At 44.2% G+C, this 72089-nt stretch overlaps 3 protein-coding genes across 6 annotated transcripts in view; 1 reads left to right on the top strand and 2 right to left on the bottom strand.

Moving 5' to 3' along the window:
* The window catches only part of FLCN (folliculin), an 11795-nt gene extending 1262 nt beyond the window's left edge, over positions 1–10533 (bottom strand). The window contains exons 1-11 of one of the 2 annotated variants that reach the window (XR_012250776.1): positions 10464–10533; positions 6478–6782; positions 4760–4906; positions 4174–4395; positions 3918–4078; positions 3730–3821; positions 3301–3485; positions 3081–3194; positions 2879–3002; positions 2561–2692; positions 2165–2353 (exon numbers count right to left, since the gene is read on the bottom strand). Coding sequence is in view for 1 of the 2 variants with exons in the window: in XM_073648503.1 (XP_073504604.1) it covers positions 2248–2353; positions 2561–2692; positions 2879–3002; positions 3081–3194; positions 3301–3485; positions 3730–3821; positions 3918–4078; positions 4174–4395; positions 4760–4906; positions 6478–6726 (1532 nt within the window). In the remaining variant the exon portion in view is untranslated. The remainder of the gene's footprint in view (positions 1–2164; positions 2354–2560; positions 2693–2878; positions 3003–3080; positions 3195–3300; positions 3486–3729; positions 3822–3917; positions 4079–4173; positions 4396–4759; positions 4907–6477; positions 6783–10463) is intronic. The other variant, XM_073648503.1, reaches the window with a different exon arrangement.
* Positions 10534–13311: 2778 nt separating this feature from the next.
* COPS3 (COP9 signalosome subunit 3) lies at positions 13312–25230 on the bottom strand. The gene is made up of 12 exons (XM_073648498.1): positions 25034–25230; positions 21579–21708; positions 20984–21096; positions 20851–20900; positions 20316–20408; positions 20015–20194; positions 19766–19906; positions 19495–19668; positions 19276–19362; positions 14681–14794; positions 14152–14232; positions 13312–13648 (listed from the first exon to the last, which is right to left on the bottom strand). The coding sequence occupies exons 1-12, from the start codon at positions 25086–25088 to the stop codon at positions 13595–13597; spliced, it is 1272 nt and encodes a 423-aa protein (XP_073504599.1). The 5' UTR covers positions 25089–25230; the 3' UTR covers positions 13312–13594.
* Positions 25155–52742, top strand: NT5M (5',3'-nucleotidase, mitochondrial). 3 transcript variants are annotated; one of them, XM_073648500.1, is made up of 6 exons: positions 25155–25303; positions 39277–39762; positions 39912–40012; positions 41055–41115; positions 50503–50617; positions 50969–52742. In XM_073648500.1, exons 2-6 carry the CDS (start codon positions 39445–39447, stop codon positions 51112–51114), a joined length of 741 nt encoding a protein of 246 aa, XP_073504601.1. In that variant the 5' UTR covers positions 25155–25303; positions 39277–39444; the 3' UTR covers positions 51115–52742. The 3 variants fall into 3 exon arrangements, with proteins under 3 accessions (XP_073504601.1, XP_073504600.1, XP_073504602.1); XM_073648499.1 differs by lacking the exon at positions 25155–25303 and adding an exon at positions 37246–37413; XM_073648501.1 differs by lacking the exon at positions 25155–25303 and adding an exon at positions 37246–37417.
* Positions 52743–72089: the final 19347 nt, after the last annotated feature.

Below are 72089 nucleotides of genomic sequence, written 5' to 3'. Positions count from 1 at the left end.
TGGGTGAGGGCTTGTTCTTTCGTATGGAGAGCTGAGGTTATTATTGGTACCATTTTGGGGTAGAAAGGAGGTTTTATTTGTCTTATTGCCGAGCAACTAAAATAAAAAAACCACAGCCTTTCTGGAGAGGTGATTTTCCTCTGCATTGCGCTGTTTACCGACAGGTTAATTAATTTTATATTCGGACAGATCGGACTTTTACAGGAGTGGCTTGTATGTGATATTAACACATACAATTTTAGATGAAAAAATTTATTGTTTTATTTTAAACACATATATATAATATTGTATTTTTTTATTTTTCAATTTAATTAGATATATCTAATTAAATTGAAAAATAAAAAAATATATATAATATTGTATTTTTTTATTTTTCAATTTAATTAGATATATCTAATTAAATTGTAAAATAAAAAATATACTGTATTTTTCGGACTATAAGACAATCTTTTTTCCTCCAAAATTTTGGAGGAAAATGGGGGGGGGGTCTTATAGTCCGAATGCAGCTGGGGGGATATATATATATATATATTCATACACACACACACACACACACACACACACACACACACACACACACACACACACACTGTGCTGGGGAGAGCGGTTGCAGCGGAGGAGCGGGGCACAGGAGGCAGCAGCCGCCTGCTGCAGCCTACACTGTCCCCGCTGCTGAAGAAAATGAATATTCACTGGGCATGAATATTCACCCCCCACTCCACGCCCATGGGCGTGCGGAGGGGGTGAATATTCATGCCCTTTAACAGCGGGCAAACGCGATCGCCCGGCAGCAGCAGGAGCCGCACTGCGGCTACGCTGTGTGCCAGCTATTAAGGAGCATGAAATCACTGCTCCCCGCGCACACAGTCCCGGCGTGGGGAGCAGTGACTTCCGGCAGCTGAGCTCTCCTTGTGAGCCGCGCATGGCAGTGACGTCATGCGCGGCTCACATGTAGATATCAGTGATGGCAGACAGGATGCAGCGCTGGAGGAGAGAGAAGAAAGGTGAGTAGGAGTGTTTATTTTTTTATGTGCAGCCTGATGGGGATTAGGGGGACCATGCATACTAGGATAAGGATGAGGGGGATCATACATACCAGGATAAGGATGAGGGGGGATCATACATGCCAGGATAAGGATGAGGGGGATCATACATGCCAGGATAAGGATGAAGGGGTGCCATGCATACCAGGATAAGGATGAAGGGGTGCCATGCATACCAGGATAAGGATGAAGGGGTGCCATGCATAATAGGAAGGGGGGGGCATATCTACCAGGATGGGGGAAATTATCAGAATTGGGGGACATTATTCCTATTCCAGTGTCAGCAGCAGACCCGCTCCCCCTTAACAGTGCATCGTGACTACATTTTTTTCTATTTTCCTCCTCTAAAACCTAGGTGCATCTTATGGTCCGGTGCGTCTTATAGTCCGAAAAATAAGGTATATCTTTCTATTTTACAATTTAAATTATTTATACAAATACACAAATAAATTGAAAAAAAATTATATATACATATTTATTTAAAAAATAAAAAATTATATATATATATATATATATATATATATATATATATATATATATATATATATATATATATCTCTATGTATATATACACATACAGTACAGACCAAAAGTTTGGACACACCTTCTCATTTAAAGATTTTTCTGTATTTTCATGACTATGAAAATTGTACATTCACACTGAAGGCATCAAAACTATGAATTAACACATGTGGAATTATATACTTAACCAAAAAGTGTGAAACAACTGAAAATATGTCTTATATTCCAGGTTCTTCAAAGTAGCCACCTTTTGCTTTGATGACTGCTTTGCACACTCTTGGCATTCTATTGAATGTACAATTTTCATAGTCATGAAAATACAGAAAAAAAATCTTTAAATGAGAAGGTGTGTCCAAACTTTTGGTCTGTACTGTATATGTGTGTATATATATATATATATATATATATATATATATATATTTATCTCTTTAGTCCCCTGCTCTCGTTCCATCGCTTATGCTATACAGATGGACAGTGGTATTTGAGTGGATAGAGGTGCCGGCTGTGTAATAGCTCTCCTGGGCTGGCTCTGTACACCAGCACCCGACATGTTATGTAATGTCAGACTTTGGGAAAGGGTTACATTAAGCTTCATTTACACATATCCGGAGTATCGGGAGCCGGATCATCAGCATTTTCCGTCCACATTTCCCCCAGTAGAAGGTAAGCGGCGGCCCCTTACTTCATCCACTCCTCCTTCAGACACACCAAGCACTGGTCCACCACGTCCATGGACAGGTTCTCATTGCTCAGGGCGGCTTCGATCTTGTTCAGGATCGTCAATCCCACTGTGGGAGATAAGAAGCGGATTATGGGCCTCTTATGTGAAAGTCTGGACTAGTACATAAGTCGCTGTGTAGCCACTGCTCTAACAAAGTGAATGTTGCACAGCCAAATCCGGGCATCGTCTTCTTCTGCCGCAGCGTCCCGGGCAAGTCATGACATCTCGTCAGGGGTCTAGTAAGGGTGAAAGGCGTAGGAGCGGGATTACTTACCCCGGTCTGTGGCCACTGGACTCCCACTCGCCACCACAAATTCATATTTGCTGAGAGGCTCATCATCCACAAACAGGACGGGATACAGGTTGGATCGCGGCGCCGTCCGGACATCAATCATCACTGCAAATTCTATCAAAAGCAAAAAAAAAACAGAATGCCAAAATGACTAGAATTTGGAGAGCCAACCACCTGTTCCCATGGGTAACACCAGACCTGGGCCTTCTGCACTTTCACATCAGCATTCAGTGGAAACATAAGAACGTAACTGCACCGGATGGGCTCAGCTACATCTATACGAGATTGGGGATTGCTCACCGGAGGACTGCACATGCAGGGGGATCTCAGCCTGGGGGCTCAGCCCCAAGAAGTTGCACCTATAGGCATCTTCATACTTTTCACTGTACGGGATGACACGAATGCAACCCACAGGGAGCATGGCCTGAGATGCAGAAGATGAAAGGGTTAATGTGGGGTAATGGTATCCCACGTAACATTATTATACTCTGGTCGCACTCACCTGCAGGACATCGAATGCCGACTGGATCAGCTCTTGGTCGTGCCCCTTCCAAATCACTTGATTTCCCATCAGAATGTGCCAAGCCAACATTCGGAAAGCAGAAGCGCCGAGTACCTGAGCGCAAACACAAGACCGGGCGCAGCCGTCATCTCATACCGTATTACAGGAGAGCGACCGCATACAGTACACACAGCTCTCTCCTTATGTCCATACACCCCACCTGTCTCATGTGCCGCAGAGACCGGAACACGGCCGTCCTCCGGATGGACCAACTGCAATCTGACAGGACAGATGACTCCGTATGGCATTTGGACAGTTCTCTACCCTCAAGAACTTCAGGCTGTGGTCGTGGTCGACCCTCCTCTTCCTCATGGCACTCCCAGGCAGCACACTCTTCTTCCAAGTCTGCAGAATTAATTTGAGATAAATATCTTGTGCCGACAGTCCACAATGAACAAGCATTATTTCTCCATCCCAGTCCTCAGCGACTTCTCAGCCTCCCAGTTCCCTGTGATGTCTCGTGCTCCCAGTCCCCCGGTGAGCCAGTGATGTCTCGTGCTCCCAGTCCCCCGGTGAGCCAGGATTATTCATGGCACAGGATCCCACCATAGTTTCACAAATACCTATTAAAGTGGGTCATTACACATACCCGCCTGCTTCTCCATCTGCACCAAAGTGTCCTCTGTGGGGGCGCCCTCGAGCAGCTTCTCAGTCAGACGGCAGCCACAAGCCTTCAGTAACCTGCGTACAAATCCGTTCACATTCATGTATGAGCAGAAAAGTCATCTATCTTTTCAAAATAGAAAACATTACAAAGGGACTGTGACGACCGGTTACCATGCGAAGGACGTGTGCAGACAGGCCCACAGGTTGTCATCGTTGGTGAGCGACGTCAGAGATCGGGCTGCGTTGCCGTTTCTCTGGTGCAAAAACGGTGTGAACGCTGTGTTAATCCGGAGGGGGCGCTGTGGACACCCAAACTGCTCTGCTTCAAACACCTGCAAAGTACAACAGGACGGTATTATCAACCGTGCACGGAAGGTGTCCAATCATTAACCCTTTAAAGCCGTATTTAAGGAGTGACCTGACGTACCTTTAATGCCTTCCCCTGGAGCTCATCTATGACCCCTCTGATCTTGGACAACAGGAAAGGCCAGGAGTTGATCAGGTAGATCCTGTCCATCATGATGACGATGATACTGTACCAGCGCTGGAACCCACGGGCGAGACTATCCTTGATGAAGAACGTGTGGCTGAAGACAAAGCCGTGCTGCTCATCCCCAAAGAAGATGGGACCTTCCCTGCCAGGGCAAACCTAGACAACAGGAGCACATCCAGCAACACTCTCAGGAGCCCAGGGCTCTAAGGAATCCAAAATTCTATAATAAAGTAACATCTCAAATGCTTTACCGTTTTGTGTATGCAGCTCCTATACACACCTGTATGTCTCTAAGGTTTCAGACTAACAACCCAATCCAGTGTTCAGTGTGATCCTGCGGTCAGGTCTTAATCTCTTCCATCTAGCCTCTTCTCTACTATCCATATAAACTAAGGACAGGGGGAGTAGCACATGACTGCAGGATCTGACTACACAAGGTCAGTTTGTAGTCTGTAACCATGGAGACACATAGATCAGTCAAGAATATTTTATCCCACAAAACTCTGATTTTCTTACGTACCTCACAGCTTAAGCTGCGCACACAGGCCTGACGCACAATACTGAAGAGCTGGGGATGGTTGGGGTGCTGGTGGCTGACATATTTAATGGAAGTTTCCTTATCATGGCTGATGTACCCAGGATGGCAGGCATCCAAAGACCGGCAGCCCTGAATGACAAAAAATACATTAAATATGAAAAAAGTCAAAGTTAGCTTATGTACAAGAATATAACTACTATAATACTGCCCCTATGAACAAGAATATAACTACTATAATACTGCCCCCTATGTACAAGAATATAACTACTATAATACTGCTCCTATGTACAAGAATATAACTACTATAATACTGCCCCCTATGTACAAGAATATAACTACTATAATACTGCTCCTATGTACAAGAATATAACTACTATAATACTGCTCCTATGTACAAGAATATAACTACTATAATACTGCTCCTATATACAAGAATATAACTACTATAATACTGCTCCTATATACAAGAACATAACTACTATAATACTGCTCCTATATACAAGAACATAACTACTATAATACTGCCCCCTATGTACAAGAATATAACTACTATAATACTGCCTCCTATGTACAAGAATATAACTACTATAATACTGCTCCTATATACAAAAATATAACAACTATAATACTGCTCCTATATACAAGAATATAACTACTATAATACTGCTCCTATATACAAGAATATAACTACTATAATACTGCTCCTATGTACAAGAATATAACTACTATAATACTGCCCCCTATGTACAAGAATATAACTACTATAATACTGCCCCCTATGTACAAGAATATAACTACTATAATACTGCCCCCTATGTACAAGAATATAACTACTATAATACTGCCCCCTATATACAAGAATATAACTACTATAATACTGCCCCTATGTACAAGAATATAACTACTATAATACTGTCCCTATGTACAAGAATATAACTACTATAATACTGCCTCCTATATACAAGAATATAACTACTATAATACTGCCCCCTATGTACAACAATATAGCTACTATAATACTGCTTCTATGTACAAGAATATAACTACTATAATACTGCCCCCTATGTACAAGAATATAACTACTATAATAATGCTCCTATGTACAAGAATATAACTAGTATAATACTGCCCCCTATGTACAAGAATAGAACTACTATAATACTGCCCCCTATGTACAAGAATAGAACTACTATAATACTGCTCCTATGTACAAGAATATAACTACTATAATACTGCCCCCTATGTACAGGGATATAACTACTATAATACTGCTCCTATATACAACAATATAACTACTATAATACTGCCCCCTATGTACAGGGATATAACTACTATAATACTGCCCCCTATGTACAGGGATATAACTACTATAATACTGCTCCTATATACAAGAATATAACTACTATAATACTGCTCCTATATACAAGAATATAACTACTATAATACTGCTCCTATGTACAAGAATATAACTACTATAATACTGCCCCCTATGTACAAGAATATAACTACTATAATACTGCCCCCTATGTACAAGAATATAACTACTATAATACTGCTCCTATGTACAAGAATATAACTACTATAATACTGCCTTCTATGTACAAGAATATAACTACTATAATACTGCTCCTATGTACAAGAATATAACTACAGTAGAGTTGCATACATTTATGCCTCCTAGGTCCATACAATCTGTTTACCTCACACATATCAGATTTCTTCAGTCTGGGGCTGTTGGATTCGGCACTGGCGCCATCTGCAGGACTGTGAGAGCGGATCCTGCTACTCATCTGTATTCCTCCTTCCTCCTCCTCCACCTGTTCTCCCTGTCCCAGGCTGTCCCCACATGCTGCCCCCTGGGGGAGGGGTGAATGCAGAGCTTCAGTGCAGAACAGAGTGCGGGGTCCATGGAGCTCACAGAAGTGGCACAGCGCTACGATGGCATTCATGACTGTGACTTGGCAATCTTCAATACCGTGGAGTCAATTTACAGCAACGTTTCATCCTGTAGAATAATCAGTGATGTTCATCACCTCCTCTCACTGCTCACACACAGATTAATAGTAATAAGAAAGAAGAGAGCGAGCAGAATAGGAAAGAAAGCTTAAAACTGTGGTCTCCCTAGTGGTGGCTGTATAAATCTGTATGTAGTGAGCTCCCCCTAGTGGTGGCTGTATAAATCTGTATGTAGTGAGCTCCCTCTAGTGGTGGCTGTATAAATCTGTATGCAGTGAGCTCCCCCTAGTGGTGGCTGTATAAATCTGTATGTAGTGAGCTCCCCCTAGTGGTGACTGTATAAATCTGTATGTAGTGAGCTCCCTCTAGTGGTGGCTGTATAAATCTGTATGTAGTGTGCTCCCCCTAGTGGTGGCTGTATAAATCTGTATGTAGCGGGCTTCCCCTAGTGGTGGCTGTATAAATCTGTATGTAGCGAGCTTCCCCTAGTGGTGGCTGTATAAATCTGTATCTAGTGAGCTCCCCCTAGTGGTGACTGTATAAATCTGTATGTAGTGAGCTCCCCCTAGTGGTGGCTGTATAAATCTGTATGTAGCGAGCTTCCCCTAGTGGTGGCTGTATAAATCTGTATCTAGTGAGCTCCCCCTAGTGGTGACTGTATAAATCTGTATGTAGTGAGCTCCCCCTAGTGGTGGCTGTATAAATCTGTATGTAGCGAGCTTCCCCTAGTGGTGGCTGTATAAATCTGTATGTAGCGAGCTTCCCCTAGTGGTGGCTGTATAAATCTGTATGTAGTGAGCTCCCCCTAGTGTTGGCTGTATAAATCTGCATGCAGTGAGCTCCTCCTAGTGATGGCTGTATAAATCTGTATGTAGTGAGCTCCTCCTAGTGGTGACTGTATAAATCTGTATGTAGTGAGCTCCTCCTAGTGGTGACTGTATAAATCTGTATGTAGTGAGCTCCCTCTAGTGGTGGCTGTATAAATCTGTATGTAGTGAGCTCCCTCTAGTGGTGGCTGTATAAATCTGTATGCAGTGAGCTCCCCCTAGTGGTGGCTGTATAAATCTGTATGTAGTGAGCTCCCCCTAGTGGTGACTGTATAAATCTGTATGTAGTGAGCTCCCTCTAGTGGTGGCTGTATAAATCTGTATGTAGTGTGCTCCCCCTAGTGGTGGCTGTATAAATCTGTATGTAGCGGGCTTCCCCTAGTGGTGGCTGTATAAATCTGTATGTAGTGAGCTTCCCCTAGTGGTGGCTGTATAAATCTGTATGTAGTGAACTCCCCCTAGTGTTGGCTGTATAAATCTGTATGTAGTGAGCTCCCCCTAGTGGTAGCTGTATAAATCTGTATCTAGTGAGCTCCCCCTAGTGGTGACTGTATAAATCTGTATGTAGTGAGCTCCCCCTAGTGGTAGCTGTATAAATCTGTATCTAGTAAGCTCCCCCTAGTGGTGACTGTACAAATCTGTATGTAGTGAGCTCCCCCTAGTGGTAGCTGTATAAATCTGTATCTAGTGAGCTCCCCCTAGTGGTAGCTGTATAAATCTGTATCTAGTGAGCTCCCCCTAGTGGTGACTGTATAAATCTGTATGTAGCGAGCTTCCCCTAGTGGTGGCTGTATAAATCTGTATGTAGTGAACTCCCCCTAGTGTTGGCTGTATAAATCTGTATGTAGTGAGCTCCCCCTAGTGGTGGCTGTATAAATCTGTATGTAGTGAGCTCCCCCTAGTGGTGACTGTATAAATCTGTATGTAGTGAGCTCCCCCTAGTGGTGACTGTATAAATCTGTATGTAGTGAGCTCCTCCTAGTGGTGTCTGTATAAATCTGTATGTAGTGCGCTCCCCCTAGTGGTAGCTGTATAAATCTGTATGTAGTGACCTCCTCCCTAGTGGTGGCTGTATAAATCTGTATGTAGCGAGCTTCCCCTAGTGGTGACTGTATAAATCTGTATGTAGCGAGCTCCTCCTAGTGGTGGCTGTATAAATCTGTATGTACTGAGCTCCCCCTAGTGGTGGCTGTATAAATCTGTATGTACTGAGCTCCCCCTAGTGGTGGCTGTATAAATCTGTATGTAGTGAGCTCCCCCTAGTGGTGGCTGTATAAATCTGTATGTAGTGAGCTCCTCCTAGTGGTGGCTGTATAAATCTGTATGTAGTGAGCTCCTCCTAGTGGTGGCTGTATAAATCTGTATGTAGCGAGCTTCCCCTAGTGGTGGCTGTATAAATCTGTATGTAGCGAGCTTCCCCTAGTGGTGGCTGTATAAATCTGTATGTAGTGAGCTCCCCCTAGTGGTGGCTGTATAAATCTGTATGTAGTGAGCTCCCCCTAGTGGTGGCTGTATAAATCTGTATGTAGTGAGCTCCCCCTAGTGGTGGCTGTATAAATCTGTATGTAGTGAGCTCCCCCTAGTGGTGGCTGTATAAATCTGTATGTACTGAGCTCCCCCTAGTGGTGGCTGTATAAATCTGTATGTAGTGAGCTCCCCCTAGTGGTGGCTGTATAAATCTGTATGTAGTGAGCTCCCCCTAGTGGTGGCTGTATAAATCTGTATGTAGTGAGCTCCCCCTAGTGGTGGCTGTATAAATCTGTATGTAGTGAGCTCCCCCTAGTGGTGGCTGTATAAATCTGTATGTACTGAGCTCCCCCTAGTGGTGGCTGTATAAATCTGTATGTAGTGAGCTCCCCCTAGTGGTGGCTGTATAAATCTGTATGTAGTGAGCTCCCCCTAGTGGTGGCTGTATAAATCTGTATGTACTGAGCTCCCCCTAGTGGTGGCTGTATAAATCTGTATGTAGTGAGCTCCCCCTAGTGGTGGCTGTATAAATCTGTATGTAGTGAGCTCCCCCTAGTGGTGGCTGTATAAATCTGTATACTATTTCGTCTCGATAGAGGTGGCTGAAAATTTTATTACTTCAAGAGAATATGTCACATTGTTTTCGCTCTCTCATCTGAAGGAAGCATTAATACTCAGGGCTGTAATGACAAATACAAGAAAAACTGTGACCCCCCCTCCCCCCCACACCATGCTAATGGTGCCTGTCTTATAGGACCTCAGATAGAATAAACTCAAGGACAGATTCCCTTTAAGCCTTTCCTGACACATTCAGCGCTGGGTCTGGGAGCCGTTGCCAGCTGTGATGTACAGTCCGCACCTGCCAGTATCAACAGTGACCGGAGCGGAGCTCGGATTGCGGCTTTTAACCATTTATATGCCGGTCAATCCCGGTCAGGGGCATTTAAATTGTGTAATTGCGATGACCCTCGAGCGCCACAATCCCCAGGAGTCCACATGGCCCCCGGTGGCTACTACTCGCCCATGTCGCCACTATCTTGGTACTCATGTGAACCCCGGTGGCTACTACTCGCCCATGTCGCCACTATCTTGGTACTCATGTGAAGCCTGGCCTATGGCTGCCTTATCAGATCAGTAATTTTCCTATGAACAGTAAAGGTACATGCGTCAATGTGAACAGAGACATAAAAAAGTTACAGCTCTTGGAAGAAGAGGAGGAGGAAAAAAAGCGAAAATAGTCTATGACAGGAAGGGGTTAAAGGGCTTGTCCACCCCCCCCTGCTGGAGCCCCTGTGATGGTGGGGTCCCTGCAGACAGTCCCCACCAGTAATACAGTCAGCACTGACCAGAGACTGTATATCGGGCTCTCCCTATAGCCCTGGTGGCACTACAAGTCCCAGCAGCAGCCCCAGTCCTCCGCAGCTGCCCTCACTCACCTGACACTCCGCCATGTTTACATCACGTGACAGCGCCTGACGTCCGCTTCTTTGAACGATCTTAAGTGTCGCAATAGAAGGGGGGGGGGGGGTTAAAATATTTATCGGCCAAAATATTGCTTGGAATGAACTCTGTTGTCAAGATGTTCACTTTATACTTCGTGATAATATTGGCGGATATTATACGGAATGGATTAAGGAGGCGGAGAATTAAGAATCCAATTTCATCTCCCCCTCCGTGTCGTCGTAATAATGGTTTAACCCGAAGCTTAGGTTACTGCGGGGAATGTGTCAGCTGATCGGTCACATGACTCCTCCTCCCTGCACGTGCTAGGACGTCTCATCACAGATCCCCAGCCGGTGCCTTTCTCCTGCTGCAGCAAAACTACAACGCCCAGCATGGCCAGACAGATCCTGGGAGTATCACAGTCACACAGATTATTAAGGTTATTAGGAAACCTAATGCAGACATCATCCAAGTCAGTCCCTTAAAGTCGGCTCTTAAAGGGCCAGTACACTCAGATGTCACAACTTGATGCCAACACATCGCTATTATAACATAATCTGTGCTGGCAAATCCTGGCAAATGCCGAAGCCGCTCTGCTCAGCTGTGTCATGTAGATGGCAACCAAGCCTGACTGCTACGCGCTTAACCTCATAGATGCCACCATCAATGTGACAGCTGGAAATGATGGAAGACAACGCCGTCTGACCACCTCACCACCCCCCATGTCTGCTATGTGTGTGCTCCCGTGGCTGGGCCTCATAGGAGACAGGTAATGTGACGATATACCGCAATATTACAGTGGTCACAGACCGTAGGGATTAGCTCGTTCCTCTCCTTTACAACCCACTTTCGTCCACACCTACCATACCCCCACTGCCCTCCTCCTCCAGCATTTGGTGCCTGTGGTATCAGTCACATTACATCCATGCTAGAGGAGACTGTTTTTTCCTACCTTGATGGAACGGCACCGATGCAGCCAATCAGTCGACACCCTGCAAAGCCAAAAGACCGGCGTGGAGCACCAACAACGGTACAGAGGAGCATCGAGGGGGGTCGGGTAGGAGACTATATGTTTTGTTAAATCTTTTCCACTAGTTAAAAAATGATCCTAAATAATGGACAACCACTTTAAGACGATTGTAATGTGCACGGCGTACGTGTGCCCCCTTCATCTCAAAACTGAAGAGATGGAGACGTTCGGAGAAGGCAGGTTGGAACCATCCAGTCACCTGGCCCCATAGATACGTTGGGAGAAAAAGCCAGGTTGGGACTCTTGGGTCACCTGACCCCATGGATACGTTCAGAGAGGCCAGGTTGGGACCTTCGGGTTACTTGGCCCCATGGAGACATTGGTAGAAGCCAGGTTGGGGCCTTCCGGTCACCTGGCCCCATGGATATGTTCAGAGAGGCCAGGTTGGGACCTTCGGGTTACTTGGCCCCATGGAGACATTGGTAGAAGCCAGGTTGGGGCCTTCCGGTCACCTGGCCCCCTGGATACGTTGGGAGAAGCCAGGTTGGGACCTTCGGGTCACTTGGCCCCATGGAGACGTTGAGAGAAGCCAGGTTGGGACCCTCCGGTCACCTGGCCCCATGGAGACGTTGGGACCCTCTGGTCACCTGGCCCCATGGAGACGTTCGAAGGATCCCAACCTGGCTTCTCCCGGCACCTGGCCCGATGGATACATTGGGAAAAGCCAGGTTGGGATCCTTCAGTCACCTGACCCCCATGGACATGTTGGGAGATGCCAGGTTGCAACTATCCAGTCACCTGGCCCCATGTATACATTTGGAGAAGCCAGGTTGGGACCCTCCGGTCACCTGGTCTTATAACTCAAAGGGCTTCCTAAGCGTGTCATTACCTCCTCACTGTGGGTGCCCACCGAAACCGGGGGGCCACTGGTGGGGGTAGTCGGCCCTGGAAGCCCCAAAGTCGCAGCGGGTCTAATCCCGGCAAGTCAGCGGAAGGGTGAGACTCTAATTTGCACCATCTTGGGTATTTGCTGGGACTGTTCTATGTGTTATTGTCCATTGGGTGGTTCAATAAAGTATTGCCACGCTGTTTTACCCTCACCCTGTGTTGTCTGAGTAGTATTCTGCCCACGAGAAAGGAGAGCGGGCGATCAGAAGGATGAGCCCTGGTCCATGCGTTCTCAGGCCAGTGGATGAGAGCACCCACTGACCCCGGTGTCTCCACCTGCAGCAACGGGTAGACTTTAAAGGAAATCTAGCACAGAGAGCAGCATAATATAGGGGGAGAGACCCCGATTCCAGTGATGTCACTTACAGGGCTGCTTGATGTAGTTTTGATAAAACCACCATTTTTAATAATAGAGGACTAGTAAATCAGCTGCCGGGTATTCCCACCGGTCCCGACCACTGATTGCCAACTTTCTGCCTATGCACAATGTACACAGAAATCTGCCAACCAGTAGTGTGGACGGGGTTATACACAGCTCCGACAACTGCTACAGCTGCAGCAGAGAAAAATGATTTCTTATCAAAACTGCAGTAAGCAGCCCAGAAAGTGACTCCGCTGGAATCAGGGTCTCTGCCCCCTCCATCATGCTGCTCTCAAATCAGGTAGCAAAAACCTGCTGGCAGATTCCCTTTAAGACTTGATCAAACGTACTGTGTGGCTGCAAATTGATTTATTACCGCGTCCTCGAGAGCGCAGACCTTTAAAATAATAGATCTCAGCCAAATGCATCTATAGTGATGCAGCGACAGCGCAGATGACCCCGATGGAAGGAAGGTCACTGTGGTCCAGGAGAATACATTTCCCTTGCCGCTCCCCCCCTCTCCCTTGCCGCTCTCGCACACAAGTAAATGAAGCTCCAGAGACAAATTCACAACAGACTTTATTATAGGTCGTCTCTGCTCCTCAGAATATAACTGAACGCATACAGGACTGAGAGAAGAACTTTTTTTATCATAAATATTGGATTTCCATTTTTTTTTTTTATTCAGTTAAATGTCCAGGCATAAAGGTGGTGGCCGTTCTCCCAGTTTGTTATCGAAGACTTTGTTTTGCAGTCCAACTTGGAACAAACAAACAAAAAAAATTTTGCATTGCTGACAATCCACATTCTGGAGTTGGGGGGTGCAAGATTGTCCCCTCCTCCCTTCAAGAATAGCTCGATGGCTTGTTTCCTGAGTCGTCGTCTTGAGAGCCCATGCTCTGCGAAGAAGAGGAGGCCGGGTCAGACACAGAAGGGCAATGCTGTATATGTCAGCTGTCAGCACATTTTAACAAACGCTCAACCCCAAAGTTACAAATCCTGCAAACACCTAATCTTCGCCATCAGACCCCCAAAAATCTGGTACTGATCACCCAAGTTCTGGATAAGGTTTTCTCCAGTGCCGCTCATTTCTGCTTGGAGCTAAAGATGTACTTCCTATCCAGCACCCATCAGACCCCGGAGAGAACCTTTAAAGGGATAGTCCAGGATTTAGGTCATCAGTCGGAGTCACCGCAGTTGTGGGGTCCTGGCTCCGTACTCTGCGGCGGCCAGAAGTAAGCAAACGGATCCCTCCACCCCTCTGATATTAATGGCTACATCATCAATATGCAAGTCCTAGACTTCCCCTTTAAGCCTCCATTTGGGCTGTAAAGTTTACCGATACTATTTATACAATACGACAGGCCATGCTGGGAGTTGTAGTTTCTCCACTGATTATTACCTTCTGAACAAACTGTGGGTTCACTGTGATTTCTTGATCCATTGCTTTTAATCGATCGTCAAGGTCTATACAGCGCAGCATCTGGAGATCAGAAGCAAAGAAGTTATGTCGCTCCGCTGGGGGTCATAATACACAACCAAATGCTTATATATTAGAGAACAGTGGGAACACGCTTCTGACAAGTCGTAGATATATCATACTAGATCACTGGAGAGCGACCTGGACTCTGTATACATATACAGACAGCCGAATTCTTCAGTCACAGGCCTGGGATAGATGCTATACAGCGGCATCCGTCACCCATAGGTGCCCGCTGTACAAATATATACCACATGGCCGCTGTGCAGGGAAGTGGTCTGCAGCGCGGCCTATATACGCAGACAGCCAGCTAGAGGCCAAGAGGGCGCCTTTCTGCTCTCCGTCTGGTGTATGGGGGTCTGTGGAAACGATGACCTGTAGCTTTTAGTGCCGGCTGTATATATTCAGCCATATTCTCCCAATAAAGTAGGAGACCCCCTCCGCTACTTACCTCCTGATCAATATTGTGAAGCATAGCAGGATTGTTGTATTTTTCGGGATTATCGTGAAAACACACCATGCCGTCCTTCTGATTAATACTTGCAAAAATTTCCCCATCTTCTATCTGCAAGGAGGGTGGGGGTAAAAGAAAACATTAAAAAGACTGTTTGAATGATCGGAAAGACCCCCCTAATATGATTCTTCATCTGCTGAATTGCACATGTGCCCGCCGTATATGCATCCCTTTGACGTGTACAGTCCCGCACATTGTGGAAGCCGCAACTGCCCGTCTCGTCATATAGGAGGGTCGCTCCGCTTTCTCTGCCTGTATCATGACCTTAGACGGTCACTTCTACTAGTTTTGAGGGGGAGCGGGACCCGGCGTTTTACTAGTGGGAGAAGAGGGGAAGAAAAAAAAAAAAAAGTCAGCCTTTTCTTTGTGTTGCTGAAATTGCATCTTTAACCCCTTAATAACATCTGACGTACTAATACGCGTCTGTGCCCTGGGACGTAAGAGCCAGACCCGTATTAGTATGTCATCGCGATCGCGCGCGCACACAGGCTGTGCGGGCGCGATCGCCGCCGGGTGTCAGCTGATTGTCACAGCTGACACCCGGTACTATGTGCAGGGAGCGGTCCTGCACCGCTCCCAGCACATTAACCCCCGCGATGCTGCGATCGAAGTCGATCGAAGTCAATCGTGGCATTGCGGGGGCGAGGGGAGGTGATCAGCGATACTCACCTCCTCTTCCGGCTTCCAGCGCAGTCTGCAAAGGCTTCCCGGGTGTTGCCATGACGACCCGATGTCGTCATGACAACATCCGAGTCACCAGAGAGCAGGAAGATTGCTTGGACATGCGCAGTGCATCTCCAAGCAATCTTCACACTGTGCATGGCATAGGGATGGTGCTCCATTCCTGTGCCATGCAGGCGATCAGAAAAAAAAAAGTGAAAGTCCCAGAGTGGGACAAAGTAATAAAGTGTATAAACTGTGTGAAAGTGGGAAAAAAAAAAAGTGCAAAAATATTATAAAAAAATAAAAAAAATAATACACCAAAAATAAAAATATAATGTACCCATCAATAAATATTATTATAAAAAAAATAAAAAAAAAACCAATAAAAGTACACATATTTGGTATCGCCGCGTCCGGAACAACCTGACCTATAAAACTGTCCCACTAGTTAACCCCTTCAGTGAACACGGTAAAAAAAAAAAAAAAAAACGAAGCAAAAAACAATGCTTTATCACCATACCGCCAAACAAAAAGTGGAATAACACGCGATCAAAAAGACGCATATAAATAAAAATGATACCGCTGAAAACGTCATCTCGTCCCGCAAAAAACAAGCCGCCACACAGCTCCATCAGCCGAAAAATAAAAAAGTTATAGCTCTCAGAATAAAGCGATACTAAAAAATATTTTTTTCTATAAAATAGCTTTTATTGTGTATAAGCGCCAAAACATAGAAAAATGATAGAAATGTGGTACCGCTGTAAACGTACTGACCCGAAGAATAAAGCTACCTCATCAATTTTACCACACGCGGAGCAGAATAAAAAAAAAAAAAAAAAACAACAATTCCTGAATTGTTGGTTTTTGTTTATTCTGCCTCCCAAAAATCGGAATAGAAAGCGATCAAAAAATGTCACGTGCCTGAAAATGGCACCAATAACAACGTCAAGTCATCCCGCAAAAAACGAGCCGTCACATGACTGTCTGCCAAAATCTGGAAAAATTATAGCTCTCAAAATATGGCGATGCAAAAACTAGATTTTACAAAAAATGCGTCTTTTAGTGTGTGACAGCTGTCAGTCATAAAAACCCCATATGATTCTGGCATTGCTGTAATCACACCGACCCGAAGAATAAAGTCGTCTAATCAATTATACCGCACAAGGAACGGCGTCAAAAATAAACTCTTGGGTTAGGATTGGGCTAGGGTTAGGGCTGGGTTTGGGGCTAGGGTTAGGGCTGGGGCTAGGGTTGTGCTGGGGCTAGGGTTGTGCTGGGGCTAGGGTTGTGCTGGGGCTAGGGTTGTGCTGGGGCTAGGGTTGTGCTGGGGCTAGGGTTGTGCTGGGGCTAGGGTTGTGCTGGGGCTAGGGCTGGGGTTGGGATTTTTTTCAAAAGTAAGAAAAAAAGATGACGATATGGCGACTAGTGTTGAGAGCAAGTGCTCGCTACTTGAGTTTGCATCGGGTGCTCTGGTATGCATTGAGTATCGTGGGTATTTGAGTGACATGCTCGAGTCTCTGCCCCATATGCTTCGCGGCCAAAAAACTTTACGGGGATTGCCTGCCATGCACGAGCGATCCCCGCATGTTTTTTTTTGGGTGTCTAATAACCGTGAAACATGCGGAGCAGGGACTCGAGCATGTCACTCGAGCACACGCTGTACATGGTGCATACCTGAGTACCCGATGCAAACTCAAGTAGCGAGCACTTGCGCTCAAGAATAATGACAACTTATTCAATATGATGACCTAATGTAAACAAATTCTGTGCCATACCTCTGGGTTCAAAATGTTCACTATACACCTTAATAAAATCCTTGAGGGGTATAGTTTCCAAAATGGGGACACTTGTGGGGGAGCTCCACTGTTTAGGCACATCAGGGACTCTCCAAACGCGACATGGTGTCCGCTAACAAATTGAATGGAAAATCGGCTCAAATTGTTAGCGGACACCACATTGCGTTTGGAGAGCCCCTCTGTGCCCAAACTTTGGAGCTCCCCCACAAGTGACCCCATTTTGGAAACTAGACCCCCCAAGGCACCTATCTAGATGCATAGTGAGCACTTGGAACCCCTAGGTGCTTCACAAATTGATTCGTAATAATGAAAAAGTGAAAAAAAAAAACACTTTTTCATTTTTATGAATCAATTTGTGAAGCACCTGGGGTTCCAAGTGCTCACTGTGAATCTAGACAGGTGCCTTGGGGGGTCTAGTTTCCAAAATGGGGTCACTTGTGGGGGAGCTCCAAAGTTTGGGCACAGAGGGGCTCTCCAAACGCAATGTGGTGTCCGCTAACAATTTGAGCCGATTTTCCATTCAATTTGTTAGCGGATACAATGTTGCATTTAGAGAGTCCCTGTGTGCCCAAACATTGGAGCTCCCCCACAAGTGACCCCATTTTGGAAACTAGACCCCCCAAGGCACCTATCTAGATGCATAGTGAGCACTTGGAACCCCTAGGTGCTTCACAAATTGATTCGTAAAAATGAAAAAGTGTTTTTTTTTTCACTTTTTCATTTTTACAAATCAATTTGTGAAGCACCTGGGGGTTCCAAGTGCTCACTATGCATCTATAAAAGGTGCCTTGGGGGGTCTTAGTTTCCAAAATGGGGTCACTTGTGGGGGAGCTCCAAAGTTTGGGCACACAGGGGCTCTCCAAACACAACATGGCGTCCGCTAATTATTCAAGCAAATTTTACAATCAAAAAGTCAAATGGCGCTCCTTCCCTTCCGAGCCCTGCCGTGCGCCCAAACAGTGTTTCTTCCCCAAATATTGGGTATCTGCGTGCCCAGGGGAAATTGCACAACAAATTTTGGGGTCCATTTTTTCTTGTTACCCCTGTGAAAATAAAAAAAAATTGGGTCTAAAGTAACATTTTTGTGAAAAAAGTTAAATGTTCATTTTTTTCTTCCACATTCAAAAAATTCCTGTGAAGCACCTGAAGGGTTAATAAAGTTCTTGAATGTGGTTTTGAGCACCTTGAGGGGTGCAGTTTTTAGAATGGTGTCACTTTTGGGTATTTTCTGTCATAAAGACCCCTCAAAGTGACTTCAAATGTGATGTGGTCCCTAAAAAAATGGTTTTATAAATTTTGTTGGAAAAATGAGAAATCGCTGGTCAACTTTTAACCCTTATAGCTCCCTAACAAAAAAAAATTTTGGTTCCAAAATTGTGCTGATGTAAAGTAGACATGTGGGAAATGTTATTTATTAACTCTTTTGTGTGACATATCTCTCTGATTTCAGGGCTTAAAAATTCAAATTTTGAAAATTGCAAAATTTTCAAAATTTTCGCCAAATTTCCGTTTTTTTCACAAATAAACGCAAGTGATATCGAAGAAATTTTTCCACAATCATGAAGTACAATATGTCACGAAAAAAACAATCTCAGAATCAGGGGGATCCGTTGAAGCGTTCCAGAGTAATTACCTCATAAAGTGACAGTGGTCAGAATTGTAAAAATTGGCCCGGTCATTAACGTGCAAACCACCCGTGGGGCTTAAGGGGTTAAAGGCACCCGGTGAAATAATTTGGGTCAGTCACAACTGCGAGTTACGGATGTGTCTGGGTCTGTGTGCACTCGGATATATTGCAGATGATTGCAGGATATAATCGGCAAGTTAGATTAGTGCATGCTGCGACTTGTTCCCGCTCACATTGGCTACCATCGGGCCATGAAATTACACTGCGAGCCCAGCCTTAGCCAAAAGCAGGAACCTCACACTCCCAGAGAGGATCCACTATTCCCCTGGTCCTCAGTTAGAGACTGGGGGGGGGGGGGGTCTCTGTGTGATACCCCACAAACGTGACCTCTGCAATAGTCTGTGATCTGATAACTTGCGACATGTCACGTTCTGACAATTTCTTACCATGTACAGAACATATTTTTCAGCCTCTTGAGCACCAGATAATTGAACTCGACTGGCCATGTCTTGTAATGAAAGCGTTAGGAAGGTCTGGAAGAAAGATGGGAATAGCAGCCATAGATTACAGCACAGGTCTGGTACATCGTATACATGTAACACAGTCGTATGCCATTATAAGGAATACCATTATGTGCCATGATGTCCCCCCCCCCCCACACTTACTTTGGTAAGCCTCTGTATATTCTTTTTGTACAGGGAGGACAGACATTGCTTCACCAGCCCCATGTTATTGTCTCTGGTAAAGGTCTCGCTGTGTTTGTTCACCAGGTTCCTCAGCTCGGACGGGTTGTTGGTGGTGTAGATCTGTGCCAGCTCGTGGTACGCATTGCTAAGAGGCTGCAAAAAAACGGAAAAAAAAAAATCAAAGATGGCGGAAGCTGCAAATGATCTGGGTGCAGACGTAATAAGTGCGGTGTAGGACGAGGCCGCCCACCTTGATAAATCTCCCGACGATCTGTGAGGTATATTTAGGCAGCTGCTGGACTTTTCCTAGGAGAATCAAAGAAACTAGGATGTACTTCTTATAGGATTCCAACATGATGTGACTGACGGCCATGGCCGGCGTCGTGATCGCCTGTGGAGCGAGAAGAGCGAAGCAACAGGTTATCCACGTGCACAGTATACAGGTACATCCTGCGGGCGGGGAGAATCCCCCCCATCACTACACCGTCGTCCCCCCTACCTGCTCGTAGAAGTAAAGCGCCCTCTCGAAGTTCTTCAGGCCGGTGTAGATCATCCCCCCGTAGTAATAGTAGCACAGGAAGGGTCTGGCGTCGTACGCGCCGTTCTCTTTACATATGTCCATCATGTCTACGTCTAGGTACGCCAGTGCCGGCTTAAAACATTTCGCTAATAAGCAGAGCTGTGAGGAGAGGAGCGGTCAGTGCACAGAAAATACAAGGCCACTTAGTCTGAAATCTACCTGCCACATGCTTTACACTGCAGCTCTGCTTGCTGCTGTGTGAGGATAGGGGTGTAGTTACCTGGCAGAGATCTGCGTGAATTGAGGTCAGCTGATTTGTATTCATTTGCATCTTGTCTATGGCTTGTCTGAGAACGCAGATCCCTCGTAAAGGCTGTAAGGTGGGAGAAGGACAAAAGAGGAGTCAATGCAGCCCGGCATAAATAGCAATTTCCTAACAAAAAAAAAGTCTAAGGAACAATCTAGTAGTGATCTCCTTGCAAAGGGGTTTTGCTTTATTCCTGGAGCTGAAAAAGGGTATCGCATAAACGTAATAACATAATACATAAGGGAAATGGCAGATCTTAAAGGGGGACCTCTTAAAGGGTTTGTCCAGTATTACAGATATGTGCCAGAACAGATAGGATGGTGGGGGTCTAACCTCAGGGATCACCATAGTCTCAGTGCTGCCGCTGCTGCACCTCTTCCTTCTCAGGATTGGACCCCAAAATCAATTGATATTTTGTCAAGACCTCTGCTTGCAGTCAGTGAGTATGAAACCTAGACCCCGAGATGCTCACAGCAGAGGGTTTGCTGCAATGTATCCAGACACTCACCTGCTTTCTCTCCACAAGTGCATTTGTTAACTGATGGCAAAGACCAGCGACTGTAAAGAGGAAGAAAAGAAGGAGAATCAGGGTCTGCCTCTTCCGGGGGGTCCGTCCCTTGCCCGTACAGAACAATACTCACATGTGTCTGTGGCATATCTAATGTGCTCCCCGTTACAGGTGCTGATGAAGAGCTGGACTTGGGAAAACAAGGTCTCGAAGTCAGGAATACTGGGCATGGAAAACTTCACGAACCTGCGGAGGAGAGATCAGCGGCGCCATCAGAGCAGAAAGAAAAGCCACGGACACTGCTGGACCCCAAACAGTCTTCACAGTGGGGGGTTGGCTGAACGAAGCTATAGTGCACATGTGTGACCACTGGAGCAATGGTCGCACATGCTCAGTACCGCTCCACTCACATAGGGGACTTTGGGAGCCACATACTCGAGATTACTGGGGGGTCGAAGCATCCAAACATCCAACAATCATATTTACCATCATCTTCCCTGTGTAGGCGATAAATGCTCTTTAGGAGCAACCCCTTTAATATCAGTACAAAAATCCAACCACCTGCAGGGGGCACTAGAGAACCAGTCCGGTCTCTCATGGCATAGAGATAATTTGCATACCTGACCTACAGGTCTACCTATAGTAGCACCACAAGGAGAAACAGCCGCCACTACAAATACAAGGCAATCCCAGCTCATGATTTCCAAAAAATGCAAATCTATACTCACAGAACAGCAAGGACCCCCAGGGAATGCTCCTGGACATCGAGGGCCCCCAGCACTGTATCTAGGTGGGACAGATTCTTCGCCAGCAGCTCGCCGCTCTTATTGATGAGCTCACACAGCTGAGTCATTTGTCCTGAAATACAGAACGGAGGATAAAATACAACATGTACGATATACAGCACTAAAGAGGGGGAACTGTGCATCACCGGACAGCCGCCTGTGTATGAGAGAAAGAAGGAACAGTGCATCACCTGACAGCCGCCTGTGTATGAGAGAGAGAGAGAAGGAACTGTGCATCACCTGACAGCCGCCTGTATATGAGAGAAAAAAGGAACTGTGCATCACCTGACAGCCGCCTGTGTATGGGAGAAAGAAGGAACTGTGCATCACCTGACAGCCGCCTGTGTATGAGAGAAAGAAGGAACTGTGCATCACCTGACAGTCGCCTGTGTATGAGAGAAAGAAGGAACTGTGCATCACCTGACATCCGTCTGTGTATGAGAGAGAGAAGGAACTGTGCATCAGCTGGCAGCCGCCTGTGTATGAGACAGAGGGAACTGTGCATCACCTGACAGTCGCCTGTGTATGAGAGAAAGAAGGAACTGTGCATCACCTGACAGCCGCCTGTGTATGAGAGAAAGAAGGAACTGTGCATCACCTGACAGCCGCCTGTGTATGAGAGAAAGAAGAAACTGTGCATCACCTGACAGTTGCCTGTGTATGAGAGAGCGAAGGAACTGTGCATCACCTGACAGTCGCCTGTGTATGAGAGAGAGGGAACTGTGCATCACCTGACAGTTGCCTGTGTATGAGAGAGCGAAGGAACTGTGCATCACCTGACAGTTGCCTGTGTATGAGAGAGCGAAGGAACTGTGCATCACCTGAGAGTCGCCTGTGTATGAGAGAGAGAAGGAACTGTGCATCACCTGACAGTCGCCTGTGTATGAGAGAGGGAACTGTGCATCACCTGACAGTCGCCTGTGTATGAGAGAGGGAACTGTGCATCACCTGACAGTCGCCTGTGTATGAGAGAGCGAAGGAACTGTGCATCACCTGACAGTCGCCTGTGTATGAGAGAGCGAAGGAACTGTGCATCACCTGACAGTCGCCTGTGTATGAGAGAGCGAAGGAACTGTGCATCACCTGACAGCAGCCTGTGTATGAGAGAGAGAAGGAACTGTGCATCACCTGACAGCGGCCTGTGTATGAGAGAGAGAAGGAACTGTGCATCACCTGACAGCAGCCTGTGTATGAGAGAGAGAAGGAACTGTGCATCACCTGACAGCAGCCTGTGTATGAGAGAGAGAAGGAACTGTGCATCAGCTGGCAGCAGCCTGTGTATGAGAGAGAGAAGGAACTGTGCATCACCTGACAGCTGCCTGTGTATGAGAGAGAGAAGGAACTGTGCATCAGCTGGCAGCAGCCTGTGTATGAGAGAAGGAACTGTGCATCACCTGACAGCTGCCTGTGTATGAGAGAGGGAAGGAACTGAGCATCAGCTGGCAGCAGCCTGTGTATGAGAGAGAGAAGGAACTGTGCATCACCTGACAGCTGCCTGTGTATGAGAGAGAGAAGGAACTGTGCATCAGCTGGCAGCAGCCTGTGTATGAGAGAGAGAAGGAACTGTGCATCACCTAACTGTGTATGAGAGAGGGAAGGAACTGTGCATCACCTGACAGCTGCCTGTGTATGAGAGAGGGAAGGAACTGTGCATCACCTGACAGTCGCCTGTGTATGAGAGAGAGAAGGAACTGTGCATCACCTGACAGCCGCCTGTGTATGAGAGAGAGAAGGAACTGTGCATCACCTGACAGCCGCCTGTGTATGAGAGAGAGAAGGAACTGTGCATCACCTGGCAGCAGCCTGTGTATGAGAGAAGGAACTGTGCATCACCTGACAGCCGCCTGTGTATGAGAGAGAAGGAACTGTGCATCACCTGACAGCCGCCTGTGTATGAGAGAGAGAAGGAACTGTGCATCACCTGACAGCCGCCTGTGTATGAGAGAGAGAAGGAACTGTGCATCACCTGACAGCCGCCTGTGTATGAGAGAGAGAAGGAACTGTGCATCACCTGACAGCCGCCTGTGTATGAGAGAGAGAAGGAACTGTGCATCACCTGACAGCCGCCTGTGTATGAGAGAGAGAAGGAACTGTGCATCACCTGGCAGCCGCCTGTGTATGAGAGAGAGAAGGAACTGTGCATCACCTGGCAGCCGCCTGTGTATGAGAGAGAGAAGGAACTATGCATCACCTGACAGCCGCCTGTGTATGAGAGAGAGAAGGAACTGTGCATCACCTGACAGCCGCCTGTGTATGAGAGAGAGAAGGAACTGTGCATCACCTGACAGCCGCCTGTGTATGAGAGAAGGAACTGTGCATCAGCTGACCGCAGCCTGTGTATGAGAGAGAGGACCTGTGCATCACCTGACAGCAGCCTGTGTATCAGAGAGAGGACCTGTGCATCACCTGACAGCCGCCTGTGTATGAGCGAGAGAAGGAACTGTGCGTCACCTGACAGCTGCCTGTATATGAGAGAAGGAACAGTGCATCACCTGACAGCCGCCTGTGTATGAGAGAGAGAAGGAACAGTGCATCACCTGACAGCCGCCTGTGTAAGAGAGAGAGGACCTGTGCATCACCTGACAGCAGCCTGTGTATGAGAGAGAGGACCTGTGCATCACCTGACAGCCGCCTGTGTATGAGCGAGAGAAGGAACAGTGCATCACCTGACAGCCGCCTGTGTATGAGAGAGAGGACCTGTGCATCACCTGACAGCTGCCTGTGTATGAGAGAGAGGACCTGTGCATCACCTGACAACCGCCTGTGTAAGAGAGAGAGGACCTGTGCATCACCCCCACTGATCCGGTACTGATGACTTATCCTATAGATAGGACGTCAATATTAAAGTACCGAACAACCGCTTTAAGATAACTGCAATCTACTGCAAAAAGGGCCAATCAGCTTTGAGCTCTTATTCTTCTGAGAATTTAAACCCTGATCTTATTGGCTGTTGTGTGAAGCAAAAGGCGTATTTATCCACAGCAACCAATCAGATCAAAGTTTTCATTCTAGCACTACCAGCTAGAAGCTGATTGGTTACTATGGGCATTAAGCACTGTAGTCATTCATAGCAACCAATCAGCTACCAGCTGTTATTCTTCTGAGAATGAAAGCACTGATCGGATTGGTTACTACAGATGACTACACATCCAGGTGCCTAAAGCAACCAATCAGCTTTTAGTTTTTAATCTTCTGAGAAAGAAAGCGCTGATTTCATTGGCTGCTACCGGTGAACACTCTTGCGGCTCTTTCACGTCCGACAGTGAAAGCGCTAATCTGATTGGCCGATACGAGTGAGTACACTTTCCTCTGCCCTAGTCTTTGGCTTCTCCCATTCTGCCTCCGGCCTGTGCCCTGCCCCTCAGCCGCACACACAGACACCTCCCCGGCCTCCTCACCTTGAGAGGACAGCTGCCTGACGCTGTTAACGAACTGCTCCAGAGCGGACGCCATGGTGCGGGGAAGTCTCCCGCCTCCCTCCGCGGAGGAGAGCCGGTGCCGGGGAGCCGAGAGAGCTGGAGCACAGGCCGAGCTCACTCACCGCGCCGAAATCTCGCGAGACTCCCTGGAGCATGCGCCCAGCTACATCTCGCGAGAACGACGTGAAAGGAGGGGGCGGAGCCAGGTGACGTCACTGCTGGAACTCTCGCGATAGCAGACAGCAGAAGGTTAGTGACAGCGGGGATAGACCGGTGCTGCACACTGTCTGCTGGGGACTACAATTCCCAGCATGCCCTGACACCGTGGGGCGCAGTATCTCCGCAGGGGGCGCTAAGCTGCAGCAACCGTCACTTCTATGTTGTGTTCCTCCACATTTAAAGGGATTCTCCACTCTTTATGTCACCTTAAAGGAGTGGTCCACCTTCCGGGACGTTTTATATATATATATATATATATATATATATATATATATATATATATATATAAATGCATGTAGAAATCATTTTCGTTATTTACATTAATAATGTTGCACCTTTGATATTACTGGCTGCCGAATGAGTTAACTGAGAATCCATCAGTGAGCTCGCTCTGACAGTAAAAATAATTTTTACTCCTACTTTTCCATGTATTAACAATTCGAACAGTTTTTCTGTTTGTTTTTATTTAACCTCTTACCGCCGTTTGGCCTCCTATTAAGTCACAAGCCGGCTCCCTGTGTTTAATGCAGGCTCAGGAGCTGAGCCCGCATCGTTGTCTGTGATATTCTGCCTCTAGCGGCCGCAAGTGAGGCTTTTAACCTATGAAATGCCAGTGTCAATCTGTGCAGGGACGTGATCGCAGGGCGCCCATGGGTCCTCACGACAGCTGACGATCTGCTGAAGACCCCCCTTCCCACGTGCCTGTCTGATCGGTGCTCCTGTTCATAGGAGACCGTTATTTTTTTTTTTACCATGGTGTTGCTGTATGTAGCACAAACAATCAAATGATTCCCTTATTAAAATACAGTAAAAAGTTTAAAAAAAAGTTTTTAAAATTAGGTAAAAAGTTTTTAAAAAAAGTTTTAAAAATGACGTTGTTTTTGTTTGTTTTTTTTATAAAATTCGTGACTCCGTGCATTTTTTCCTATAATTTTCTGGAAAACGAGTGAAAAAAAAATTCTCATACAGCGCGATGGCGAGGGAAAAATAAAAAAAAGTTGTGGTTTCTGGAAGAAGGAGAGAAAAAAAAACGAAAGAGCAAAATAAAAAAAAAAAATGGAAAAACATCTGGTCGGGAAGGAATGACAAGTGGTTTACCGTATGCAATAACTGACGTGAAAATTAAAAAGCTAGGATCACAGTTATTTGAACAGCCAAGATCAGAGATATCTGAACAGCTGGGATCAGAGATTCCTGAACAGACGGGATCAGAGATTCCTGAACAACCAGGATAACAGATTCCTGGACAGCCGGAATCAGAGATTCCTGAACAACAAGGATAAGAGATTCCTGGACAGCCGGGATCAGAGATTCCTGAACAACCAGGATAACAGATTCTTGGACAGCCAGGATCAGAGATTCCTGAACAACCAGGATAACAGATTCCTGGACAGCCGGGATCAGAGATTCCTGAGCAACCAGGATAACAGATTCCTGGACAGCCGGGATCAGAGATTCCTGAAAACCAGGATAAGAGATTCCTGGAAAGCTGGAATCAGAGATTCCTGAACAACCAGGATAAGAGATTCCTGGACAGCCGGAATCAGAGATTCCTGAACAACCAGGATAATAGATTCTTGGACAGCCAGGATGAGAGGTTTCTGAACTGCCGGAATCAGAGGTTTCTGAACAGCCGGAATCAGAGGTTTCTGAACATTTGGGATCAGAGGTTTCTGAACAGCCGGGATCAGAGGTTTCTGAACAGCCGGGATCAGAGGTTTCTGAATAGCCGGGATCAGAGGTTTCTGAATAGCCGGGGTTAGAGGTTTCTGAATAGCCGGGGTCAGAGGTTTCTGAACAGCCGGGGTCAGAGGTTTCTGAACAGCCGGGGTCAGAGGTTTCTGAACAGCCAGGGTCAGAGGTTTCTGCACATCCAAGATAAGAGGTTTCTGAACAGCCGGGATCAGAGGTTTCTGAACAGCTGGGATCAGAGGTTTCTGAACAGCCGGTATTAGAGGTTTCTGAACAGCCGGTATTAGAGGTTTCTGAACAGCCGGGATCAGAGGTTTCTGAACAGCCGGGATCAGAGGTTTCTGAACAGCCGGGATCAGAGGTTTCTGAACATTTGAGATCAGAGGTTTCTGAACAGCCGGAATCAGAGGTTTCTGAACAGCCGGGATCAGAGGTTTCTGACCAGCCGGGATCAGAGGTTTCTGAATAGCCGGGGTTAGAGGTTTCTGAATAGCCGGGATAAGAGGTTTCTGAACAGACGGGATAAGAGATTCCTGAACAACAAGGATAACAGATTCCTGAAGAGCCGGGATCAGAGGTTTCTGAACAGCCATTATCAGAGGTTTCTCAACAGCCAGGATCAGAGGTTTCTGTACAGCCAGGATCAGAGGTTTCTGTAGAGCAGGGATCAGAGGTGGTTTCTGAACAGCCGGGATCTGAGGGTTTCTGAATAGCCGGGATCAGAGGTTTCTGAATAGCCGAGATCAGAGGTTTCTGTACAGCCAGGATCAGAGGTTTCTGCACAGCCAGGATCAGAGGTTTCTGCACAGCCAGGATCAGAGGTTTCTGCACAGCCAGGATCAGAGGTTTCTGAACAGCCAGGATCAGAGGTTTCTATACAGCCATTATCAGAGGTTTCTGTACAGCCAGGATCAGAGGTTTCTGCACAGCCAGGATCAGAGGTTTCTGCACAGCCAGGATCAGAGGTTTCTGTAGAGCAGGGATCAGAGGTGGTTTCTGAACAGCCGGGATCTGAGGGTTTCTGAATAGCCGGGATCAGAGGTTTCTGAATAGCCAGGATCAGAGGTTTCTGCACAGCCAGGATCAGAGGTTTCTGAACAGCCGGGATCAGAGGTTTCTGTACAGCCAGGATCAGAGGTTTCTGTACAGCCAGGATCAGAGGTTTCTGCACAGCCAGGATCAGAGGTTTCTGCACAGCCAGGATCAGAGGTTTCTGTAGAGCAGGGATCAGAGGTGGTTTCTGAACAGCTGGGATCTGAGGGTTTCTGAATAGCCGGGATCAGAGGTTTCTGCACAGCCAGGATCAGAGGTTTCTGAACAGCCGGGATCAGAGGTTTCTGTGCAGCCAGGATCAGAGGTTTCTGTACAGCCAGGATCAGAGGTTTCTGCACAGCCAGGATCAGAGGTTTCTGTAGAGCAGGGATCAGAGGTGGTTTCTGAACAGCCAGGATCAGAGGTTTCTGAATAGCCAGGATCAGAGGTTTCTGCACAGCCAGGATCAGAGGTTTCTGTAGAGCAGGGATCAGAGGTGGTTTCTGAACAGCCCGGATCTGAGGGTTTCTGAATAGCCGGGATCAGAGGTTTCTGAATAGCCGGGATCAGAGGTTTCTGAACATCCGGGATCAGAGATTCCTGAACAGCCAGGATCAGAGGTTTCTGAGATCTAGGCCCCTAGAGTTGAGCTCCAGTGTCAATAGACGCCCTGCTCCACCCATTTGGGGCTCATGCTGCTGCACCATAAAAAGGCATCTGCAGTAGAAAAAACACCTTGGTGGACATGATAAAACATGTCTTGACAGTCACTAAGAAATTAGTGGTCAACATCTTTTGATAATGCTAAGTGAAACCCTCAGAAAGACCAGTTTTATTTCAGTTCTTTGTGTATAATGGCTAAAGTGAGAGAGCTTTCTATGCAGACCAGAAATTCTATTATCTATAACCACAAGCAGTCTAAATGCTATTATCACCAAGCACAAGCAGTCTAAATAATATTATCACCAAGCACAAGCAGTCTAAATGCTAGTATCACCAAGCACAAGCAGTCTAAATTATATTTTCACCAAGCACAAGCAGTCTAAATTATATTATCACCAAGCACAAGCAGTCTAAATGCTAGTATCACCAAGCACAAGCAGTGTAAATGATATTATCACTAAGCACAAGCAGTCTAAAGAGTACAAGACTCCATTGACATTGCAGCTTCAACAATTCCAAATGTCATAAGAAATGGTGCTCTACATAGAACAGTTAAGAACCTCACTGGACATGATGGGAAGAGGAAAACTGAGGAGATAACTCTATACAAGTTAGTTAGAAATGCGAATGTTATACACCTGTCTCATCTGGGCTGGGCCACGTCAAGTTTTACAAGTCGTCTCAGTGACATCATCTCCATAGGCCTCTTAAGGCCCAGTTGGACGCACACCTGTATCTGGGTGATGAAACAGCTCTGTGTTCAGCTGCTGTTTGTTTGGACTCAGTCAGTATCCAGCTTCTTCTGTTGCTACTATCCCCTCAGACGTATCCGATTCTGCAACCAGCAGCTACGGTTCCACAAGACCAGCCAAATAACCCATCGCTTGCAGTAAGCGCTAAGAACTGACATTGGGAAACTTATCTGTACACTGCATTTATCTCACTTGATAAAGCGGAAAGCGAAACGCGCGTCGGGGTTGCATGGGATACTTCCATCCTTCTCCAGCTCTGGTGGTTTATGGTTACTCCACGTTCTCTTTTGACCAGATGTTTTAGGAGTACTCCACCTCCTTTCACTTGGCTATATTCTTTCTGGGGGAACTATACTACTCATTCCGTTCCTAGCCACATTTATTGATTATGTGCAATTTGAATATTTGGTTTACTGCATTTATCTTTGCAAACTCTTGTGATTTCCGTGAACCTTCAGATTTGCTGGTTAGCCAATCGTTTGCTGTGAGCATCACAAACTGCTATCAGAGATGGTTTACATTAAGCGATTCTGTCATCTATATTTATGTGGTGCTTCAGACCTGACGTTATCCACTTAATTTACCCTCCTGGTTCCTGTGGCTTCCAGCAAGCACTGCCACACCTGTATGTCTGCCACCCAGCATAACCAGTTGACCAGGTCTTAGTGTTCTATGTGGCTTCCAGCCTTCTGTGCCATTGCCCTGGGTACGTGAGTCTACCCTGACCTGCGGCTTCGGGAATCCACCTCACCAGGTCAGCCTATCAGTGGCAAAGATACAACGTGTTGTTCAGCATCCAAAAATCTTCAGGATCCTATAGAGAAAAGTGCCCTAAACAGACTGGACACATGGCGGAGGATCCCATAAAGAAAAGTGCCCCCAAACGACAGGACACATGGCAAATGAGCCTATAGACAAATGTGCCCCCTACCTACAGGACACATGGTGTAGGATCCTATAGAGAAAAGTGCCCCCAACTGACAAGACACATGGCGGTGGATCCCATAGAGAAAAGTGCCCCCAACCGACAGGACACATGGCAGAGGAGCCTATAGACAAATGTGCCCCCTACCTACAGGACGCATGGTGGAGGAGCCTATAGAGAAAACTGCCCCCCCACCAATGGGACACATGGTGGAGAATCCTATTGAGGAAAGTGCCCCCTACCTACAGGAGACGTGGCAGAGGAGCATATAGAGGAAAGTGCCCCCTAACTACAGGACACATGGCCGAGGAGCTTATAGAGAAAAGTGCCCCCTACCTGCAGGACACATGGCGGAGGATCCTATACAGAAAAGTGCCCCCGACCTACAGGACACATGTTGGAGGAACCTATAAAAAAGTGTCCCTATCCTACAGGAAACATGGTGGAGGATCCACTGGACATTCCTCGTGGGATCATGTGACTGGTCACTGTGACGTGTGTTCAGCGACGTGGCCGGCGGGTCAGGAACAAGCTGATGGCCCCTGCTTTCTGATTGGAGGGGACTTGCTTCTACACTGTTTCCTGCTGGGATGATGCCACCCCCAGACAAAGGCATTGCGCCGATATGCGCTTTAGGGCTGGCGCCATTAAACATGATGTTACGAATCCGGGTGGTGGAACCTCTGTGCTGTGATACAAGCAGGGACCAGAGGGGTGTAACTAAGTGCCTGCCCGGACCGACCCTGGCCACACGGCGGCTTAGTCGACTCCGTGAACCAAGGAGGGACCGGGAAGGTGATCCAGGTGCCACTCTAGGACCGAACTTGTGTGAGAGCAGGCGACTCCCATGGGACTGATGGCCAAAGCCGACAGGCACAGCAGATGAGCACGGCTGGTAGACAGGCAAGTGATGTGGGTAGACAAGCAGACGGGCACGGCTGATAGACAGGCAGACGGGCACGGCTGATAGGCAGGTGGGCACGGCTGATAGACAGGCTGGCGGGCACGGCTGATAGACAGGCTGGCCGGCACGGCTGATAGACAGGCTGGCCGGCACTGCAGATAGACTGGCAGGTGGGCACGGCTGATAGACAGGCTGGCCGGCACGGCTGATAGGCTGGCCGGCACGGCTGATAGACAGGCAGGCGGGCACGGCTGATAGGCAGGCACTGGAACCTGAGGGCTGAGGAGAGTGTTAGCACACAACAACCTTGTAGAGGCACCTCCATTTTGGAGGAGGTGCCTTATATAGGAGCAGTCCTCCGGCCATTGGCCGGGGACTCTTTAGAACGGCGCGTGCGGCCCCTTAAGAGGGAGGGCGCGCGCGCGCCCTAAGTACGGTGCCCGGGGAACTGCGCATGGTGCGCACATCCCAGGCAGATGCAGCAGGGGAGCCGGAGGACGCCGGACCGGGACCGCGGCGGTGGGGGGATCGGCGTCTCTGCCCGGCAGAAGGCAGAGACGCCGACGCTACAGTACCCCCCCTTTACGCCCCCACTTCTTTAAGCCCGCAAGAAATTTTTCTAGAAGATGAGGAGCATGAATGTTCTCCCTGGGCTTCCAAGACTTCTCCTCAGGACCAAACCCCTTCCAATCCACAAGAAAGAAAGTCTTTCTTTTTACTCTCTTGATGGCCAAAATATTCTCAACCTCAAAGACGTTCTCCGCGGAGACTGGAGCTGGGGTGGTAACTGGATCGTCAGAGAAAGGATTAAGGACAACAGGCTTGAGGAGAGACACATGAAAGGAATTGGGAATCCGTAAGGAATCAGGGAGTTTCAGCTTGTACGCCACTGGATTTATTTGGTTCAGAATCTCGAAAGGACCGATGAACCGCGGGCCCAACTTGTATGATGGTATCTTGAAACGGACATATTTGGAAGAAAGCCAGACCTTGTCTCTCGGACGAAGTAGAGGCGGATCCAGACGTCTCTTATCAGCATGCTTCTTCATCCGCTCGGAGGACTGAAGAAGCGCAGATCTAGTGTCTTCCCAATCACCGAAAAGTCACTGACGAGAGTCCGCAGCAGGATTGTCCACTGAAGAAGAGACGGGAAACGGAATTCGGGGGTGTCGACCGTAAACCACAAAAAGACTTAGCAGAGGACTCACTCACATGGTTGTTATAAGAAAACTCGGCCCAAGGCAGAAGTTCTACCCAATCGCTATGGTGAGCGTTGACAAAGTCCCGAAGAAAACTCGTAAGGATCTGATTAATACGTTCCACCTGACCATTGGACTGAGGATAATAGGCTGAAGAAAAGTCCAAAGTGACATCCACCAGGTTGCACGTGGCTCTTCAGAAGCGAGAAGTGAACTGAACTCTGTCCAAGACAATATGGAGGGGTAAGCCGTGGAGACGAAAGATGTGACGGATGAAGTCCTTAGCCAGCACAGGTGCGGACGGAAGACCAGGCAAAGGAATGAAGTGAGTCATCTTGGATAAGCGATCAGTGACCACCCATATGACGGTAGAACCGACAGATACCGGAAGATCAGTGATGAAGTCCATAGCAATGTGTTGCCAAGGAGCAGAAGGCACGGGAAGAGGAAGGAGACGACCAGCTGGGTGGTGCCTAGGTATCTTGTTACTGGCACAGGAGGGACAAGCCGGCAACAAAATCCGCAACATTCTTGCCCAGGGTGGGCCACCAATAATGTCGGGCCATGAGCAGAAGCATCTTCCTCTGGCCGGCATAACCAGCCAGTTTGGACGAATGACCCCAGAGTAAGACCCTCTTCCGATCCTGATCCGCTACAAAGGTCTTACCAGGAGGTAGGTGAGACAGGTCAAACGGAGCAACAGTCATTATTCTGGAGGGGTCAATGATGTGTAGAGGCTCCTCCTCTTGGTCGGTAGACAGAAAAGAGCGGGATAGAGCGTCAGCTTTAATATTCTTGTCTGCTGGGCGGTAATGGAGAGTGAAGCTGAAACGAGCAAAGAACAAAGATCATCTGGCCTGACGCGGATTTAGTCTTTGGGCGGTCTGCAAGTAAACAAGGTTTTTATGGTCAGTGTAGATGACCACCGAGTGCAGAGCCCCCTCAAGAAAGTAGCGCCAATCCTCCAGCGCTAATTTGATGGTCAGCAGTTCTCGATCTCCTATGGAGTAATTGCGCTCGGACGAAGAAAAGAGTTTGGAGAAGAAGCCGCAGGTCACCATTCGCCCGGACGAGGATTTCTGGGTGAGCACTGCTCCGGCCCCGGAGGAAGAGGCATCAACCTCCTGGAAGAACTGTTTATTGCAATCTGGACGATGTAGCACTGGAGCGGAGGAGAAGGCTTGCTTAAGAGAGACAAAGGCACTTTCCGCCTCGGAAGTCCATTCCCTGGGATTTGCTCCTTTACGGGTGAGAGCAGAGATGGGAGCAGTCCGTTAGGAGAAATGAGGAATGAAGAGGCAGTAATAGTTAGCGAATCCCAGAAACCACTCAATAGCCTTCAACCCCTCAGGTCGGGGCCACTTTAAGACGGCAGACACCTTCTTGGGATCCATCCGCAGTCCGGTCTCAGAGATGATATACCCCAAAAGTGGTAGGGAGGTCTGCTCAAAGAAGCATTTCTCGTGCTTTGCATACAGGCGATTCTTCCGGAGCCTCAGCAGTACCTGACGAACATCCCTCCGGTAAGAGGGGAGAACACCAAGATATCGTCTAGGTACACCACCACGCAGGAATACAGGAGATCTCGGAAGATGTTGTTCACTAACTCCTGGAAGATGGTTGGAGCATTACAGAGACTGAAGGGCATCACGCGGTACTCGTAGTGACCATCCCGAGTGTTGAATGCCGTCTTCCACTCGTCTCCCTGGCGAATACGGACCAGATTGTATGCCCCACGAAGATTGAGCTTAGTGAAGATCTTCACGCCTTTTAGGCGGCAAAACAGCTCTGAGGTGAGAGGCAGGGGGTACTTATTTTTGATGGTAATCTGGTTTAGGCCCCTATAGTCGATACATGGACGAAGAGAGCCGTCTTTCTTTTTGACGAAGAAGAATCCTGCTCCATCCAGAGAGGTGGAGTTCTGGATAAATCCCCTAGCAAGATTCTGTTCTATGTACTCAGCCATAGCACGGGTCTCGGCCAGCGACAAGGGGCAGATTCGCCCGCAAGGAGGTGAAGCAACAGGTATTAGGTCGATGGGGCAATCATACGGCCTATGAGGTGGTAGTGTCTCTGCCTCCTTTTTATCAAAGACGTCCGCATATGACCAGTAGGGTGCTGGCAGGCCAGGTAGGTTAGCTGGAGTAGACGGAAGTCGAGCAGGACGAGCCGGAACCAGACAGGACTTATGACATTCCTGACTCCAACGAAGCACTTCACCAGATCTCTAATTCAGGACGGGCTCATGTCTCTGTAACCAAGGCAGGCCAAGCAAGAGGGGATTAGAAAGACCGAACAGCACGTAAAAGGATATCCTCTCCGAATGTAGCATTCCCACCTGAAGAGTTACAGGCTCAGTGACAAACAAGATGGTCTCAGAGAGAAGCTTTCCATCCACAGAGGAAACCGCTAAAGGATCAGCCAGACGTATGGTAGGAATCCGATATCGCCCCATAGCGGCCTGTTGAATGAGGTTCCCAGTGGCTCCGGAATCCAGATAGGCAGTCTCGAAGAAGCGGGTCTCATGACTGGTAACTGAAACGGACAGAGTCAAGGGAGGAGAGGAAGAACTTTTGCCTAGGATGACCTCTCCGAGCGGTCCTAGACACTGGAGTTTCCCGGTCTCACCGGACAGGAGCAACTCCCCTCTGCGCGGCGGATCTCCTGACGAGACTTGACCATGTTAACTTGCTCTATTTGCATAGACTCTAGAGAAGACACCGGAGGGGATGCTGGTTGCGAGACTGGCCTTTGGAAGGTTGGTGCGAGGGGCAGGGGCCTTCTCTCACGAGTCGCCTCCTTTGAACGCTCCTGAAAACGGATGTCGATCCGTGTAGCTAATGACACCAGGTCGTCTAGAGAGGGAGGTATGTCACGACCGGCTAGCTCATCGTTGATCCGTCTGGAAAGGCCCTACCAAAAGGTGGACACCAGAGCCTCATTGTTCAAGGCAAGTTCAGATGCGAGGGTGCGGAAAAGCATGGCATACTGTCCCACAGAGAGACTCCTTGGCGGAGTTGGAGAAGAGAGGAGGCAGTCGAAGATTTTCGTCCGGGCTTATTGTACACCTTTCGGAAAGCCGCGAGGAAGGCCTGGAGGTCGGAAACCAGAGGATCCCCTCTCTACCACAGAGGGTTAAGCCACGCCAACGCCTCTCCGGTGAGATGAGACATGATGAATGCCACCTTGGCCCGGTCAGAGGCGAACTGGTGTGCCAGGAGCTCAAAGCGCAGCGTGCACTGATTAATGAAGCCCCGACATAGGGCAGGGTTACCACCGAAACATGGAGGGGAAGAAAGCCGGGGTCCTAAGTCGGATGCCACAGCGCCTCTGCGTTGAGGTGCCGCCGGAGCGGGTGCCGCTTGGTTAGAGGTGGACACAGTCGGGGTGGACAGCGCGTCCAAGTGGGAGTTGACTGTCCGCAGATAGGACAGAGCATTTTGGAGGAGGTGCCTTATATAGGAGCAGTCCTCCTTCCATTGGCCGGGGACTCTTTAGAATGGCGTGCGGCCCCTTTAAGAGGGAGGGAGCGCGCGCCCTAAGTACAGTGCCCAGAGAACTGCGCATGGTGCGCGCATCCCGGGCAGATTCAGCAGGGGAGCCGCAGGACCCCGGACCGGGACCGCAGCGATGAGGCGTCTCTGCCCGGCAGGACCAAAGACATACAGCAAGAAAAAGTGGTATGTATAATTAGACAGGGAGCATATGGATAAAAAATATCATAATTTTTATTGAGTGAATACAGAACTAGACACAACGTAGAGATTTATAAGCATTTAAAAAAGCATGATCCTTCAGTAGAAACCACAAAAAAGTATCACAAATCAATATGTACCAACAATAGCCAAAAAATGATGATAGTAAAACCTCCTATCCCAAAGCAAAGATACCATGATGGGGTGCTACACCAGATGACCTGGCCTCCACAGTCACCAGACCTGAACCCAATCGAGATGGGTTGGGGTGAGCTGGACCGCAGAGTGAAGGCAAAAGGGCCAACAAGTGCTAAGCATCTCTGGGAACTCCTTCAAGATTGTTGGAAGACCATTTCCGGTGACTACCTCTTGAAGCTCATCAAGAGAATGCCAAGAGTGTGCAAAGCAGTCATCAAAGCAAAAGGTGGCTACTTTGAAGAACCTAGAATATAAGACATATTTTCAGTTGTTTCACACTTTTTTGTTAAGTATATAATTCCACATGTGTTAATTCATAGTTTTGATGCCTTCAGTGTGAATGTACAATTTTCATAGTCATGAAAATACAGAAAAATCTTTAAATGAGAAGGTGTGTCCAAACTTTTGGTCTGTACTGTATGTATTTTATTTGGATGTCCTCTCCTGCTGTGGATGACGCCTTTTAACCACTGTGTTCATCTTTTAGACCAAAATATATATGTGGGCTCGTTACCATTTATTTTTCCTGTCTAATGTGCTGTTTGTCTTTTGGTTTTGCCCTGTACTTCAGCCCTTATTTATCAGTCATTTGACTCTCCAGCTTACTATATACACACATTCTTATGTTGTATACCTTATAGGGCTTAGTCAGTGAGGTATTTTGATTTATCTACTGCACACATAACAGAGGATCATATAAAGTGCTCCCTACTTACAGTGACACATAGTGGAGGATCCTATAGAGAAAATATACATAATTAATAATATAATATCTGTTATCTATCTATTATCTATCATCTATCTATTATCTATCATCTATCTATTATCGATCTGTATTATCTATCTATCTATCTTTCTTTCTATCTATCCCCTTGCTGACTAGATACAATACAGACTTGCAGGGGTTAATATTTCTCCCTCCCCTGGAGAGTTGCTATGCAGAGCAGAAACACAAGCAGAAGGCGCCTGTTTCTTTAAATAGAGGAGGCCGCCAGCTCTTACAGGGCAGCAGGACAGGAACTGGCAGGAAGGATGAGAGTCTGTGGCATCAGAAGTCCATGCAGTGCAGAGCCCCCCTGTGTATGTAGGTCGGAAAGCCGGTGCATGTAGAGATGCAGTGCTCTCCCTGTTTATGTTGGTTGGGGGCCGGTGCATGCAGTGATCCCGAGCCCTCCCTGTGTCTGTAGATTGGGGGGCCAGTGCATGCAGTGATCCCGAGCCCTCCCTGTGTCTGTAGATTGGGGGACGGTGCATGCAGTGATCCCGAGCCCTCCCTGTGTCTGTAGATTGGGGGGCCAGTGCATGCAGTGATCCCGAGCCCTCCCTGTGTCTGTAGATTGGGGGACGGTGCATGCAGTGATCCCGAGCCCTCCCTGTGTCTGTAGATTGGGGGGCCGGTGCATGCAGTGATCCCGAGCCCTCCCTGTGTCTGTAGATTGGGGGGCCGGTGCATGCAGTGATCCCGAGCCCTCCCTGTGTCTGTAGATTGGGGGGCCAGTGCATGCGGTGATCCCGAGCCCTCCCTGTGTCTGTAGATTGGGGGGCCAGTGCATGCAGTGATCCCGAGCCCTCCCTGTGTCTGTAGGTCGGGGGGGCCGGTGCATGCAGTGATCCCGAGCCCTCCCTGTGTCTGCGGGTCGGGTGGCCGGTGCATGCAGTGATCCCGAGCCCTCCCTGTGTCTGTAGGTTGGGGGGGCCGGTGCATGCAGTGATCCCGAGCCCTCCCTGTGTCTGCGGGTCTGGTGGCCGGTGCATGCAGTGATCCCGAGCCCTCCCTGTGTCTGTAGGTCGGGGGGGCCGGTGCATGCAGTGATCCCGAGCCCTCCCTGTGTCTGCGGGTCGGGTGGCCAGTGCATGCAGTGATCCCGAGCCCTCCCTGTGTCTGTAGGTCGGGGGGGCCGGTGCATGCAGTGATCCCGAGCCCTCCCTGTGTCTGCGGGTCGGGTGGCCGGTGCATGCAGTGATCCCGAGCCCTCCCTGTGTCTGTAGGTCGGGGGGGCCGGTGCATGCAGTGATCCCGAGCCCTCCCTGTGTCTGCGGGTCGGGTGGCCGGTGCATGCAGTGATCCCGAGCCCTCCCTGTGTCTGTAGGTCGGGGGGGCCGGTGCATGTAGTGATCCCAAGCCCTCCCTGGGTCTGTAGATTGGGGGGCCAGTGCATGCAGTGATCCCGAGCCCTCCCTGTGTCTGCGGGTCGGGTGGCCGGTGCATGCAGTGATCCCGAGCCCTCCCTGTGTCTGCGGGTCGGGTGGCCGGTGCATGCAGTGATCCCGAGCCCTCCCTGTGCCTGTAGGTCGGGGGGCCGGTGCATGCAGTGATCCCGAGCCCTCCCTGTGTCTGCGGGTCGGGTGGCCGGTGCATGCAGTGATCCCGAGCCCTCCCTGTGTCTGTAGGTCGGGGGGGGTCCGGTGCATGCAGTGATCCCGAGCCCTCCCTGTGTCTGTAGATTGGGGGGCCAGTGCATGCAGTGATCCCGAGCCCTCCCTGTGTCTGTAGGTCGGGGGGCCGGTGCATGCAGTGATCCCGAGCCCTCCCTGTGTCTGCGGGTCGGGTGGCCGGTGCATGCAGTGATCCCGAGCCCTCCCTGTGTCTGCGGGTCGGGTGGCCGGTGCATGCAGTGATCCCGAGCCCTCCCTGTGTCTGTAGGTCGGGGGGGGCCGGTGCATGCAGTGATCCCGAGCCCTCCCTGTGTCTGTAGATCGGGTGGCCGGTGCATGCAGTGATCCCGAGCCCTCCCTGTGTCTGCGGGTCGGGGGGTCGGTGCATGCAGTGATTGTGATCATTACATGACATGCTGCAGCAGACCTTTCTGCATGCTGAGGACACTGCTGCAGTCCCTTGTTGCTGGGCTCCGGTCTGCAGCTCACACCCTGCAGTGACGTTGCTTGTTGCATTCATGATGCTTCGGACTACAAGTGACATATACAATCTATGATTCCCTACAGATCGCTGCAGCTGAATGAATGAGACTTGGCACCAAGAAGAACAAGATCTCCTCCTGGGACCTGAATGGTAGCCCCGACGGGGTGATATCACACATGCGTATAGCACAGGCGTCCCCGGAGAGCCCCCTCACATCCCATCCTCTTACATAGGTGCGGATCTGATGCTCCATGAATACAAGCGCAGTGTCGGTGGACCCCGCACAGTGCGCGACTAGTTCCCCCGGCGTCATGTCCCTACCCAGGCTGCTCCGCGGGGGCGGCGCTCTCACCGCAGGTCTCCAGAGCTGCCGGTCCTGTTCTTCCTCTGTAAGTTCTGCCAGGCGCCTCAGGGTGCTGGTGGACATGGATGGAGTGCTGGCGGACTTCGAGGGCGGCTTCTTGAAGAAATACAGAGCTCAGTACCCCAAGGAGCCTTACATTGACCTGAATAACCGTAGAGGATTCTGGGTATCGGAGCAGTACGAGAATCTGAAGCCTGGACTGAGTGTAAGTTATTGGGGAGCTCCCACTTTTTATTTTTGTATTTCCCACCTGTTTCTCGAGTGGAGTATTACCAGTCCATGGATATTTTTTTTTGTATATATTTTAGTTTTTTTGCATATTTTTTATTGCCCAGTTTATTTCCTTTTCTTCAGGAGAAAGCTATAAGCATCTGGGAAGCAAAGAATTTCTTCTTGGATCTGGATCCGATTGATGGCGCCGTGGAGGCCTTGAAAGAAATGTCCAACTTACCCAAGTGAGCGTTTAATTGCTGAGTCTTCACTCTTGTATCTGAGCTACTGGTGGAAACCATCAGTATGCAGGAAAGCTGGGTGACACCACTGCTCCACTTAACAGCAAATATCACCTCGTTGTTGGCTGCCGAAATAAAGTTTTTCCTGAGTCGGCAGATCAGACCTTCGAGAGTCTGCAGACCCTTTAAGAGATGGAATTGATGTCGCTAGAGTTGGTGCAAAACTATTTGCACCACCCGGTCCATTGGCCACATCAGTAATCGGTGGCTGCTGGACGGGAGACCTGACGGTATCCGTGGCTCTTCTTTTGATTGGCCGGGTTGTTGTCATGCCACTCCTGGAGCCAAGCCACCTAATCATAAAAGGATGCTGTCAGCTAAAAGGGGGGTTCTTGTGGTCAGCCAGACCACTGCAGCCAATCACAGGTGACTTTGATCAACGCGGCATCATGAAACATCCAATGACACACTGTTGAAGGCACCTGATCGCTGCAGCCAATCACTGGCCGCAGCAGTTCTGCTGTTGGTGGGACAGTGACGTCTCCTGACCGCGGAGAAGCCGGCGCTGTATCCAGGCGGATGCCGACAGGCGAATATCACTTTCTTATTTTTCATTCTCTGAGTGCAAGAATAAGCTGCAAAATGCCGATCTGCCTGTAATATCTGCCTCAGGCGCAGCTAATTCACAGGCCGTGCAGAAACTTGTCGCTCAGCACCTGCTGCACCGAGGGCGAGTGGTCGGTCTCCAAGGCAACGAACTGTAAACAAAACACAAGAGTTAATATCGTAAGAACGACAGAAAATTGTAATAAATAGTAAATTGCAAAAGTGCTTGTTCTTACATGTACAGTCCGATAATATCCATCAATAAAGATGGAGAATAACACTTTAAAATATCTCACTGTGACCAGTGCTCGCTTAATGATTTTGAGGAATGGGAGAGAATCCGACGTATCTGGCACATCTGATTCATGTAAATATCTAATACCGGACACACATGATGTTCACCTGGCATGTAATAACCGTGGGTTTTATTTCCCTCCAGCACTGATGTCTTCATCTGCACCAGCCCCATAAAGCGATATCAGTTCTGTCCGTATGAAAAGGTATCAGAGGATAAAAGCTTTACACTTGTGTTTTACTCATTGATGACACTTGATGTATGATGTATTTAGAGGAGAATAGTAACTACTACTACTACTGTAATACTGCCCCCTATGTACAAGAATATAACTACTATAATACTGCTCCCTATGTACAAGAATATAACTACTATAATACTGCCCCCTATGTACAAGAATATAACTACTATAATACTGCCCCCTATCTACAAGAATATAACTACTATAATACTGCCCCTATGTACAAGAATATAACTACTATAATACTGCCCCCTATGTACAAGAATATAGCTACTATAATACTGCTCCCTATGTACAAGAATATAACTACTATAATACTGCTCCCTATGTACAAGAATATAATTACTATAATACTGCTCCCTATGTACAAGAATATAACTACTATAATACTGACCCTATGTACAGGAATATAACTACTGTAATACTGCTTCTATGTACAAGAATATAACTACTATAATACTGCCCCCTATGTACAAGAATATAACTACTATAACACTGCCCCCTATGTACAAGAATATAACTACTATAATACTGCCTCTATGTACAAGAATATAACTACTATAATGCTGCCCCTATGTACAAGAATATAACTACTATAATATTGCCCCTATGTACAAGAATATAACTACTATAATACTGCTCCTATCTACAAGAATATAGCTACTATAATACTGCTCCCTATGTACAAGAATAAAACTACTATAATACTGCTCCTATGTGCAAGAATATAACTACTATAATACTGCCCCCTATGTACAAGAATATAACTACTATAATACTGCCCCTATGTACAAGAATATAACTACTATAATACTGCTCCCTATGTACAAGAATATAACTACTATAATACTGCCCCCTATGTACAAGAATATAACTATTATAATACTGCTCCTATGTACAGGAATATAACTACTATAATACTGCCCCTATGTACAAGAATATAACTACTATAACACTGCCCCTATGTACAAGAATATAACTACTATAATACTGCCCCTATGTGCAAGAATATAACTACTATAATACTGCTCCCTATGTACAAGAATATAACTACTATAATACTGCCCCCTATGTACAAGAATATAACTACTATAATACTGCTCCTATGTACAAGAATATAACTACTATAATACTGCCCCTATGTACAAGAATATAACTACTATAATACTGCTCCCTATGTACAAGAATATAACTACTATAATACTGCCCCTATGTACAAGAATATAACTACTATAATACTGCTCCCTATGTACAAGAATATAACTACTATAATACTGCCCCCTATGTACAATAATATAACTACTATAATACTGCTCCTATGTACAGGAATATAACTACTATAATACTGCTCCTATGTGCAAGAATATAGCTACTATAATACTGCTCCTATGTACAAGAATATAACTGCTATAATACTGCCCCCTATGTACAAGAATATAGCTACTATAATACTGCCCCCTATGTACAAGAATATAACTACTATAATACTGCTCCCTATGTACAAGAATATAACTACTATAATACTGCCCCTATGTACAAGAATATAACTACTATAACACTGCCCCTATGTACAAGAATATAACTACTATAATACTGCCCCTATGTGCAAGAACATAACTACTATAATACTGCCCCCTATGTACAAGAATATAACTACTATAATACTGCCCCCTATGTACAAGAATATAACTACTATAATACTGCTCCCTATGTACAAGAATATAGCTACTATAATACTGCCCCCTATGTACAAGAATATAACTACTATAATACTGCCCCCTATGTACAAGAATATAGCTACTATAATACTGCCCCTATGTACAAGAATATAACTACTATAATACTGCTCCCTATGTACAAGAATATAACTACTATAATACTGCCCCTATGTACAAGAATATAACTACTATAATACTGCCCCTATGTACAAGAATATAGCTACTATAATACTGCTCCCTATGTACAAGAATATAACTACTATAATACTGCCCCTATGTACAAGAATATAACTACTATAATACTGCTCCCTATGTACAAGAATATAACTACTATAATACTGCCCCTATGTACAAGAATATAACTACTATAATACTGCCCCCTATGTACAAGAATATAGCTACTATAATACTGCCCCCTATGTACAAGAATATAACTACTATAATACTGGTCCTATGTACAAGAATATAACTACTATAATACTGCCCCCTATGTACAAGAATATAACTACTATAATAATGCCCCCTATGTACAAGAATATAACTACTATAATACTGCTCCTATGTACAAGAATATAACTACTATAATGCTGCCCCTATGTATTAGAATATAACTACTATAATACTGCCCCTATGTATAAGAATATAACTACTATAATACTGCCCCTATGTATAAGAATATAACTACTATAATACTGCCACTATGTACAAGAATATAACTACTATAATACTGCCCCTATGTACAAGAATATAACTACTATATTACTGCCCCCTTTGTACAGGAATATAACTACTATAATACTGCCCCCTATGTACAAGAATATAACTACTATAATACTGCCCCTATGTACAAGAATATAATTTCTATAATACTGCCCCTATGTACAAGAATATAACTACTATAATACTGCCCCTATGTACAAGAATATAACTACTATAATACTGCCCCTATGTACAAGAATATAACTACTACAATACTGCCACCTATGTACAAGACTATAACTACTATAATACTGCCCCTATGTATAAGAATATAACTACTGTAATACTGCTCCTATGTACAGGAATATAACTACTATAGTACTGCCCCTATGTATAAGAATATAACTACTATAATACTGCTCCTATGTACAAGAATATAACTACTATAATACTGCCCCCTATATACAAGAATATAACTGCTATAATACTGCCCCTATGTACAAGAATATAACTACTATAATACTGCCCCCTATATACAAGAATATAACTACTATAATACTGCTCCTATGTACAAGAATATAACTACTATAATACTGTCCCTTTGTACAAGAATATAACTACTATAATACTTCCCCTATGTACAAGAATATAACTACTATAATACTGCCCCCTATATACAAGAATGTAACTACTATAATACTGCCTCCTATGTACAAGAATATAACTACTATAATACTGCTCCTATGTACAAGAATATAACTACTATAATACTGTCCCTTTGTACAAGAATATAACTACTATAATACTTCCCCTATGTACAAGAATATAACTACTATAATACTGCTCCTATGTACAAGAATATAACTACTATAATACTGCCCCTATGTACAAGAATATAACTACTATAATACTGCCCCCTATGTACAAGAATATAACTACTATAATACTGCCCCTATGTACAAGAATATAACTACTATAATACTGCCCCCTATGTACAAGAATATAACTACTATAATACTGCTCCTATGTACAAGAATATAACTACTATAATACTGTCCCTATGTACAAGAATATAACTACTATAATACTGCCTCCTATGTACAAGAATATAACTACTATAATACTGCTCCTATGTACAAGAATATAACTACTATAATGCTGTCCCTTTGTACAAGAATATAACTACTATAATACTTCCCCTATGTACAAGAATATAACTACTATAATACAGCTCCTATGTACAAGAATATAACTACTATAATACTGCCCCTATGTACAAGAATATAACTACTATAATACTGCCTCCTATGTACAAGAATATAACTACTATAATACTGCTCCTATGTACAAGAATTTAGCTACTATAATGTTGCTCCTATGTATAAGAATATAACTACTATAATACTGCCCCCTATGTACAAGAATATAACTACTATAATACTGCCTCCTATGTACAAGAATATAACTACTATAATACTGCCCCTATGTGCAAGAATATAACTACTATAATACTGCCCCCTATGTACAAGAATATAACTACTATAATACTGCCCCTATGTACAAGAATATAACTACTATAATACTGCTCCTATGTACAAGAATATAACTAATATAATACTGCCCCTATGTACAAGAATATAACTACTATAATACTGCCTCCTATGTACAAGAATATAACTACTATAATGTTGCTCCTATGTATAAGAATATAACTACTATAATACTGCCCCTATGTACAAGAATATAACTACTATAATACTGCCCCCTATATACAAGAGTATAACTACTATAATGTTGCTCCTATGTATAAGAATATAACTACTATAATACTGCCCCTATGTACAAGAATATAACTACTATAATACTGCCCCCTATGTACAAGAATATAACTACTATAATACTGCTCCTATGTACAAGAATTTTACTACTATAATGTTGCTCCTATGTATAAGAATATAACTACTATAATACTGCCCCCTATGTACAAGAATATAACTACTATAATACTGCCTCCTATGTACAAGAATATAACTACTATAATACTGCCCCCTATGTACAAGAATATAACTACTATAATACTGCCCCTATGTACAAGAATATAACTACTATAATACTGCCCCCTATGTACAAGAATATAACTACTATAATACTGCCCCTATGTACAAGAATATAACTAATATAATACTGCTCCTATATACAAGAATATAACTACTATAATACTGCTCCTATGTACAAGAATATAACTAATATAATACTGCCCCTATGTACAAGAATATAACTACTATAATACTGCCTCCTATGTACAAGAATATAACTACTATAATGTTGCTCCTATGTATAAGAATATAACTACTATAATACTGCCCCTATGTACAAGAATATAACTACTATAATACTGCCTCCTATATACAAGAATATAACTACTATAATGTTGCTCCTATGTATAAGAATATAACTACTATAATACTGCCCCTATGTACAAGAATAAAACTAATATAATACTGCCCCCTATGTACAACAATATAACAAATATAATACTGCCCCTATGTACAAGAATATAACTAATATAATACTGCCCCTATGTACAAGAATATAACTACTATTATACTGCTCCTATGTACAAGAATATAACTACTATAATACTGCCCCCTATGTACAAGAATATAACTACTATAATACTTCCCCTATGTACAAGAATATAACTACTATAATACTGCCCCCTATATACAAGAATATAACTGCTATAATACTGCCCCTATGTACAAGAACATAACTACTATAATACTACTCCCTATATACAAGAATATAACTACTATAATACTGCTCCTATGTACAAGAATATAACTACTATAATACTGTCCCTTTGTACAAGAATATAACTACTATAATACTTCCCCTATGTACAAGAATATAACTACTATAATACTGCCCCCTATATACAAGAATGTAACTACTATAATACTGCCTCCTATGTACAAGAATATAACTACTATAATACTGCTCCTATGTACAAGAATATAATTACTATAATACTGTCCCTTTGTACAAGAATATAACTACTATAATACTTCCCCTATGTACAAGAATATAACTACTATAATACTGCTCCTATGTACAAGAATATAACTACTATAATACTGCCCCTATGTACAAGAATATAACTACTATAATACTGCCCCCTATGTACTAGAATATAACTACTATAATACTGCTCCTATGTACAAGAATATAACTACTATAATACTGTCCCTTTGTACAAGAATATAACTACTGTAATACTTCCCCTATGTACAAGAATATAACTACTATAATACTGCCCCCTATGTACAAGAATATAACTACTATAATACTGCCCCTATGTACAAGAATATAACTACTATAATACTGCCCCCTATGTACAAGAATATAACTACTATAATACTGCCCCTATGTACAAGAATATAACTACTATAATACTGCTCCTATATACAAGAATATAACTACTATAATACTGCTCCTATGTACAAGAATATAACTAATTTAATACTGCCCCTATGTACAAGAATATAACTACTATAATACTGCCTCCTATGTACAAGAATATAACTACTATAATACTGCCTCCTATGTACAAGAAAATAACTACTATAATACTGCCCCCTATGTACAAGAATATAACTACTATAATACTGCCCCCTATATACAAGAATATAACTACTATAATGTTGCTCCTATGTATAAGAATATAACTACTATAATACTGCCCCTATGTACAAGAATATAACTACTATAATACTGCCCCCTATATACAAGAATATAACTACTATAATGTTGCTCCTATGTATAAGAATATAACTACTATAATACTGCCCCTATGTACAAGAATATAACTACTATAATACTGCCCCCTATGTACAAGAATATAACTACTATAATACTTCTCCTATGTACAAGAATTTAACTACTATAATGTTGCTCCTATGTATAAGAATATAACTACTATAATGTTGCTCCTATGTATAAGAATATAACTACTATAATGTTGCTCCTATGTATAAGAATATAACTACTATAATACTGCCCCCTATGTACAAGAATATAACTACTATAATACTGCCTCCTATGTACAAGAATATAACTACTATAATACTGCCCCTTTGTACAAGAATATAACTACTATAATACTGCCACCTATGTACAAGAATATAACTACTATAATACTGCCCCTATGTACAAGAATATAACTACTATAATACTGCTCCTATGTACAAGAATATAACTACTATAATACTGCCCCCTATGTACAAGAATATAACTACTATAATACTGCCCCCTATGTACAAGAATATAACTACTATAATACTGCCCCTATGTACAAGAATATAACTATTATAATACTGCCCCTATGTACAAGAATATAACTACTATAATACTGCCCCCTATGTACAAGAATATAACTATTATAATACTGCTCCTATGTACAGGAATATAACTACTATAATACTGCCCCTATGTACAAGAATATAACTACTATAATACTGCCCCTATGTACAAGAATATAACTACTATAATACTGCTCCTATGTACAAGAATATAACTACTATAATACTGCTCCTATGTATAAGAATATAACTACTATAATACTGCCCCTATGTACAAGAATATAACTACTATAATACTGCTCCTATGTATAAGAATATAACTACTATAATACTGCTCCCTATGTACAAGAATATAACTACTATAATACTGCTCCTATGTATAAGAATATAACTACTATAATACTGCCCCTATGTACAAGAATATAACTACTATAATACTGCTCCTATGTACAAGAATATAACTACTATAATACTGCCCCTTTGTACAAGAATATAACTACTATAATACTGCCACCTATGTACAAGAATATAACTACTATAATACTGCCCCTATGTACAAGAATATAACTACTATAATACTGCTCCTATATACAAGAATATAACTACTATAATACTGCCCCCTATGTACAAGAATATAACTACTATAATACTGCCCCCTATGTACAAGAATATAACTACTATAATACTGCTCCTATGTACAAGAATATAACTACTATAATACTGCCCCTATGTACAAGAATATAACTACTATAATACTGCCCCCTATGTACAAGAATATAACTACTATAATACTGCTCCTATGTACAAGAATATAACTACTATAATACTGCCCCCTATGTACAAGAATATAACTACTATAATACTGCCCCCTATGTACAAGAATATAACTACTATAATACTGCCCCTATGTACAAGAATATAACTATTATAATACTGCCCCTATGTACAAGAATATAACTACTATAATACTGCCCCCTATGTACAAGAATATAACTATTATAATACTGCTCCTATGTACAGGAATATAACTACTATAATACTGCCCCTATGTACAAGAATATAACTACTATAATACTGCCCCTATGTACAAGAATATAACTACTATAATACTGCTCCTATGTACAAGAATATAACTACTATAATACTGCTCCTATGTATAAGAATATAACTACTATAATACTGCCCCTATGTACAAGAATATAACTACTATAATACTGCTCCTATGTATAAGAATATAACTACTATAATACTGCTCCCTATGTACAAGAATATAACTACTATAATACTGCTCCTATGTATAAGAATATAACTACTATAATACTGCCCCTATGTACAGGAATATAACTACTATAATACTGCTCCTATGTACAAGAATATAACTACTATAATACTGCTCCTATGTATAAGAATATAACTACTATAATACTGCCCCTATGTACAAGAATATAACTACTATAATACTGCCCCTATGTACAAGAATATAACTACTATAATACTGCTCCTATGTATAAGAATATAACTACTATAATACTGCTCCTATGTATAAGAATATAACTACTATAATACTGCCCCTATGTACAAGAATATAACTACTATAATACTGCTCCTATGTACAAGAATATAACTACTATAATACTGCTCCTATGTATAAGAATATAACTACTATAATACTGCCCCTATGTACAAGAATATAACTACTATAATACTGCCCCTATGTACAAGAATATAACTACTATAACACTGCCCTCTATGTACAAGAATATAACTACTATAATACTGCCCCCTATGTACAAGAATACAACTACTATAATACTGCCCCCTATGGACAAGAATATAACTACTATAATCCTACCTCCTATGTACAGGAATATAACTACTATAATACTACTCCTATGTACAAGAATATATCTACTATAATACTGCTCCTATGTACAAGAATATATCTACTATCATACTGCCCCTATATACAAGAATATAACTACTATAATACTGCCCCTATGTACAAGCATATAACTACTATAATACTGACCCCTATGTACAAGAATATAGCTACTATAATACTGCCCCCTATGTACAAGAATATAGCTACTATAATACTGCTCCTATGGACAAGAATATAACTACTATAATACTGCCTCCTATGTACAAGAATATAACTACTATAATACTGCTCCTATATACAAGAATATAACTACTATAATACTGCTCCTATGGACAAGAATATAACTACTATAATACTGCCTCCTATGTACAAGAATATAACTACTATAATACTGCTCCTATATACAAGAATATAACTACTATAATACTGCTCCCTATGTACAAGAATATAACTACTATAATACTGCTCCTATGTACAAGAATATAACTACTATAATACTGCCCCCTATGTACAAGAATATAACTACTATAATACTGCTCCCTATGTACAAGAATATAACGACTATAATACTGCTCCTATGTACAAGAATATAACTACTATAATACTGCCCCCTATGTACAAAAATATAACTACTATAATACTGCCATATGGAGACATGCTATTGTACTGACTCTTTCTCTCTCTCGCACAGTACGCTTGGGTGGAGAAACACTTTGGACATGAGTTTTTGGAGCAGATTATTCTGACCAGGGACAAGACTGTGGTTTCTGCTGATCTCCTGATCGATGACAGGCCTGATATATTTGGTAACGTTACACCTCTGATTATTATTGGGGGTCGTACAGGCAGAGGACATGAAGAAACAATAGCATGGTGTTAAAGCCCCTTTTCTATATGGTGAGGTAGGGCATATTCCCATCTTGTGCACCCAGCCTTTACATGTATTTCATGGTTGGCCATTCATTTCACCGCCAGGCATGTAACATTTCAGAGAGAGTAGGGTCTGTGTTTCTCATTGAACCCTGGGTGACCGTGTGACTAAAGGATAGCTCCAGAGTTACTAAAAATGGCTGCAAACTAAGGGCAGAACTGGCTGATATCAGAAGAAAATAGCACACATTGAAAGTACAATTTTCCTTTTTTTTTTTGCTCCGCAGGGGCTGAACCAAACCCTTCCTGGGAACACATCCTGTTCACCGCCTGCCACAACCGCCATTTATTAGTGACATCACCGAAGCGGAGGCTTCAGTCCTGGAGAGATGATTGGAAAGGGTTACTAGACAGCAGACGACAGTCCAGCTAATCAATAAATGTGAAGAAACCTGTGGATCAGACCTAACTAATCAAATCCGAGCAATCCTCCAATGCTCCTCCCCCTTTTGAAAAGGAAGTGTCTGATTGGTTCAGAATTATTCCTTTTACTAGCGCACGTGGTTACACCATACATTCACACAAATGGAAACGCACGGCGGCGCAGTGACTGATCACTACCGGTATGTCAGGTGCTACCCACAATGAAGGCCACCAGTATCATGCACCTTAACAAATCATTAGATGCTGCTGACATCTTTGGGACAATTCAGGTAAGAGAAGTAAAAATGGCTGCCTCCAGGTGACCCGGAAAAAGGGTGGGACATAAGCAGCACTCCGCCTTAAAGGGGCATTCTACTTTTAGAGATGAGACATGTTAGCGCAACGCTCCTTTAGATATGTTCCTTTGAATAGCTTGTATAGGAAAGACGCAGCTTTGCCGTCCACTGGAAAGCCCCTTTCACCACTTCCATTCTTGCCATACCATTAAAGGGGCATGATGGCATTTTACTATTTTTGTTTTTAATTCACTGAAACATTTATTTATACTTTTTTTTATTACTCTTGCCAGTTTTATGGCAGTGCCAGACACCTTCAAGGAATTATCTGGGTAAATCTGATCAGACTGTGCTATGCCAGTGCTGTATGCTTTGCCAGTGCTGTGTGCTTTGCCAGTGCTGTGTGCTATGCCAGTGCTGTGTGCTTTGCCAGTGCTGTGTGCTATGCCAGTGCAGTGTGCTATGCCAGTGCAGTGTGCTATGCCAGTGCCTTGTGCTATGCCAGTGCCTTGTGCTATGCCAGTGCAGTGTGCTATGCCAGTGCAGTGTGCTATGCCAGTGCCTTGTGCTATGCCAGTGCCTTGTGCTTTGCCAGTGCTGTGTGCTTTGCCAGTGCTGTGTGCTATGCCAGTGCTGTGTGCTATGCCAGTGCAGTGTGCTATGCCAGTGCTGTGTGCTATGCCAGTGCAGTGTGCTATGCCAGTGCCTTGTGCTATGCCAGTGCAGTGTGCTATGCCAGTGCAGTGTACTATGCCAGTGCTGTGTGCTATGCCAGTGCTGTGTGCTATGCCAGTGCCTTGTGCTATGCCAGTGCTGTGTGCTATGCCAGTGCTGTGTGCTATGCCAGTGCAGGGTCTGAGGGGGCGGAGCCTGACACACAGAAAATATGGTAATATGAAGTTATTTATTGTCTATGGGGGTGAATAACACTAATCCTCAAGAAACTTTTTACTTGATTTAGTTTTTAGCGTGGATTGTATTTTTTTCTTTAGAGGATCATTATCACTTTACCCTCATAAAAAAAAACTAAAATAAAGAAAATACAAAAAATATATATATATAGCGAAAGTATTGAGTGCTGTTTATGTCCCACATTGTATTTTAGGAATAGTGTCTTATGATCTAACTTTACTTAAAGGGAATGTGTTAGTAGAAAAATTACTGATTGTTCAAATCAGGTTTTTCGGTCAAATACATTATTTTTCCTGATTTTTCATATTACTATTTATATAAAAAGAAGATTTTTTTTATCAATAACATGGATAATGTAAAAATTATTTTTAAACACACATATATATATATATATATATATATATATATATATATATATATATATATATATATATACACACTTCTCAAAAAAATAAAGGGAGCATGCCCAGGCGTTGTAGGGAGGTCATACAGGCACGTGGAGGCCACACACAATACTGAGACTCATCAGGAGCATGCCCAGGTGTTGTAGGGAGGTCATACAGGCACGTGGAGGCCACACACAATACTCAGCCTCATCAGGAGCATGCCCAGGCGTTGTAGGGAGGTCATACAGGCACGTGGAGGCCACACACAATACTCAGCCTCATCAGGAGCATGCCCAGGCGTTGTAGGGAGGTCATACAGGCACGTGGAGGCCACACACAATACTGAGCCTTATTTTGACTTGTTTTAAGGACATTACATCAGAGTTGGATCAGCCTGTAGTGTGTTTTTCCACTTTAAATTCCACAAAATGCAGTTTATAAATGCAGGTCTTTATTATTAAGGAACAAAGAAATCCAAACCTATAGGGTCCTGTGTGAAAAAGTGATTGCCCCCCTTCCCCCTTAAAACATAAATTAACTGTGGTTTATAACATCTTTGGGAAGCTGAGTTCTATTTCCCTAGCCACACACAGACCTGATTGCTGCCACACCTGTTCTCAATCAAGAAATCACTTAAATAGGACCTGCCTGACAAAGTGAAGTAGACCAAAAGATCCTCAAAAGCTAGACATCATGCTGCGATCCAAAGAAATTCAGGAACAAATGAGAAAAAAAGTAATTGAGATCTATCAGTCTGGAAAAGGTTATAAAGCCATTTCTAAAGCTTTGGGACTCCAGCAAACCACAGTGAGAGCCATTATCCACAAATGGCGAAAACATGGAACAGTGGTGAACCTTCCCAGGAGTGGCCGGCCGACCAAAATTACCCCAAGAGCGCAGCAACGACAACATCCAATAAACTGCAGGCCTCACTTGCCTCAGTTAAGGTCAGTGTTCATGACTCCACCATAAGAAAGAGACTGGGAAAAAATGACATGCATGGCAGAGTTTCAAGACGAAAACCACTGCTGAGCAAAAAGAACAAAGTCTCGTCTCAGTTTTGCCAGAAAACATCTTGATGATCGCCAAGATTTTTGGGAGAATACTCTGTGGACTGAAAAGACAAAAGTTTAACTTTTCGGAAAGTCTGGGGCTGTTTTGCTGCTTCAGGACCTTGCTGTGGTAAATGGAACCAAGAATTTTGCTGTCTACCAAAAAGTCCTGATGGAGAATGTCCGGCCATCTGTTTTTGACCTCAAGCTGAAGCGCACTTGGGTTATGCAGCAGGACAATGATCCAAAACACACAAGCAAGTCCACCTCTGAATTTCTTAAGAAAAACAAAATTAAGACTTTGGGGTGGCCTAGTCAAAGTCCCCACCTTAATCCGATTGAGATGCTGTGGCATGACCTTAAAAAGGCCGTACATGCTCGGAAACCCTCCAATGTGGCTGAATTACAACAATCTTTCAAAGATGAGCGGCCAAAATTCCTCCAGAGCGTTGTAAAAGACTCATTGCCAGTTATCACAAACGCTTGGTTGCTGTTGTTGCTGCTAAGGGCCCAACTAGTTATTAGGTTTAGGGGGCAATCACTATCACACAGGGCCCTTTAGGTTTGGATTTCTATTTCCCTTAATAATAAAAACCTTCATTTAAAAACTGCATTTTGTGGTTACTTGTGTTATCTTTGTCTATTTACATTTGTTTTGTGATCTGAAACATTTAAGTGTGACAAACATGCAAGAAATGTAAAAACCTGATGTTCAAAAGACTTGTCACTTGCCATAAAGATATAATTTTCTTACCTGGTTTAAATGCCGCTGTTCTCCTGAATCCGGCGATGTTTTCATTTTCTTCCTGTGCCTCTCCATTCCTGAGATATCGTCCCCTATTCTTTGGATATAAATCTATTCTTGTTAGGCAGTGGGGAGTGTCCCTCAAAAACACGCCCACAGAAGATCTGACCATGCCCACTTGGCTAACGAGATTAGAGGTATTTGCAGGGAAGATGAAGCCATATCTCAGGAACGGAGAGGCGCAGGAACAAAAGAAAAACATCACCGGATTCAGGAGAACAGCGGCATTTACACCAGGTAAAAAAAAAATATCGTACATGTTCATGGCGAGTGACAGGTTCTCTTTAAACAATTGATAATTTTCTGATGACACTTTCCCTTTAAGTCCCGGATTCTGAGATATAAGGAGTTATTTGTATGGATTACTGTGTAGAAACAGCTCCTCATATCTCAGCTTCCTGATAGGGTAACAAGAGGAGCGGCACATTGGGGTGAATTGGGTTAAGGCTCCAGATTTTTTTTTTTTTTATCTACAAAATGAAGAACTGTGACGTAACGACGGGTGAACGGGACGCGCTATTATCTGTAATATTCAGTATGAATGGTAGCATAACATTTACACTGTATTGTGAAGGGTCCTGGCTCACTGTGACCGGAGCCGCCTCCATTCTCTGTAGCCCGATAGGATTGTTCTTTGTGTTATTCTATAAAGATGGAGAAATATAAAAATGTTATTATAAGAAATAATATATCATATATGCACTGTAAAAAGAATATATGTGACAAACCGCTGTACTGTAAAATATATACTTCTATTTGGTGCTTACTGATGGTGTTATATTATATTATATGTACCAGAACATGCCCAGGTTATACCAGCTGTACATATATAATTATATACAGGAGATGCCCAGGTTATACCAGCTGTACATATATAATTATATACAGGAGATGCCCAGGTTATACCAGCTGTACATATATAATTATATACAGGAGATACCCAGGTTATACCAGCTGTACATATATAATTATATACAGGAGATACCCAGGTTATACCAGATGTACATACAGTACAGACCAAAAGTTTGGACACACCTTCTCATTTAAAGATTTTTCTGTATTTTCATGACTTTGAAAATTGTACATTCACACTGAAGGCATCAAAACTATGAATTAACACATGTGGAATTATATACTTAACAAAAAGTGTGAAACAACTGAAAATATGTCTTATATTCTAGGTTCTTCAAAGTAGCTGCCTTTTGCTTTGATGACTGCTTTGCACACTCTTGGCATTCTCTTGATGAGCTTCAAGAGGTAGTCACCGGAAATGGTCTTCCAACAATCTTGAAGGAGTTCCCAGAGATGCTTAGCACTTGTTGGCCCTTTTGCCTTCACTCTGCGGTCCAGCTCACCCCAACCCATCTCGATTGGGTTCAGGTCTGGTGACTGTGGAGGCCAGGTCATCTGGCGTAGCACCCCATCACTCTCCTTCTTGGTCAAATAGCCCTTACACAGCCTGGAGGTGTGTTTGGGGTCATTGTCATGTTGAAAAATAAATGATGGTCCAACTAAACGCAAACCGGATGGAATAGCATGCCGCTGCAAGATGCTGTGGTAGCCATGCTGGTTCAGTATGCCTTCAATTTTGAATAAATCCCCAACAGTGTCACCAGCAAAGCACCCCCACACCATCACACCTCCTCCTCCATGCTTCACGGTGGGAACCAGGCATGTAGAGTCCATCCGTTCACCTTTTCTGCGTCGCTCAAAGACACGGTGGTTGGAACCAAAGATCTCAAATTTGGACTCATCAGACCAAAGCACAGATTTCCACTGGTCTAATGTCCATTCCTTGTGTTCTTTAGCCTAAACAAGTCTCTTCTGCTTGTTGCCTGTCCTTAGCAGTGGTTTCCTAGCAGCTATTTTAGCATGAAGGCCTGCTGCACAAAGTCTCCTCTTAACAGTTGTTGTAGAGATGTGTCTGCTGCTAGAACTCTGTGCGGCATTGACCTGGTCTCTAATCTGAGCTGCTGTTAACCTGCGATTTCTGAGGCTGGTGACTCAGATAAACTTATCCTCAGAAGCAGAGGTGACTCTTGGTCTTCCTTTCCTGGGGCGGTCCTCATGTGAGCCAGTTTCTTTGTAGCGCTTGATGGTTTTTGCAACTGCACTTGGGGACACTTTCAAAGTTTTCCCAATTTTTCAGACTGACTGACCTTAATTTCTTAAAATAATGATGGCCACTCGTTTTTCTTTACTTAGCTGCTTTTTTCTTGCCATAATACAAATTCTAACAGTCTATTCAGTAGGACTATCAGCTGTGTATCCACCAGACTTCTGCACAACACAACTGATGGTCCCAACCCCATTTATAAGGCAAGAAATCCCACTTATTAAACCTGGCAGGGCACACCTGTGAAGTGAAAACCATTTCCGGTGACTACCTCTTGAAGCTCATCAAGAGAATGCCAAGAGTGTGCAAAGCAGTCATCAAAGCAAAAGGTGGCTACTTTGAAGAACCTAGAATATAAGACATATTTTCAGTTGTTTCACACTTTTTTGTTAAGTATATAATTCCACATGTGTTAATTCATAGTTGTGATGCTTTCAGTGTGAATGTACAATTTTCATAAAATGAAAAGTAAGAATCTGGCACTCCCAATTTCAGTGAAAAGATTTCAAAAACTATTTTTTATTATCATGATTCATTAGAGTTAACGTTTCGGCCTCATTCGGCCTTCATCAGAACTGTAAATACAATTGACAAGAAATACATATGAGTATAAATTCCATGTTTCAACATATGTAACAAACAGTTAATACATATATGAATCAAGTTTTAAAGGAAATAATTACAAAGACAATATACAAAAAAAAGGAAACAGAGAAATAATTAATCAAAACTAGTTCTTAGTATACTAGTATAGTATAGTATACTAAGTATACTAAGAACTAGTTTTGATTAATTATTTCTCTGTTTCCTTTTTTTTGTATATTGTCTTTGTAATTATTTCCTTTAAAACTTGATTCATATATGTATTAACTGTTTGTTACATATGTTGAAACATGGAATTTATACTCATATGTATTTCTTGTCAATTGTATTTACAGTTCTGATGAAGGCCGAATGAGGCCGAAACGTTAACTCTAATGAATCATGATAATAAAAAATAGTTTTTGAAATCTTTTCACTGAAATTGGGAGTGCCAGATTCTTACTTTTCATTAATTGGAGTGGAATCCTATCTGAGCACCCATAAGTTCAAGGAGTGCCACGTATCCCCCTTTTTTGTACAATTTTCATAGTCATGAAAATACAGAAAAATTTTTAAATGAGAAGATGTGTCCAAACTTTTGGTCTGTACTGTATATAATTATATACAGAATATACCCAGGTTATACCAGCTGTACATATATAATTATATACAGGAGATGCCCAGGTTATACCAGCTGTACATATATAATTATATATAGGAGATGCCCAGGTTATACCAGCTGTACATATATAATTATATACAGGAGATACCCAGGTTATACCAGCTGTACATATATAATTATATACAGGAGATGCCCAGGTTATACCAGCTGTACATATATAATTATATATAGGAGATGCCCAGGTTACACCAGCTGTACATATATAATTATATACAGGAGATGCCCAGGTTATACCAGCTGTACATATATAATTATATATAGGAGATGCCCAGGTTATACCAGCTGTACATATATAATTATATACAGGAGGTGCCCAGGTTATACCAGCTGTACATACAGTATATAATTATATACAGGAGATGCCCCGGTTATTCCAGCTGTACATATATAATTATATACAGGAGGTGCCCAGGTTATACCAGCTGTACATACAGTATATAATTATATACAGGAGATGCCCAGGTTATACCAGCTGTACATATATAATTATATACAGGAGATGCCCAGGTTATACCAGCTGTACATATATAATTATATACAGGAGATACCCAGGTTATACCAGCTGTACATATATAATTATATACAGGAGATGCCCAGATTATACCAGCTGTACATATATAATTATATACAGGAGATGCCCAGGTTATACCAGCTGTACATATATAATTATATACAGGAGATACCCAGGTTATACCAGCTGTACATATATAATTATATACAGGAGATGCCCAGGTTATACCAGCTGTACATGTATAATTATATATAGGAGATGCCCAGGTTATACCAGCTGTACATATATAATTATATACAGGAGGTGCCCAGGTTATACCAGCTGTACATACAGTATATAATTATATACAGGAGATGCCCCGGTTATTCCAGCTGTACATATATAATTATATACAGGAGGTGCCCAGGTTATTCCAGCTGTACATATATAATTATATACAGGAGGTGCCCAGGTTATACCAGCTGTACATATATAATTATATACAGGAGATGCCCAGGTTATACCAGCTGTACATATATAATTATATACAGGAGATACCCAGGTTATACCAGCTGTACATATATAATTATATACAGGAGATGCCCAGGTTATACCAGCTGTACATATATAATTATATATAGGAGATGCCCAGGTTATACCAGCTGTACATATATAATTATATACAGGAGGTGCCCAGGTTATACCAGCTGTACATACAGTATATAATTATATACAGGAGATGCCCCGGTTATTCCAGCTGTACATATATAATTATATACAGGAGGTGCCCAGGTTATACCAGCTGTACATACAGTATATAATTATATACAGGAGATGCCCAGGTTATACCAGCTGTACATATATAATTATATACAGGAGATGCCCAGGTTATACCAGCTGTACATATATAATTATATACAGGAGATACCCAGGTTATACCAGCTGTACATATATAATTATATACAGGAGATGCCCAGGTTATACCAGCTGTACATATATAATTATATACAGGAGATGCCCAGGTTATACCAGCTGTACATATATAATTATATACAGGAGATACCCAGGTTATACCAGCTGTACATATATAATTATATACAGGAGATGCCCAGGTTATACCAGCTGTACATATATAATTATATATAGGAGATGCCCAGGTTATACCAGCTGTACATATATAATTATATACAGGAGGTGCCCAGGTTATACCAGCTGTACATACAGTATATAATTATATACAGGAGATGCCCCGGTTATTCCAGCTGTACATATATAATTATATACAGGAGGTGCCCAGGTTATACCAGCTGTACATATATAATTATATACAGGAGATACCCAGGTTATACCAGCTGTACATATATAATTATATACAGGAGATACCCAGGTTATACCAGCTGTACATATATAATTATATACAGGAGATGCCCAGGTTATACCAGCTGTACATATATAATTATATATAGGAGATGCCCAGGTTATACCAGCTGTACATATATAATTATATACAGGAGGTGCCCAGGTTATACCAGCTGTACATACAGTATATAATTATATACAGGAGATGCCCCGGTTATTCCAGCTGTACATATATAATTATATACAGGAGGTGCCCAGGTTATACCAGCTGTACATACAGTATATAATTATATACAGGAGATGCCCAGGTTATACCAGCTGTACATATATAATTATATACAGGAGATGCCCAGGTTATTCCAGCTGTACATATATAAATATATACGGGAGATGCCCAGGTTATACCAGCTGTATATATATAATTACTGTATTTTTCGGACCATAAGACGCACCTAGGTTTTAGAGGAGGAAAATAGAAAAAAATTTTAGCAAAAAATGTGGTCATGATGCACTGTTATGGGGGAGGGGGTCTGATGCTTACATTGGTATTGGGGTAATGTCCCCCAATTCTGTTAATATCCTCCATCCTGGTATATATGGCCCCTCCTTCTTGTTATACGTATGCACGGCACTCCTCATCCCCATCCTGGTATGCATGGCACCCCTCATCCCCATCCTGGTATGCATGGCACCCCTCATCCCCATCCTGATATGCATGGCACCCCTCATCCCAATCCTGGTATGCTTAGCACCCCTGATCCCCATCCTGGTATGCATGGCCCTCTCATCCCCATCCTGGTATGCATGGCATCCCTCATCCTCATCCCAGTATAGTCCCTGATCCCAATCCTGGTATGCATGGCCCCCTCATCCCCATCCTGATAGGCATGGTACCCCTCATCCCCATCCTGGTATGCATGGCACCCCTCATCCCCATCCTGGTATGCTTAGCACCCCTGATCCCCATCCTGGTATGCTTAGCACCCCTGATCCCCATCCTGGTATGCATGGCCTCCTCATCCCTATCCTGGTATGCATGGCCCCCTCATCCCCATCCTGGTATGCATGGCATCCCTCATCCCCATCCCGGTATAGTCCCTGATCCAAATCCTGGTATGCATGGCCCCCTGATCCCCATCCTGATATGCATGGTACCCCTCATCCCCATCCTGGTATGCATGGCACCCCTCATCCCCATCCTGGTATGCATGGCACCCCTCATCCCCATCCTGGTATGCATGGCACCCCTCATCCCCATCCTGGTATGCTTAGCACCCCTGATCCCCATCCTGGTATGCATGGCCTCCTCATCCCTATCCTGGTATGCATGGCCCCCTCATCCCCATCCTGGTATGCATGGCATCCCTCATCCCCATCCCGGTATAGTCCCTGATCCCAATCCTGGTATGCATGGCCCCCTGATCCCCATCCTGATATGCATGGTACCCCTCATCCCCATCCTGGTATGCATGGCACCCCTCATCCCCATCCTGGTATGCTTAGCACCCCTGATCCCCATCCTGGTATGCATGGCCTCCTCATCCCCATCCTGATATGCATGGTACCCCTCATGACCATCCTGGTATGCATGGTACCCCTCATCCCCATCCTGGTATGCATGGCACCCCTCATCCCCATCCTGGTATCCATGGCACCCCTCATCCCCATCCTGGTATGCATGGCCTCCTCATCCCCATCCTGGTATGCATGGCACCCCTCATCCCCATCCTGGTATGCATGGCACCCCTCATCCCCATCCTGGTATGCATGGCACCCCTCATCCCCATCCTGGTATGCTTAGCACCCCTGATCCCCATCCTGGTATGCATGGCTCCCCTCATCCCCATCCTGGTATGCATGGCCTCCTCATCCCCATCCTGGTATGCATGGCACCCCTCTTCCCCATCCTGGTATGCATGGCACCCCTCATCCCCATCCTGGTATGCATGGCACCCCTTATCCCCATCCTGGTATACATGGCACCCCTCATCCCCATCCTGGTATGCTTAGCACCCCTGATCCCCATCCTGGTATGCATGGCACCCCTCATCCCCATCCTGGTATGCATGGCCACTCATCCCAATCCTGGTATGCATGGCACCCCTCATCCCCATCCTGGTATGCTTAGCACCCCTGATCCCCATCCTTGTATGCATGGCCTCCTCATCCCCATCCTGGTATGCATGGCACCCCTCATCCCCATCCTGGTATGCATGGCACCCCTCATCCCCATCCTGGTATGCATGGCCACTCATCCCAATCCTGGTATGCATGGCACCCCTCATCCCTATCCTGGTATGTATGGCACCCCTCATCCCCAATCCTGGTATGCATGGCACCCTCCATCCCATGCTGCACACAAAAAAATAAACACTTCTACTCACCTTTCTTCCTTGTGTTCCAGTGCTGAAGCTCTGCTGCCGACACTCTCACTGTGTGAGCCGTGCATGGCGTCCCTGCCATGCGCCCTCACACTGTGAGATGCTGTGCCGGAAGAGTCACTGCTCCCCACGCCGGGACTGTGTGCATGAGGAGCAGTGACCATTCATTCTTCCTAATAGCGCTCACACTGTAGCCGCAGTCCTATGAATATTCACTACAACCCATGGGAGTGCGTTGTAGTAAATATTCATGGACTTTAATAGCGGTCACATAGACCGCCGGCCGCTGCAGGAGTCGCGCTGTGGGTACAGTGTGAGCTCTATTAAGGAAAATGAATATTCACTGCTCTCTACGCCCATGGGCGTGGGGAGCAGTGAATATTCATTTTCTTTAGTAGCGGGCACAGTGTAGGTTGCAGCAGGCGGCTCCTGCCTCCTGTGCCCGCTCCTCCGCCACTGCCGCTCCCCCACACCTCCCACCACCCACAGCCACCCATATACATTTGGACAATAAGACGCACCCCCCACTCTCCTCCAAAATTTTGGAGGAAAAAATTTCTTCTTATAGTCCGAAAAATACGATATATACAGGAGATGCCCAGATTATACCAACTGTGCATATATAATTATATACAGGAAATGCCCAAGTTATATCAGCTGTGCATATATAACTATATACAGTTATATGAAAAAGTTTGGGCACCCCTATTAATCTTAAGCTTAATGTTTTATAAAAATTGGTGTTTTTGCAATAGCTATTTCAGTTTGATCTATGTAATAACTGTTGGACACAGTAATGTTTCTGCCTTGAAATGAGGTTTATTGTACTAACAGAAAATGTGCAATCTGCATTCAAACAAAATTTGACAGGTGCATAAGTATGGGCACCCTTATCATTTTCTTGTTTTAAATACTCCTACCTACTTTTTACTGACTTACTAAAGCACTTTTTTTGGTTTTGTAACCTCATTGAGCTTTGAACTTCATAGCCAGGTGTATGCAATCATGAGAAAAGCTACTTAAAGTGGCCACTTGCAAGTTGTTCTCCTGTTTGAATCTCCTCTGAAGAGTGGCATCATGGGCTCTTCAAAACAACTGTCAAATGATCTGAAAACAAAGATTATTCAACATAGTTGTTCAGGGGAAGGATACAAAAATCTGTCTCAGAGATTTAACCTGTCAGTTTCCACTGTGAGGAACATAGTAAGGAAATGGAAGAACACAGGGACAGTTCTTGTTAAGGCCAGAAGTGGCAGGCCAAGAAAAACATCAGAAAGGCAGAGAAGAAGAATGGTGAGATCAGTCAAGGACAATCCTCAGACCACCTTCAGAGAGCTGCAGCATCAACTTGCTGCAGATGATGTCACTGTGCATCGGTCAACTATACAACGCACTTTGCACAAGGAGAAGCTGTATGGGAGAGTGATGCGAAAGAAGCCGTTTCTGCAAGCACGCCACAGAGTCGGCTGAGGTATGCAAAAGCACATTTGGAGAAGCCAATTTCTTTTTGGAAGAAGGTCCTGTGGACTGATGAAACCAAGATTGAGTTGTTTGGTCATACAAAAAGGCGTTATGCATGGCGGCAAAAAAACACAGCATTCCAAGAAAAACACTTGCTACCCACAGTAAAATTTGGTGGAGGTTCCATCATGCTTTGGGGCTGTGTGGCCAATGCCGGCACCGGGAATCTTGTTAAAGTTGAGGGACGCATGGATTCCACTCAGTATCAGCAGATTCTTGACAATAATGTTCAAGAATCAGTGACAAAGTTGAAGTTACGCAGGGGATGGATCTTTCAGCAAGACAATGATCCAAAACACCGCTCCAAATCTACTCAGGCATTCATGCAGAGGAACAATTACAATGTTCTGGAATGGCCATCCCAGTCCCCAGACCTGAATATCATTGAACATCTGTGGGATCATTTGAAGAGGGCTGTCCATGCTCGGCGACCATCAAACTTATCTGAACTGGAATTGTTTTGTAAAGAGGAATGGTCAAAAATACCTTCATCCAGGATCCAGGAACTCATTAAAAGCTACAGGAAGCGACTAGAGGCTGTTATTTTTGCAAAAGGAGGATCTACTAAATATTAATGTCACTTTTCTGGTGAGGTGCCCATACTTATGCACCTGTCAAATTTTGTTTGAATGCAGATTGCACATTTTCTGTTAGTACAATAAACCTCATTTCAAGGCAGAAACATTACTGTGTCCAACAGTTATTACATATATCAAACTGAAATAGCTGCTGCAAAAACACCAATTTTAAGAAAACATTAAGCTTAAGATTAATAGGGGTGCCCAAACTTTTTCATATAACTGTACAGGAGATGCCCAGATTATACCAGCTGTACATATATAATTATATACAGGAGATGCCCAGGTTATACCAGCTGTACATATATAATTATATACAGAAAATGCCCAGGTTATACCAGCTGTACATATATAATTATATACAGGAGATGCCCAGGTTATACCAGCTGTACATATATAATTATATACAGAAAATGCCCAGGTTATACCAGCTGTACATATATAATTATATACCGAAGATGCCCAGGTTATACCAGCTGTACATATATAATTATATACAGGAGATGCCCAGGTTATACCAGCTGTACATATATAATTATATACAGGAGATGCCCAGGCTACATCAGCTGTACATATAGAATTATATACAGGAGGTGCCCAGGTTATACCAGCTGTACATATATAATTATATACAGGAGATGCCCAGGTTATACCAGCTGTACATATATAATTATATACAGAAGATGCCCAGGTTATACCAGCTGTACATATATAATTATATACAGGAGATGCCCAGGTTATACCAGCTGTACATATATAATTATATACAGGAGATGTCCAGGTTATACCAGCTGTACATATATAATTATATACAGGAGATGCCCAGGTTATACCAGCTGTACATATATAATTATATACAGGAGATGCCCAGGTTATGCCAGCTGTACATTTATAATTATATACAGGAGATGCCCAGGTTATACCAGCTGTACATATATAATTATATAGGAGATACCCAGGTTATACAGCTGTACATATATAATTATATACAGGAGATGCCCAGGTTATAGCAGCTGTACATATATAATTATATACAGGAGATGCCCAGGTTATACCAGCTGTACATATATAATTATATAGGAGATACCCAGGTTATACCAGCTGTACATATATAATTATATACAGGAGATGCCCAGGTTATACCAGCTGTACATATATAATTATATAGGAGATACCCAGGTTATACCGGCTGTACATATATAATTATATACAGGAGATGCCCAGGTTATACCAGCTGTACATATATAATTATATAGGAGATACCCAGGTTATACCAGCTGTACATATATAATTATATACAGGAGATGCCCAGGTTATACCAGCTGTACATATATAATTATATACAGGAGATGCCCAGGTTATACCAGCTGTACATATATAATTATATACAGGAGATGCCCAGGTTATGCCAGCTGTACATTTATAATTATATACAGGAGATGCCCAGGTTATACCAGCTGTACATATATAATTATATAGGAGATACCCAGGTTATACAGCTGTACATATATAATTATATACAGGAGATGCCCAGGTTATAGCAGCTGTACATATATAATTATATACAGGAGATGCCCAGGTTATACCAGCTGTACATATATAATTATATAGGAGATACCCAGGTTATACCAGCTGTACATATATAATTATATACAGGAGATGCCCAGGTTATACCAGCTGTACATATATAATTATATAGGAGATACCCAGGTTATACCGGCTGTACATATATAATTATATACAGGAGATGCCCAGGTTATACCAGCTGTACATATATAATTATATGGGAGATACCCAGGTTATACCAGCTGTACATATATAATTATATACAGGAGATGCCCAGGTTATACCAGCTGTACATATATAATTATATACAGGAGATGCCCAGGTTATACCAGCTGTACATATATAATTATATACAGGAGATGCCCAGGTTATGCCAGCTGTACATTTATAATTATATACAGGAGATGCCCAGGTTATACCAGCTGTACATATATAATTATATAGGAGATACCCAGGTTATACAGCTGTACATATATAATTATATACAGGAGATGCCCAGGTTATAGCAGCTGTACATATATAATTATATACAGGAGATGCCCAGGTTATACCAGCTGTACATATATAATTATATAGGAGATACCCAGGTTATACCAGCTGTACATATATAATTATATACAGGAGATGCCCAGGTTATACCAGCTGTACATATATAATTATATAGGAGATACCCAGGTTATACCGGCTGTACATATATAATTATATACAGGAGATGCCCAGGTTATACCAGCTGTACATATATAATTATATAGGAGATACCCAGGTTATACCAGATGTACATATATAATGTCGGTAACAACCCATCCAATCCACACAGGGAAAAAGTATTGAACACGCTTACTGCCATTTATTTAATCACCTTTGTTGGTGATGAAGCTTCAAGACGTCTCATGTATGGAGAAACTAGTCGCAAACATTGCTCAGGTGTGATTTTGGCCCATTCTTCCTCACAAACACTCTTCACATCCTGAAGGTCCTGTGGGCTCCTAAGGACTCTGAGCTTTAGTTCCTTCCATAGATTTTCTATTGGATTCAGGTCCGGTGATCGGCTCGGCCATTCTAGCAACTTTATTTTCTTTCTCGGAAACCAATTGAGAGTTTCCTTGGCTGTGTGTTTTGGGATCATTGTCTTGATGAAATGTCCACCCTATTTTCATCTTCATCCTCCTGGTAGAGTTTTATCAAGAATGTCTCGGTACATTTATCCATTCATCCTTCCTTCAATTATATGAAGTTTGCCAGTGTCATATGCTTAAAAATAGCCCCACACCATGATGTTCCCAACTCCAAACCTCGCTGTTGGTATGGTGTTTTTGCGGTGATATGCAGTGCCTTTTGTCCTCCAAACATGATGTGTATTATGGCATCCAAAGAGTTCAATTTTGGTCTCATCTCATCAGACTATATTCTCCCAGTATTTCACAGGCTTGTCTAAATGTTGAGCAAACTGTAAACGTACCGTTGTGCTCAAAAGTTTACATACCCCGGCAGAATTTTTCCTTTCTTGGTCTTGTTTCAGAGAATATGAATGATAACAAAAAAAACTTCTTCTCCACTCATGGTTATTGGTTGGGTGAAGCCAACACTACTGTGTTTTCTCTTTTTAAATCTTTAATGACAACCAAAAACATCCAAATGACCCTCATGAAAAGTTCACAACCCCAGTTCTTAATACCGTGTATTGCCCCCTCTAACATCAATGACGGCGTGAAGTCTTTTGTGGTAGTTGTGGATGAGGTTCTTTATTTTCTCAGATGGTAAAGCTGCCCATTCTTCATGGAAAAAAGCCTCCAGTTCCTGTAAATTCCTGGGCTGTCTAGCATGAACTGAGCGCTTGAGATCTCTCCAGAGTGGCTCAATGATATTGAGGTCAGGAGACTGAGATGGCCACTCCAGAACCTTCACTTTGTTCTGCTGTAGCCAATGACAGGTCAACTTGGCTTTGTGTTTTGGATCGTTTTCATGTTGGAACGTCCAAGTACATCCCATGCGCAGTTTCCGGGCTGATGAGTGCAAATTTGCCTCCAGTATTTGCTGATAACGTGCTGCATTCATCTTTCCTTCAACTTTTACCAAATTTCCTGTGCCTTTGTAGCTCTCACATCCCCAAAACATCAGCGAACCACCTCCATGCTTTACTGTAGGAATGGTGTTCCTTTCATCATAGGCCTTGTTGACCTCTCTCCAAATGTAATGTTTATGGTTGTGGCCAAAAAAATCTATTTTGGTCTCATCTCTCCAAATTACCTTGTTCCAGAAGTTTTGAGGCTTGTCTCTGTGCTGTTTGGCGTATTGTAGGCGAGATACTTTGTGGCATTTGCGCAGTAATGACTTTCTTCTGGCAACTCGACCATGCAGCCCATTTTTCTTCAAGTGCCTCCTTATTGTGCATCTTGAAACAGCCACACCGCTAGTCTTCAGAGAGTCCTGAATTTCAGCTGATGTTATTTGTGGGTTTTTCTTTGCATCCCAAACAATTTTCCTGCCAGTTGTGGCCGAAATTTTTGTTGGTCTACCTGACCATGGTTTGGTTTTTTCAGAGCCCCTGATTTTCCATTTGTTAATCACAGTTTGAATGCTGCTGACTGGCATTATCAATTCCTTGGATATTTTTTGTATCCCTTTCCTGTGTTATACAGTTTAACTACCTTTTCCCGTAGATCCGTTGACAAGTTTTTTGCTTTCCCCATGACTCACAATCCAGAAACCTCAGTGGTTGGATGAAAGATGCAAGAGTCTGTCTGGATCCCAGAAACTCACTTAGCTTTTATGCACACACACTGATTACAAGCAAACAGGTCACATGTGAGGATGTTACCTTTAGTAGCCATTCAAACCCATTTATGTCAAATTCTGTGCATGTTATCAGGCCAAAATCACCAGGGTATGTGAACTTTTGATCAGGGTCATTTGGATTTTTTTGTTTGTCATTAAGATTTAAAAAGAGAAAACACAGTAGTTTGACAATAAATGGCTTCACCCAACCAATAACCATGAGTGGAGAAAAAGTTTTTTGTTATCATTCATATTCTCTGAAACAAGGCCAAGAAAGGAAAAATTTTGCCGGGGTATGTAAACTTTTGAGCTCAACTGTACTTAAACATGCTTTTTGTTCAGCAATGGAGCTTTATGTGGTGAGCGTACATACAGGCCATGGAAGCTGAATACATTACTTCTAGTTTTCTTTGAAACAATTGTACCTGCTGATTCCAGGTCATTCTGTAGCTCTCCACAGTTGGTCCTTGTCTCTTGGACAACTCTACTGATAACTGTTTTCACTCCTCTGTCTAAACTCTTGCGGGGAGCACCTGCTCGTGTCTGGTTTGTAGTGAAATGATGTTCTTTCCACTTCTGGACAATGGCCCCAGCAGCGCTCACTGGAGCCTTCAGTAGTTTAGAAATTCTTCTGTAACCTATGCCATCAGTATGTTTTGCAACAATAAGGTTGTGAAGGTCTTGAGACGGCTCACTGGTTTTACCCATCATGAGATGTTTCTTGTGTGGCACATTGATAATGAGACACCTTTTTATCGGCCATCAGTTGAACCAGTTGATATTTTTCAATAAGTGGCATGATTTCTTTTTAATTACTGATAGATTTCTGGTGGTGTCAGGACTTTCCTGGGCTTTCTGCTCCTCTATTTCTTCATGTGTTCAATATTTTTTCTTAGTGTCATTTCTCATTATTACACATAATGTATGGACATCTATGGTGATTTCTTTGACTGTGTGGATTGGATGGGTGTTACCAACATCTGGTGAGAATTTCATGTCAATAGCACCTTCAGAAATAGATTTACTTAGAAAATTGGTGACGTGTTCAATACTTATTTCACCCACTGTGTATAATTATATACAGAAGATGCCCAGGTTAAGCCATACATCACCAAGCACAATGCCAAGCGTCGGATGGAGTGGTGTAAAGCCGCCACCTCTGGAGGAGACGTGTTCTGTGCAGTGACGGATCGCACATTTCTATCTGCGTCTGATGGAGGGGTCTGGGTTTGGTGTTTCCAGGAGGACGTTACCTGTTATCAGGGAGCGACCTCGGCCTCTTAATTCTTCAGCACAAGATGCTTCAGCTTTGTGGGAGCAGTTTGGGAAAGACCCTTTTCTGCTTCCCATAACTGTGACTATTTTATTATGTTTTCAATTTGTATCCTCAGAGAACTTTACAAATTGTCCACATGGGGGCAGTGTAACCTCGCCCGTATCCCCTATTACCGATATTGTGGGAGATGTTATTGTGTGTCTTGTTTGTTTCTTTCAGAGATATCAGTGCAGATTAGCTCCCGGCATTTACCATCAACTGAGGTCTCTGATGTGCGCCGCTGTCTAGACATATACTACATATACAGTGGGTACGTAAAGTATTCAGACCCCTTTAAATTTTTCGCTCTTTGTTTCATTGCAGCCATTTGGTAAATTCTGAAAAGTTCATTTTTTTCTCATTAAAGTGCACTCTGCACCCCATCTTGCCTGAAAAAAAAACAGAAATGTAGAAATTTTTGCAAATTTATTAAAAAAGAAAAAAAGTGAACTTTTTAGAATTTACCAAATGGCTGCAATGAAACAAAGAGTGAAAAAATTAAAGGGGTCTGAATACTTTCCGTACCCACTGTATATACAGTATATAACATTTACACTGTGCAGTATACTTTTATACAGTGTCCCTCTATATAGTGAAGTGCTGCAGACAATGCTTGGGGTACACTGGGGTAATGGGGTCTATGGACACCGCCGTAGCTCTCACAGATAACATCCACCTTTCCCAACATCATTGATTTCAAATTTACCTATTTATACCGCCCATCCTTACAAGGGATGAGACTGGAAAAATTGAGTGAAAATTCTTGTTGGGTGTACTGGTATACAGCAGGTCTTGTGGGGTGTTCCCGGTATACGGCAGGTCTTGTGGGGTGTTCCCGGTATACGGCAGGTCTTGTGGGGTGTTCCCGGTATATGGCAGGTCTGGTGGGGTGTTCCCGGTATACGTCAGGTCTGGTGGGGTGTTCCCGGTATACAGCAGGTCTTGTGGGGTGTTCTCGGTATACGGTAGGTCTTGTGGGGTGTTCCCGGTATATGACAGGTCTTGTGGGGTGTTCCCGATATACGGCAGGTCTTGTGGGGTGTTCCCGGTATACAGCAGGTCTTGTGGGGTGTTCCCGGTATACGGCGGGTCTTGTGGGGTGTTCCCGGTATACGGCAGGTCTTGTGGGGTGTTCCCGATATACGGCGGGTCTTGTGGGGTGTTCCCGGTATACGGCAGGTCTTGTGGGGTGTTCCCGGTATACGGCAGGTCTTGTGGGGTGTTCCCGGTATACGGCAGGTCTTGTGGGGTGTTCCCGGTATACGGCAGGTGTGGGGTGTTTGCGGTATACGGTAGGTCTTATGGGGTGTTCCCGGTATACGGCGGGTCTTGTGGGGTGTTCCCGATATACGGCGGGTCTTGTGGGGTGTTCCCGGTATACGGCAGGTCTTGTGGGGTGTTCCCGATATACGGCGGGTCTTGTGGGGTGTTCCCGGTATACGGCAGGTCTTGTGGGGTGTTCCCGGTATACGGCAGGTCTTGTGGGGTGTTCCCGGTATACGGCAGGTCTTGTGGGGTGTTCCCGGTATACGGCAGGTGTGGGGTGTTTGCGGTATACGGTAGGTCTTATGGGGTGTTCCCGGTATACGGCGGGTCTTGTGGGGTGTTCCCGATATACGGCGGGTCTTGTGGGGTGTTCCCGATATACGGCGGGTCTTGTGGGGTGTTCCCGGTATACGGCGGGTCTTGTGGGGTGTTCCCGGTATACGGCGGGACTTGTGGGGTGTTTCCGGTATACGGCGGGTCTTGTGGGGTGTTCCCGGTATACGGCGGGTCTTGTGGGGTGTTCCCAGTATACGGCGGGTCTTGTGGGGTGTTCCCGGTATACGGCGGGTCTTGTGGGGTGTTCCCGATATACGGCGGGTCTTGTGGGGTGTTCCCGATATACGGCGGGTCTTGTGGGGTGTTCCCGGTATACGGCGGGTCTTGTGGGGTGTTCCCGGTATACGGCGGGTCTTGTGGGGTGTTCCCGGTATACGGCGGGTCTTGTGGGGTGTTCCCGATATACGGCGGGTCTTGTGGGGTGTTCCCGGTATACGGCGGGTCTTGTGGGGTGTTCCCGGTATACGGCGGGACTTGTGGGGTGTTCCCGGTATACGGCGGGTCTTGTGGGGTGTTCCCGGTATACGGCGGGTCTTGTGGGGTGTTCCCAGTATACGGCGGGTCTTG

Source organism: Phyllobates terribilis, unplaced genomic scaffold, assembly GCF_046119375.1.
Source record: "Phyllobates terribilis strain yellow unplaced genomic scaffold, ASM4611937v1 Scaffold_9__5_contigs__length_417890890, whole genome shotgun sequence".
Taxonomy (NCBI): Eukaryota; Metazoa; Chordata; class Amphibia; order Anura; family Dendrobatidae; genus Phyllobates; species Phyllobates terribilis.
The sequence above is the reverse complement of the archived record's forward strand: the minus strand, read 5'-3'. Positions and strand labels throughout refer to the sequence as shown.

Coding starts and splice junctions, on each gene's coding strand:
- NT5M (XM_073648500.1), top strand. CDS start 39,445: ATGAATACAAGCGCAGTGTCGGTGGACCCCGCACAGTGCGCGACTAGT. Junction 40,013..41,054: donor GAAATGTCCAACTTACCCAA/GTGAGCGTTTAA, acceptor ATTTCCCTCCAG/CACTGATGTCTTCATCTGCA. Junction 41,116..50,502: donor AGTTCTGTCCGTATGAAAAG/GTATCAGAGGAT, acceptor TCTCTCGCACAG/TACGCTTGGGTGGAGAAACA.
- COPS3 (XM_073648498.1), bottom strand. CDS start 25,088: ATGGCGTCCGCTCTGGAGCAGTTCGTTAACAGCGTCAGGCAGCTGTCC. Junction 20,409..20,850: donor CACTTGTGGAGAGAAAGCAG/GTGAGTGTCTGG, acceptor CCCACCTTACAG/CCTTTACGAGGGATCTGCGT. Junction 14,795..19,275: donor AAAAATATGTTCTGTACATG/GTAAGAAATTGT, acceptor CCCTCCTTGCAG/ATAGAAGATGGGGAAATTTT.